The sequence below is a fragment of the Lemur catta genome, chromosome 20 (genome assembly GCF_020740605.2).
Source record: "Lemur catta isolate mLemCat1 chromosome 20, mLemCat1.pri, whole genome shotgun sequence".
Taxonomy (NCBI): Eukaryota; Metazoa; Chordata; class Mammalia; order Primates; family Lemuridae; genus Lemur; species Lemur catta.
The window spans coordinates 9366243-9438331 of record NC_059147.1 but is presented as its reverse complement, the minus strand read 5'-3'; the positions used below and the strand labels follow the sequence as shown (position 1 = coordinate 9438331).

The 72089-nt window shown below is 46.3% G+C and overlaps 1 long non-coding RNA gene across 1 annotated transcript; it reads right to left on the bottom strand.

The window, feature by feature from the left end:
* Positions 1 to 56215: 56215 nt before the first annotated feature.
* On the bottom strand, positions 56216 to 71871 carry LOC123625113. The gene is made up of 3 exons (XR_006730357.1): positions 71786 to 71871; positions 69379 to 69487; positions 56216 to 56336 (listed from the first exon to the last, which is right to left on the bottom strand). It is a non-coding gene; the product is annotated as an uncharacterized LOC123625113 (long non-coding RNA).
* Between the last annotated feature and the right edge of the window lie 218 nt (positions 71872 to 72089).

Genomic DNA, 72089 nt, shown 5'->3' with positions numbered 1-72089 from the left:
CTCACTGCTGTGCTTTCACTACACACATAGGCCACGGTCAGCCACACAGAGTGTGCTCTGAACATTCTACAACTTGCTTTTGCCACTTGACAATCTCATTCATTCCTTTTAACTGTGGTGTAATATTCCACTCTGTGATTCTGTCGTTTTCTTTTCCTTTATTCTTTTTTTTCTTTCTCTCTCTCTCTCTCTCTCTTCCTCCTACTGCTGGACAGTTAGGTAGCGTCACCTTACTGTGGTTCTTCTGACATCAATTAGGAGGAAGGTGCCAGGCGCTTGATTATCGAAGGAGGTCTCAGGTCCTTGGTCAGCCCACAGCCTCACCCACGGGAAGACCTACGTCCCCTCCCCCAGCGCTCGAGCACAGGAGACCCGAGGGAGAAAACGTCCCCTCTTCCTTCGGCCACTGCTCTTGTATTGCACGTGGGTTCCCTGTTCCCGGGCATGTGGCTCTCGCTGGCGGGAGCCTTTGAGCGTCAAGCGCGTGCTCCTTCCCTCTGCACACCTCGGGCCCCTTTTCTCTCCCAAAGCCTAAATAAAGAAGGTACCAGACGAGGCTTCTTCTCCTGGCAGGGGCTTCTGCCCTTTCCGGCAGGGTGTCTGCAGCGCGTCCCTAATCCTGGTGTCAGCCTGCTCCCTAGCGTCGCCGCCCGGTCCAGCACCCGCCAGCGAAGCCCGAGCCGCGGGCCGCGCGTTTCCGGGAGGCGGCTCCCCGCGCGCCCTCCCGCAGAAGGGGGACACAGCCCCGCGGACTGTCTCCCGATCTTCTGGGTGGCAAGGAAATCTCAGTCATACACCCAAGGGATGTGGTTTGCGAAAAACTAGACAGAATGTTTAAATTGTATACGTAAATTGTTTTGTTTTACAAGCTGGGGTAAATCAGCACATTTGCAGCCCATTATTTATCTGATGCGCTCTCTCGGCACGGATGCCATTGATGTGGGGTGCACGCCGATGCGAAACATAACCGACCCCCAAATTCAATTAGGGCATTAGTGGGGGAAAATGGAGATTTTGCTTTGGGGTTAAGTCATGACTGGGGAGAACTTCTCGGAATAGTTTCTTGGCTGTAACTGAAGATTGAATTCGAAGGATAAAATTTCCAGCGAATGCTGAGTAGTCAGAACAGTGGTTCGAGCTGGCCCTTTTTTGAAAAAGATAGCAAGCGAAAGGCCTTCCTTTAATCTGATTTCTAGCTCATTAAAAAAATATATATATATATATATGTATGTGTGTGTATATATATCTTCTTTGTGTCACCCCCAACATAGAATTTTCAGCATCTGTTGAGCTGGACGTAGTGTAAGTAATACTCTCGTGCCTGATGATAATAAATGATGGAAAATGGGACTATATAATTCCATGGGACAAAATGTAAATTTTAAAAACTACTCCAAGGAAAAAAAAATACTTGAAAAAGGAGTGTTTTCACTTAGCAGCAGACGGACACCCCAGGGATGTGACTGATGAAAAAGTAGGAGCGTGTAAATTGTACATATAAACTGTTTTGTTTTACATGCTGGGGTAGATCACAGAGAGAGCTCAGGGCGATCAGAAAAGTTTGAGGCGGCGTGAAAGCCCAGGCGGGAATAATCTGGCTTTGACCATGGGCTGCTGCACCCTCATCGCTGATAAGAGCCACCAAGCAGCAGAGGAGCTCCGCTTCATATCGATGTGGCATTTACTCTCCCAGAAAGCCCCCCACTCTGGCCGGCACTTATGGCAAGATAATTAATAGTCCCCTGAGTTATAGATTCCGAGCTAAAGGTAACAGTACATAATGGAAGTCAAGGTCACCCGTAATACAGTAGCTTCTATAACAAAGGGGATTATTACTGCAATTACCGTCCTGTTGGAAAGATTTTATAAGTTTTCATCGTTTTAATTCTTAAATCTTCCTCCTGCCAGTGAAGTTTAAACTCTCCGATTTATGATGGAGGAATAAAAGCCCCTCTCGTACCACTACAAAAGCTTTCTCTTCGGAGCACCCTACGTGGCTCTGGGGGTCGAGGTGAGAGACCGCAACTCGGTTTGCCAAGAAGCTTCCAGACACAGCCCGGACACATCTCTTTTGTGTTGGCCCTTCTCGTGCCATATCAAATATATTAAAGTACACTCACATCCCCACATTAAATGTAACTTTTTGGCTTAAAAATGGGAAATTCTTTTCTAGTTTTGTTTCTAACGTTATTATTCATTGTCAGTGGATAGCGTTTTTTTCCCCATTTTGAAGCCAATGATGTACTCCCCCCTCACCACCCGGGTCTCAAACATTTTCAAAGGGCCTTGAAAAGTTTTAGCCTCTGGCCCTCTGCCTGTTGCGTCCAGTGAAGACAATAGCTCTGTTTGCCAAGGCCTGAACTCGCACATTTCCCACCCAAACTATTTGGTTGTCTAAATTTGCTCCAGGTTGGAAAAACTCCAGTTCCTGTCATTAAAACACACACACACACACACACACACACACACACCCCAAAACAAAAACTGTTTTAAAAGAACTTCTAAAAAAAGAGCTTAGGTCTAAAAATTGCAATTAATTTAATAAGACATCCTGCCTAGAGCAGATCGGAAGCCGTGTGGGCCATTTGGGCGAGCCCGCAAGCCTGGTGACGGACAGCATCACGCCGGCCCTTTCTGAAATGGTTTCTAACTAACACAGCACTCATTTTTATGATCTGGACCGTCTTGCCGTCTTTCTGCTCCGGACAAAAGAGCGAGCAGACACAATCATCTTTTGAGAACGATGGCATCGTCATTGTCTGCATAGCAGGACTGTAATTAAGCACCAGAAATAGGACAGCTGAGAACAGACAAAGGAGGGGGGGGAGGCAGGGACGGAGAGACAGTGTCGTGGAAAGAGGCCTGAGCAAAGATAGTAGCTGAAATCAAGTACATGCCCGGATGAGATCATCCTGGGAAAGAGTGTGTGTCCAGATGGAAAAAATATGAAGCAGGCCAGGGGAAGGGAGGCCAAGCAAGCTGCTTTAGTGTTCAGGGCCCAGATCACATGCCTCCTCCTCCAGGCAGACCTCAGGGATACCTCCTGAAAAAAACTATTCTTATACCAAATATTTACTGGGGACCTACTGTGTATCAAGCATTGTTTTAGATGCTGGGGATTCTCAGTCGTGAGTGACACAATCCAGGTACCTGCTTTCAGTTGATTCCAGAAGGAGCCTGGCAGATGAAGATCCCAGAGAAGAGCCTTCTGGGCAGAAGGGACAGTAAGAGTCGAGTGGGAATGAGACTAGTATATTCCTTCAGTCTAAAGAATGCCAGGGTGCTGGAGCCGAGACTGCTGGAGAGGGGAGTGGGGGTGAGATCTGAGAGGTGGAGGGCTTCATCAGGTGGCTCTGTGAGCCCCAGGTGAGGAGTTAGAGCTTTAGTTTAAACTGAAGAGTTGGTTGTTAGAGGTTTTCAGCATGGGGCTTACAGGATCCTTCACTTGCACCCAACCTTGGACACAGCGTGCACCCATAGCAGCCTCCTTGCCAGTGTGCAGGGACCTGATGGGGTAAAAGACACATATTGTGAATGTCAACTCACTCCGTGCTACCGACAGCTCTCACTCACTGCCCAGAGGGTTCTCTAAAAGGTTAGTGGATGACGGCGAAGGCTATGGTGGCTACTTCTGAGACTTGCTGGGAGGGTTCAAAAAGAGGGACACCAGCAAAATCTTAATTGTGTTTGATTTTTCTCCTCTCATGGCCAGTGAAACTGCATAAATATCTAACTTCTCTCCAGAAATCAAAAAGTCATTTACTACCCACCCAGCAGAGCCCTTGTGGGGACTGAGTAAGAACACTTAGCTGAAAGTGGTGCATGGGAATTAGCTGCCTGAATGAGTGAATGAATGAATGGATTTCATCGTGTGTGCATCAGAGAGCTCCAAGCGTTTTTGAAGTGTGCATAGCTGTTAATATCTTACTTTGAGACCAGAACAAAGAGGTCTAGTTATTCCAGCTCCCAGCAACATCTCTGAGGTGTTAGAGATCCTCTTTCTTGAGCAAAATCATGCAGCGTCAGGGCAGCCAGTCTAACCCCAGCTGGAAACTGACACCCAGAGGGTGTACGGGACTTGCCCCAGGACACCCTGGCAAACCAGTACTGGGATTCTGCACAGCGCTCATCATGTGAGCATGAACCAACAAAGGGTGACTGGTCACAGTCTGTCCTGCCCTCCTCCCTGGCCTGCTCTGTAGGCCCACACTTAGCAAGGCCCATGCAGCAGGGAACTCTGAGCTCTTGAGAATCTGGGGCATGGTCTACACAAGGGGCATGGGCTTTGAGTGGGCACATCCCTTTAGTGTCCCCATCTGTAAAGTGGGTATAATTATAATACTATCTCACAAGGTTGTTGTCTGGTAAATTAATCTACGTAAAGAGTTTATCACAGGGTCTAGCACATGATAAATCCTCAATAGCTATCATCAACATTTTTTTAATGATAGAAAATATAGAAAAATACCCACAAAAAATCACTCATTATCCCAAACCTAGAGAAAATCATAATTAATATTCTAGAGATTATCTTTCCAGCCTTTCTTCCTCCAAAACTATATAATATAGTGTGTGTATATATATGTATACACACACATATATATTTCATATGGTATGCACACTATTTCATAACTCACTTATTAATTTTGGTATATTTTAAACATTTCCTCTGTCATCAAATTCTTTCAAACTATGATTTTTCATGGCTCTTTTAACCAATTTCCTATTACTGGAAATTTTGATTTGTCAACTTTTTGCTGTTGCAAAAACGCTTTAGTCGTTATTCCTATGTATAAATCTTTATAAATACTTCCGACAATTTCTTCAAGATATTTCCTCAATCTGGATTTTCTAGGTCAAAGGGCATGCATATTTTTGAAGCTTTTGAAGGAAATTTCCAAATTGGTCTCCAAAAAAATCGGACCACATCATAACCCTCCCAAACAACGTAGAAGAGCCCATGTCCAAATTTCTCTGGATATCATCACTTTAAATGCCTTTACCTTCTTAGGGAGGCCAAAAATACTGCGGCTTCTTTTTTTTTTTTTTTTTGAGACAGGGTCTCACTCTGTTGCCCGGGCTAGAGTGAGTGCCATGGCATCATGCCTAGCTCACAGCAACCTCAAACTCCTGGGCTCAAGCGATCCTCCTGCCTCAGCCTCCCGAGTAGCTGGGACTACAGGCATGCACCACCATGCCCGGCTAATTTTTTCTATATATATTTTTAGTTGGCCAGATAATTTATTTCTATTCTTAGTAGAGACGGGGTCTCGCTCAGGCTGGTCTCGAACTCCTGACCTCGAGCGATCCACCTGCCTCGGCCTCCCAGAGTGCTAGGATTACAGGCGTGAGCCACCGCACCCGGCCTGCCTTATTCTTTAAGATTACATTTCCTTGATTGCAATAAAGGTTGAATCTTCATCTTATTTATTCATTTATGAACTGCCTGGTTAAGCCCTTTACCTATTTTTCTGATGGGGTATTTGTCTCAGTCAAACTAATAAGTCTTAGCCAAACAAACAAGTTTGTAAGAAGATGTTGTATAATTGGTATGTTAATGTCTTGTCATTGTATGTACTGAAATATTATCCCCATATTTTATTTTTGGTATCTTTTAGTATCTTAATCAAAACCTTTGAAGAGTATGGTCTAGCCGCGATGTCCCTCTGGCCCTGACATTCTGTCTTCGGTGACTAGACAATCTCATTGACATTCATTCCTGTTCCTAAAGCTGTTTTCCATGCAGGGCAGACGCCACTCCAGCAGGGCCCAGCTTTCTGACCCTTTGGGCTCTTTTCGCATCACATCAGAGCCCTTCCCGGAGCCCTGGTACCCACCACCTTCAAACAACGATGCTCTGCAGGACCCGTCCCTCTTGCCACTTGGACTCCTTGTTTCCTAAATGCTGAATCTACACTTAGTACCCGAAGGTTCTGGTGGGTCCCAGATCAGAAACGTTGTCTTTGAACAAAGTGGGGGGCAGGGGACGAGAGGGAGAGAAAAGGAAGAGCAGCTAGTTGTTGTTTTTTTTTTTTAAAGCAACCTAATTTAAGTGTAAAAATCAACTTTCCTCTGAACAATGTGGCAACAACCCGAAAGCTGTGAATGGTGGTGCTAAAGCCAGGCCACTTGCGAGGAAAAGCTTTTATCAAAAGCCCAAGGGGGAAGCTGACCGTCTCTGTGCTTACAAAGGACATTCCTGAACTGGACGGTCGGACGAGATCTCTCCAAGATCTTTTCTTTGTCCCATCGGCAACTCCTGCACGGGAGCCACCAACGTTGGACTCTCCCCCACTTTGCCTGCCCCTGCGCTCTCCAGCCACCACTCTCCCTCCTTCTAGTGACAGAACTCCTATTTTCCTCTGGCAAATTCCCATCCTCAGGAATGCGTGTTTTGGGAGAAGTTGAAGCCAATGCCAACTTCCAGGTGGGGATTTGCCAACTTCCAGGGTGGGGATTTGACTCACGCCTGGCCAGTTAAAGTTCCACAATACTTGTGGCCCCAGCTAACTATGCAGGATGGGAACATGATCCAATTCAGGCCAATGAGAGTCAGGACTCTTTCAGAACTTTGGCCCAAACCATCAGGGACGAGGGTCCTCTCTTCCACTAGGCTAAAGCGGTGAAAGTTGAAGTCCGGAGCTGCTGGCAGCCAGCTCGCCACGCTGAGAGCCAAGCCAATGGAGAAAAGCAGAGTAGAGAGTTGGAGATAATGAAACCGAGTCTTGAGGACATGATTGGACCCACAGATCAAGCCATGCCCAAAGCCCACCGCGGGACTTTTCAGTATCGTGGGCCAATCAACTACCTATTTTGACAAAAGCCCTTTTGAGTTGGGTTTCTGTCACTTACCGTGGAAGGAGTCCTGATGAATGATCTATTTCAAACATTGAATCTCTGCCTTGAACAAATGAATTGTAGATACCCATTAGCCCAAACCCAGGCAAGTTTCCACAGCTCAGGGGGGCATTGGAAGCCCAATGAGATCATAGAAAAGAGACCTGGAAGCATGGATGCCAGGAATAGTTAATAAAACACACTGGGCGACTCCAGGGAGATGTGACAGGCTATTGTTATAAAGACCCCGCAGCATAGACCACTAGATGAAGGATTTTTATAGCCAGATTTTAACTCAATGTAAGGAAACATTACTGACTCTCAGATGTGAGAAGGTAATGAGCTCCCCGCCCATGGAGGCATTTAAGAGGAAAGGGCTGAACAGTATGCCATACAAGAGAGTGAAGCATCAGGTGGAACTGGGACCAGACATGCTTTACATCCCTGCTAGCCCAGAGTTATGAAGAATCCTTGTTCTCAGGATGAAGTTGCTACTGTTTGAATTGTCTTTTTCATTTGTGACCAGACTTCTCCAGCAGGAAAATTATGTTCATGAGGGCCGAGTTGCTATGGAGATGATTGAAAATGGCAGACTCAGTGCTTAAAGCAAAGAAACAGAGAAACTGCCTTTCAAGTGTAGACCCTGCAAGCCCACCTGAAACCTTACCTATTGCTCCTGCTACCCCCCATTTGCATATACAGCGGAGGCTCCTCCAAAGGGAGCTTGGGCGCCAGAGCCCCAGGTTGCAGACTGGGGACAGCAGGGAGCAGAGTCGCTAAGCGGCCACTGCCCCAGTGTCTGCCTGTGCGAGAGTCAGGAGGCCTGACCGGGGTTCCGGGAAGGGCTCTTCCCTTCAGTTCCTACTAACTTGGGAATCCTTGATTCTGCTGCTGTTCTCCCTCCTCCTCCTCTTAACCCAGAACCACTTGCTCATTTCTAAAGTGGAAACTGAGTCATTCTGTCTCTCATGTTCTTAACAGAAATATCCTTGCTGCGTCTCTTTGAGCTATTTTTTTCTGAAATAATAAAAACCGCCATTGTACTGTGCACTCATATTCAGGACATTGTTTGGAGAATCGTTTAATGTTAAAAGTGATTTTTCCAGTTAATGGTGTTTGTTTTGATGCATTTAAAATGTGCATGCACATGTGCTTTATTGCTGTTGGTAAAGTCCAGTGAACGTTCATGGAAAAACGGTTACCGAAACACAGATAAGCTGTTTGTAGACTTTTAAAAAAAAATAAGGAATCCATCTATTATGCTTTGTTAGCCATACCTGAACTACAGGTGTTCTATGTTATTTTTGTAGGTCTAATTGAGTCATTGAGAGGAAGCTATCTTTTTACTAAATTTCCTTCAAAACAGAAATTAGAAGTTTTCCTCTTATCCCAACATCTTCTACCTCTCCCCTTTCTGTTAGTAATCTCCCCCCGCCCCCTACACTTGGGTAAATATTTATCATGTCTGGAACTGTTATGATCCAGAATGCACCAAAAATAAAACGTGCAGATGTTTTTTAAATGGGCCAAAATGGACATTTTTAACATCTCACTCCCCAGGGTATTTTATTGTTGATTTTTATTTAGGGGAAAAGATGCATCATCACTTCTGGCAATGGAAGCAAAGCCACTGTCTGCCTGCAAGAGCAACGTCCTGGTAACAGTGGCATGAACACCTCGCACGAGTGGACCCGGTAATTTTTTCATTTCTACACGTTTCTATGGCTCCTAGATTATCTGTAGTGATCGTGTGCTAGTTTAAGCATAATTCTGATTAAATAACAAATATGAGACTACGTATTCCTATAAAAACATTACATGTACGTAAGGTTAAAGAATCCTTTGACCCCACTCCCTCCCACACTGGGTCCCTCTCCAGAGGGAACCACTGCTATCAATTTGATCTAGATTCTTCCAGATTGTTCTTTTATTAATTTACATACACACACACACACACACACACACACACACACACACACACACACACACATACATACGCACTTACATATTTCTTAAAAATCAAGGGCAAAAGTAAACAACAAATGCAGGGAAAGTGCAGTCTAGAATGCTTACACATGTTTTTTGTGAGACAAGGAAGAGTTTAAGGACTTTCTAGTCCAGCTCCTCCTTGAGCAAGCGTGGCCCTGGGGGTCCTCCCGCCGCCCTTCCCAGGCAGCCCCGTGATGAGAGCCACATTTTGATATGTGGGTCTTCAGATGAGCGGGCAGATGTGTGTAAATACTCGTCTCCCAGGCCTGAGTATGATTTTTAATAATCGAATATGGAGCTCGAGCCAACATTTTATTCAGGCACTAAATTTAAAAGTGGAGCCGAGAGACCTTAAAAAATTTATGATTCCACAAACGCAGGGAATTTTCCTCCACGATCGCTATCTCAGAACTAAAAGCGTAAAACTGGCCCTGGGTGGCTTGGTTCTCTTTCCCCGGCTGCAGCCCAGGGGTGTTCTGGAGTCTCCAGGCGAGCTGCCCGCGGGGCTGGGGGCCTGCAGGTGGGGGTCGGGGAGCCTGTCCCGCCCCGTCCCTGCCCAGGCCCGAGGAGGCCTCCTGAAGCCACTTGTCTCAGCTGTCGCCCCTCTCTCTCCCTCACAGCCCTCGGCGCCAGCGCCCGAGTGCCCTGTGATAAAGACAGTGTTTCGACTTGAAAGAGCAACTGCTGACACACATTACTGCTTCCCCGGAGGACATCAGGCCAGACGAATCCGCTGCAGACCTAGGACAGCAAACTCGGCAGTTTATGGTGGGAGTCTGTGTGGCTTTTGGTGTCCCTTGTGAAGTGGCTCTGTCGCCTTTTCAAGACTCGGGTCCAGACACCTGCCATGACAACAAAACCCTCCACCCGTCCCCTTCTGCGCTCCCGAACCAGGTGAGAAGCCGCAGCTGCAGCTGACTGTGGGCCTGGCCCAGGATCCAGACTGCAGAGGCTTAGGGGGGAGCTCTGCTCTCCCTCCACGGAGACTTGGGGACCGCAGCAAACCCCACTGGTCCAGGGCACTAAGGACTGAGGGCCAGTGGGTGTCCCTCCACCCCAGAAAGACGAAGCCCTTTGGATAGACCCTGCTTTCATGGGAATTTGCGCTTGGCAGGCCTCATTTGTTCATTCACTCATTCATTCAACAAATATTTATTAGCACCTACTATGTGCTGGGCACAGACAAATATATATCAGATGGTGAGAAGCTTAAGAAAGAAAAGTAAATGAGGCAGAAAGGATATTGAAGGCAAGGGAGTGGGTTTGCTATTTTACAAGTGGTGGTCAGGGGTGGCCTCAATGTTTGGGTGACATTTGAACAGAGACATGAAAAAAAGTAAGGCTGTCAATTATGTGACTGATTAAAAAAAAATAGGCTGAGGGAACAGCAAGTGCAAAGGTCCTGAGACTAGAGCAACAGAAAGGCAAGTCTGGTCAGAGCAGTGCAAGTGAGGGAGAAAGTGGGTGGAATTTGGGTTTGGGGAGGTCGGGCAGATCATTTACGGCCCTATAGGCCATTGTAAGGCTCTAACTACTTTTCTTCCAGGTAAGACGTGAAGCCATTGAAGATTTTTGATCAGAGGAATGTCACCATCAGATTCAGATTTCAGCAGGACTATTCAGCTTTCTTGTTCTATAAAAGACTGTGACGAAAATGGAAGGAGAGACCCGTTAGGTGGTCATTGCTGTCACCCAGACAAGAGATGTTGGTGGCTTGAACCTGCTTGGTAGGAATTTGGTTTTGGATATGCTGAGTTTGAGATGTCTTTTAGATACCCAAGTGGAGAGGTTGAGTAGGCAATTGGATATACGAGTCTGAAATTCAAGAGCGGTCTTGTCTGGAGATGTGTTTTAAGATGATATTTAAAGCCGTAAGACTGGATAAGTAGCTAGAGAAGAAAATCACCAAAGGTGTGAGTATAACCAGAAAAGAGGTCAGGGAGGCAGAGGGGTAGAGAGGGGTGAGAAGGGGAAGGGAGGGAGAAGAAGGGGCCTAAGAACTGTTGGGATGCTTCAACATTCACAGATTGGAAGATATAGAAGTCCTCCAGTTAAGAAAGGGTTGTCCTTGAGGTAAGGTGACATCCAGAGCAATGTAATGCTCTAGAAGCCAAGAAAGAAAAGTGCTTTCTGAAGGAGGGAATGAGCAGCAATGTCAAATACGGAGCAGAGGTCGTGGAAGTTGAAGTCTGAGACTTGACCATGGGATTTAGCAACATGAAGGTCATTGGTAATCTTGACAAGAAATTTCTTAAAGGAAAGGCCCTGATTGGACTGGATTCAAAAGAGAATGGAAGAAATAAAAGTAGGATAATGAGATGAAATGATTATTTTGAAGAGTTTACTGTGAAATTTCATCACCTCAAATCTCAGTGCAATGAACAGGTAGCCAATACCTGCATGGACTTCCATGGAAGCACGAGAACCAGCTGCTCAGCGTTTCATTTCCACATGTACCATGTTCAACAAGTATTTTCTTTTCAAAAAATAGGAAGAGAGACTCTGTAAAGCATAGCATCTTTACTGCCCTCTTTTATGTTGGGTAGAAAAATTCCTATTAATCGAATGAAACTAACCATGTAGCTAGCTGCCCAGTGAATGGCTTCTGCCCAACACATTCCTTGTTATGGGGATTTGGAGGATTCTTGCTTAAACTTCAAAAGCTATTGAACAGAGTTTTTTTCCAGATCAGTGTCTGGTTTCCAATAATTCACCTATAAAAAGAATCATGATCCAGGTGTAGTACTCATAACCATCATTTGTTTAATTGTTTAAAGGCAGCAAAGTGTTGTGTTTGTGTTACCCCATTTGATCTTTACAGCCATATAACATGGGCAAGAATTATTATTCCCACTTCACAGAAGAAGAAACAGAGGTTCAGAGACACCAATGACTCATCCAAAGCTATTCAGAAAACAAATGGTGACCCTTCACTTAGCACTCCCTCTGGCTTCGAACCCCAAGGGGATTGCAGGGCTTCCTTAGGTGTGCCTGCCATGGCTGAGTGTGCTCAGCAACTGAGTGGGAGCCAAAGGGCTGAATATTTGCTCACTGGAGGTTTCCCCGAACCATGTGGATATTTCCACACACTGAACTGGCTGCCTTTGCCCAAATCTGTACCATGGGTTGTCGTTGAGTGAGCATGGAAAACCATCTCTAAGTGCCCCTTAAGGGTCTAAGAAAAATGGATCCCGGCCTTCTTAGCACTTCACCTGACTAACTTGTTTGTCCTTGTCTTTTACAAATGTTCCAGGTTGTTAAGATTTCCCACCAACCATTTGGAGAATAAGTCAAATGACTAATTGGCAAACACCATGTTTTCAATCAGAGTCTTGCTAGACCACAGCACTGTTCTGATGGAAGGCTGCCCGGGCACGCAGAGTCCTAATGGTAATAGGTCCATGTTGTCTTCGACCTAATATCCAAGGTTCTCCATTTAGAATATTATTAATGTGCAGGCACTGGGTGTTGATTTATTCTAACCAACCAGCAACAGCAATTGTGGTATTGAAACACAAGTAGGCAGGTGTCCACAGAGGAAGAGAAAGCTCAGAAACAAACTCAAATTTACATATTCATTTGTTTGATAAAGGAGGTATTTCCAATAAGTCAGGAAATTAATAAAGATTTAATGAAATTGTGGGGAGGAAATTGATTAACTATTTAGAAAATACAAGGTTAGAGCGTCACCTCACTCTCTCGGCCCAAATAAATTTCAATCCAATTAAAGACATAAATGCAAAACAAAATGAAACAAAACAAAAAAGAAATAGACCAGATGATGGGGAGTTTTTTATCTGAACTTGAACTGGGGAAGATCTTTGTAAACATCCACACAAGAAAGGGAGCTGTACATAAAAATATTAAAGATTTGGTAACTTAAAATATATTTATGTTCTTATTGAAATAAAGCCTTGCTCCCCTTGGCCTTCCTCTACCCTTACTGCTAAAATCCTTTTTCTTCTCCTCCCCTCTGTCCCTGAAGCCTTCTGGGATCCAAGGAGGATCAGAGGAAAATTATGTGCTCATCTTAAGATAGGGAAGCCAGAGACCAAGAAAAGAGAAGCAGTTTATCTGGGGACAAACAGCTCGAGAGTAGCAAACAGCCAGGCTCCTGGGGTTTGAATCCTGGCTCTGCCACTTACTAGCTTTGTGACCTTGAGCAAATCACCTCCCCTCTCTGAACCTCGGTTTCCTTATCTATAAATGAGGAGGGAAATAATGCCTGTCCTAGTGGCTTGTTATGAGGCTTAAATGAGTTAACCTGCAAAGTGATGGGAATAATACAAGCTCTATGGCAAGTTCTCAGTAAACCTTAAGTTCATTACTCAGCTAATGTTAGTCTTACCTTATCCTGGGGGATAGGGGTTGATCACACGTCTTTGTGACAGCGGTAGGTGCTGCACCAGCATCAAACCCTCAATAAACACTTGTATAGACACTAAGTAATCGTGTATAGTGCTTGGGGCATTCCTTTTAGATCTATTATGTCATGTTAGCCATACAACAACATTGGATACAAACAGGCTAAGTATGATTGTACCCATTTCAAAGATGGTAAAACTGAGAGGTGAAAGGCCTTGCTTAGGGTTCAGAGAGTTAGAACTAGACTCAGATATTCTGCTTCTCCACTGCACTTTTACAATGAAACCTAAGTACACTGAAACCTTAACCCTGCCCTGACAAGACAAACAACAGCCATAGCGTGTTTGTTCTTGTCGTCAATAGTGTCCATTTATAGAGCTTATTACGTGCCCAACCCAGCACTGGTGCTGCACATGCATCATCTCATTTAACCCTTAGAGCGATCCCGAAGAATTGACATTATTGCCTTGATTTTACCCACAAAGAAACCACGGCCTAGAAGGGCTAGGTATGGAGCCCAAGGTCACACAGGGACACAAGAAAAGCCCTATCCAAATGAGAGCTATGTGATGATGAAACCTAGATTTCTTATCACTGCGTGAAACGAGGGGAGAAACTGAAAAACATAAGACCCGGTTCTTTCCTTAAAGTGTTTAATCATCCACCTCGGGATGATGACGTGACTCGAAATAGGCAGCGCCAGGAGTTAGACCCAGGCTGGCTGACTTGGGAGCCCACAGTTTCGCTCCTACGCTACCTTCCAGTTAGTTCCAAAATGATAGTACTAACATGCTGAGTGATACTAAAATACCAAAATAATAACACTGAAATAAATCGTTGCATACCTACTAAGGACAAGAGCACTGGAGCAGGCTACGCGGGACCACAGATGGATCATAGATTATCAATACACCAATCGATTCAGCCAACATAGCCGAGCACCTGCTGCGTACGAAGCACCATGCTAGACACTCTAGTGACATAAGCCGCATCCTACCAAAGAGTCTACAGAAAGGTTGGGAAGAGGAAACAGAGTTAGGCGACAAGTTAAGTAGTAATTTAAGATTAAGGTGACAGTTCAGGTGAAGGGTAGGTTGGCTTCCTGGTTCCAAGAGATGAATCCATGGTCTCTGCCTTCAGAACACTCAAGACTTTCTGGGGAAACAAGACTCACAAATAAATCACCAACGGGTAAGTTCAAAGACAAAAGTAATCGGTGTAGATGATCGTAGTAAGGCAGTAAATGAATGGCCAAGTGAGCGATTTGAACAAAACACGATTCTGGAAGGGTCAGTGGGATTTGCGGAGCTGGGGAAGTTTCACGCAGGCTTCAGGGCCTACCGGTAAATGTGGCTTAAAGCCATACTTAGCTATTATTTTCCAGAGTTTAAACAAACAAACAAAAACTACTAAAATAAAACAGAAAAGGAAAGGTGCTGCCTCCTGACGCCTCTGTCTTCCTCCCCAGTTCCTGCCTGCTCGAGTTCTTCACATCTGTCACTCACCAATTTCCAGACCCCGTGTCTGATGGCAACTGAGGCAGGGAATAATGGCGAGGAATGTTCCTTTCTCCCACTTGCCTCCCTCCCCAAATCACTTCTGACCCCACTGTACGGAGACAATATTGAAAATACTCAAATATAACCCCACTAAAAACATGAATCAAAAAGTCACGGCTCGTGGACATGTTTTTAAAATTGCTTAGTTGCATGCAAGTCCCTTTAGTGCTTGAAGGACTTTAATAAAATTGATTTTCTGAGTATAGCCTTTTAGCAGCTACTGTATAAGCTTGAAATATGAACCCTTCATTGTCGAAAGTGTTTCATTTTTGCACTGTTACTAATGATGAAGGCAAAGTGTGGGTTTGGAATTCTCCATGGCTGGCATTCACATAATTAAACAGCGTTAATAATAAAGCTTTGCAGATTTTAAACAAACTGGCACAGAGGTGGAATGGTTTGCCGCATTTCATTTAGAGAGCACAGCAATTAGCCCTTAATGAATAGAACACAGCAACATGTAAGGGAGTTATTTCTACGCACTGTTTATTTGCCAAATCACAAAAGGCGACATTTTCATTCTGCTGATTGAAAGTGATTCTCGGGATTTCTTCTGAAGGCCTCTTAAGTAATTGCATTGTGAAACTTACATAAATAAATAAAAATAAAGGGAAGAACATTAATTGCTTTTAATATCTGCAGTCTAATTTCAGCTTAGCACACTAAGAGCCCTGGATCTTGAGCTATACAACAATGGATCAAAAATAGAAGACTCATCATGGTTGATATATTTAGCTTGCTGATGTTTTTCTTTTATAATTTTAGGAGAGATTTGCTCCCAGTCACATTGTTACTCCTCTCTGTGAACCGGCCTGGGGGTGTTTTCATAGAGGACTCTTGGGCGGGGTGACTGTGAAGTTGTTGCCAAAGGAAAATGACAATGCTTATCCTGAAGGTGAGAGGAGAGAGAAAGAGCCCTTCAGCTGTCAAGGTCATGAATGACAAAGGAATGGTTAGCCCCAAGCTTTAAAGAGAAGGATAAATTATTTTTGAAAAGGTGAGTAGGTTCTAGAACTATTTTTACACACTTGGAAATATTATTTCTTATCTTTGAGATTCAATGATCTCATCAGCAAGTTACATGGAGGAAGAGGAAGGAGAAAATAGTGACTTAACCAGACAAATCCGAAAATCACCTGTATGCTGTGAAACGTACAGATTCCCAGTTTCCACGTGGGATCTGCTGAATTGGGATTTCCAAGGAAAGGGCTTAGGAATTTTGTCCTTGAAGAAAACATGCTAGATGATTATGAGAATCTGGTAAATCTGGTAAACACTTACACACTCAGGGGGACTTTGGACCCTTCAAATTCAGGATTGAGAACAGACCCTGGGCCGGCCATACGCTGGAGCAGGACATTCTGGGGGAAGGTAGGTGCTGCCTAAATGGGGTCACCTGAGGAAACCACAGGCCCCCAGACTAAGAAATCTTTTCCAACCAGTCTACCACAGTGCTGCAAATGTCCCTATCAAGGGACAGTTTATCCTTCAATGCAACGCAGAATGAACAAGAGTTGTAAACAGCAGGACTGAGGACAGATACATTTTACAAGATCTGCAAGGAAAGCCAGCTGAGGACAGTGGGGCAGAGACCTCCATCGAGGGACAGGTGCTTAGTAGGGTAAGGGACAAAGACAGGTTGGACCCCCTGTTGTACCTGAGTGACGCTGGGGGTCTTTCCCCTTTCTGGTCTCAGCTTCCTCAGCTAAAGGACGAGGTGGTCCAAGTAAATGCCAAGGGACCCTTGGGGCTCTGATATTACCTCTCACGGGGCTTGGCAGCTCTGCTGGGGCTGATCCTGACGTCTGCGTCAGACAGGCCAGCCTAATTCTGCTTTGGAGTCAGGGCCTGGGTAAAGCACCTTCCTTTGGCCTTCTAGTGAATTCCAGCACGGATGTAACTGCAGTGGGCCCACTCCAGGGTGGCCAATGCTAAATTCACATCTGGGGGTTTTAGAAATTATTAATAGACAGTCTTAAAAACTGAGAAATAAATTAGGATTTTTTTCAGTATCCTGGCCTTTCTAAACGAAAGAAAATAATTAACACCCTAATATAAATACCTGTCATCAGAAACCAATCTACTTTTTAAAATGTTAATCTTTTACTACCAATTAACCTTTTTATCAACCCTTTTGTAAGCTCATTATTAAGATGTGGCCCATATAACCCAGAGCACCCGGCACCCTGTTTGGCCCACAGTAGGTGAACTAACTGGTATATTAATAATTTATTTAACATTTCAGTGGGCTAAATATTTTCGATGCATTTTATCATTTAATCTGAACAATCATCCTTTGAGGTAGGATTATCAGAATTAATGGGATTATTGTCCCATTCTTCAGATAAGCAAATTGGGGATAAGAGAATTTAAATAACTCCCAAGGGTTATATCCACGATAAGTGGCAGAGCTGGGAACCAAATCAGGCATATTGAATCCTAAGCACATGTTCTTAACTAGAGGATACCCTGCTTCTCATTCTGCCATTAACCCTAACCTTGATTCATAAGTGGCCAATTCGTAAAATCATAAAACCTGAGGGGTGAAAGGGAACCTTGGAGATCATGTGGTTCAACCCCTTTACTGAACACAAAAGCAACCGAAACCCAGAGCAGGGTGATGACTTGTTCCATGCAGGGAGTTGGTGGGAAGTCCAGAACCAGACTTGAGTCCCTCCATTCCTTATACATGTCTTGCAATAGAAAAAGCCATGACTAAACAGCTCTGCTTCCATATAGTGGACACATGGCTTCCCTGGCCTCAGTTTCCCCATCTGAAACACAGAAGTATTGGTGCAGATGATAAGGGAGGATGTGCTGGAGCTGGTGTTGTTTGATGCTGTTCTGTGGCTTTTGACACCTTGACCTTTACCTCTTTGGTTTGATCTCCTGGTCTTACAACAAATGACAGAATTTCTGCTCCTTACCTGAAGATGTTTCCAAAGAAGAATCATATAAATGAGGAAAGATTTATGAGTGTAGAGTTGGGTTCAGACCTCCCTTTCTGGATGCAGGAAACTTAAGAAAATAAGATTCAGAAGCTCCAATATTCAAACCTTGCTACAGCCACCATCTGGCCAGAGTCAAAAAAAAAAAAAAATACAGTTCTCTGTAGATGAAAGATGTGGACAACACACAGAATTCTAGAGTCAGAGAGAATTATCGCAGGAAGAAACTAGGGACTGGCTAATCATCAGAATCACCTGAGACCATCTTAAAAATCTTTATTCTCAGGCTCCAACCACTGCCTTCTAAAAACCCCTTCCTGAGTGATTTTTTAAAAATATTTTCATTGTGGCAAAATTTGCATGGCATAAAATTTACCATCTTAACCATTTGTAAGTATACAGCTCAATGGCATTAAGTACATTCGCATTGTTGTGCCACCATCACCACCATCCATCCACCCACAGAACCCTTTTTATTTTGCAAAACTGAAACACTGCGCTATAGAACAATAATTCCCATTTCCCTCCATTCCCTGGAGGCCCCGTTATACTTTCTGTCTCTATGAGTTTGACTACTCTGGGTGTCTCATATAAGTGGAATCATATACCATGTCTGTCCTTTTGTGATTGGCTTATTTCACTTAACATAATGTCCTCAAGATTCATCCACGAAGCAGCATATGTTCGAATTTGCTTTCTTTTTAAGGCTGAATAATATTCCATTGTATGCATATATAACTTTTTGTTTATCAGTGTTTGTTGATGGACTCTTGGATGGCTTCCACCTGTGGCCACTGTGAATACTGCTAAGAACCTGGGTTTACAAATATCTCTTTGAGGCCCTGCTTTCAATTCTTTTGGGTGTATACCCAGAAGTGGAATTGCTGGGTCAGATGGTAATTCTATTTGTAATTTTTTGAGCAAACACCGTACTGTTTCCCTGAGCAGCTGCACCATTTTATATTCCCACCAATAGAGCACAAGGGTTTCCAGTTTCTCCACATCCTTTCCAACATGTTATTTTCTGGGGTTTTGTTAGAGCAACCATCCTAATGGGTGTAAAGTGCCATCCCATGGGGTTTTGATTTGCATTTCCCTAATGATGTAGGATGCTGAGTATCTTTTCATGTGTGTAATGATTATTCATCTCTCCTTTTTGGAGAAATGTCTATTCAGGTTTTTTGCTCATATTTGAACTAGGTTATTTAGTTTTTATTGTTGAGTTGTAAGATTTATTTATATATTCTGGATACTAATTCCTTGTGACATATATGATTTATAAATATTTCATCACATCCCATGAGCTGCCTTTTCACTTTGTTGATTGTGTCCTTTGGTGCACAGAAGTCTTTAATTTTGATTCTATCCAACTTCTCTATTTTCTCTTTTGTTGCCTGTGTATTGGTGTTCTAGCCAATAAATCATTGCCTGAGTGATTATGATATAGCCAAATTTGGCAACTTTGAATCTATTCCATAGTTTAAACTTTAAAAAAAAAAGTGTAACACACTCCTTCCCTTTTTATTTTTTTCCAAACAAAAACTCAGAAAACCTATCTGTAAAAGAGAGAAGAGTTGCTAGGATGAATAGTTCCCTTTCTATCTCGCCCCACCACTCTACCAATATCCACAGAAGTAACTTTGAGAGAACCCCTGCAAGTTTGAGAAGCATTGAGCTAAGTCCCAACCGTTTTCAGTGGAGACACTGAGTCCTAGGGAAGGAAGGTGCGTTCCTGGAGGTGGACAGCACCTCTGCTGCCTGCCCCTTAGCCCTCTGTCTGGAGGCAGTGAGGGTGTCCAGAGGCCATTGTTAGCCAGGGTTGATGTGACAGCGCCTTTGATCCGCACCTGGTCAAGATGAGCACTTGGTGTAAGGACCAGTGAAGAAGGCATTTCTGTATGTGCTGTGGTCCGCATGTTTGTGTCCCCACCAAATTCACATGTTGAAATCCTAACCCTCAACGTGGTGGTATTTGGAGGTGAAGCCTTTGGGAGGTGATGAGAGTGGGATTAGTGCCCTTATAAGAAGAGACAGTAGAGCCTGCTCTCGGCTCTCTCTCTCTCTGCCATGTGAGGGTACAAGGAAAGACAGCTGTCTGCTGGCGAGAGGGCCCTCACCAGACACAGGATCTGCCAGCCTCTTAGTCTTGGACTTAGTCTTAATCTTGGACTTAGTCTCCAGAAACGTGGGAAATAAATAAAAGTTTGTTTTTTAAGCAAACCCGTCTATGGAAATTTGTACTGCACGTGGATCTGTCTGGAATAAAAGCACAACGCTAGCATAAAACATCACCACCGCTGCCTAGTGTCAGCAATCCCTTCAAAGGACCGTCTGTAGGTAACAAGGTAAGGAAAGATGTTTTCTATTTTTTTTAAAGAAGAAAAACCACTCCAGTTTAACTAGGTAATTAATTAATTCACAAGTGGATCCAAAGTGGGAGCGATTACTAAACAATGACTAATGATAAAGAATAGACCCTAAGGTAAGAGATGATCGTGGAGATGAAACAGTTTGAGCTTAGAGTGCTATTACAATTCTGTTTCAATATAAATAAGCTGACACCAGAAGCAAACGATTAACCCCAAAGCCGCTGGCTGTTCATTAGCTAAGGAATAATTTTACATTTCATTATTATTCATGTTGGCTAAATTTCCATTAAAACCAATTTAGTAAACTGGCTCTCTGATGGGCTTGAAATTAATAGGAGGAAGCGAAGGCAGGGAGGGGACCAGAGGCCATCGTGTAAGCATCTAGGGATGGGAAACTCATGGGGGCAGATTGCCACTTTAATTAAAGATAATGTCTCTATTCACTTTCAGAATTAGTCTCCAGAAAATGCCTGGGAAACGTTCCCTGGCCGGGGTGTCTGGCTCATTCACCAAGTGGGCAGTTTTCATTGCTGGGATTTCTGATGGAGTCAGGGAACGGCGGGCTCAGTCCCAGGCCGGCCAGGCCAGCCTTCCACGTCCCCAGCTCTCTGCAGGGCAGCTCCAGTGGAGGAAAGGCTTTGGAGCTCCTAAAATAGCTGTCCCAGAGCCTGGGTGTGGAAGCCAACGCTTCATTCTTTGATCTAATAGGCAGGCTTCATGACTTTCATTCAACTTATAAATGTGACCGTAATGCCAATGCACGAGCACCTCACATTTAAGGAGCACTCACTTTGGCCAAGCCCTAAGCTAAGATCTTCTTTTATGAATTAACTTGTTTTATTCCCCTCATCTCTCCAATGAGGTGGATTTTTTTTGGAATACCTAAATCAACAGAGTGCAGGGTACCTGGCGAGCTGTTAGTGGGAAACAGAGCTGCAAAGTGAGTGGGGGACTGCGTGGCAGGTGGGGGCTTTGAGCTCTAGGCTGAGAGGTTTGCACTTGACTCTTTGGGGGTTCCCGGAGTGCAGCGCCCAGTCCCTTTCCAGTCCATGAACAGAATTTAAAACAATATTTGGTAGTTCCATGCTCATTTTTTAATTCATTTATTACAAATGGATTTAGCTTGTATATGCAATCAGGTAAAAAAGATAGACCTTATTTTTTAAAAAGAGACTTTTTTTAAACACTGGCATATAATATTACTATGTGTCAAGCGCTGTTCTAAGTGCTTTGCATTTTGATTCTTTTAAGCATTGTAGTTAACACCGGAAGGCAGGTGCTGTTGTTCACTTTGCTTACAAATGAGGAAACTGAGGCAAACAGAGGTTCACCTGTGCTAGATCTCCCAGCCAGCAGCCAGCGCAGCAGGGATTTGAGCCCAGGGGTTCAAATCCTGTGTCCAGGATGTGCTCTTAACAATCACGCTAAGTGGTTAAGAGGCTAGGAGGATGGGCTATGGCAAAAATCATGGAGGTGACTGTCTCACGCCGGCACCTGCTGCAGGTGATGTCCGTAATGAGCTCTTCACGAGGACTGCCAGGGGAGGCTGCTCAGAAGCCAGCTCATGCCCACGTGAGGGGCACTGGCAGCCAAGTGGCACTTCTTAGCCAACAGGGCAGGATTCCCAACACATTTCAAGGATCAGGTGTTCACATTAGAAACGAACCCAGCCCTTGGTGCCCAAAATCACTTTGTGGGGAGGGGAGCTTTTTCTTACACATGGCTGGGCCAGTTATTCACCCACTTTGGAAGCCAGAGGCCCCATGGACACCCTGCCCAGTGCTGTGGATGCAGCAGAGGAAAGAGCACGAGTGGGGGCTGGATGGCCCCACGCAGGGAGAATTACACAAACACAGGAGAAATGACCATGCCTCCTCCCCTGGCCTGCGAGAGCTGGGCCGAAGTCGGTCCTCCACCTCGCAACAGTGAGTGCTCCGTCTCCATCCGAAACCCTGTGGCTGGCTAGCTCCCTACCTGGGCCACCCCATCAAGGGAGCTCCCTACCTGGGCCACCCCATCAAGGGAGCTCCCTACCTGGGCCACCCCACCAAGGCTCCCCACTCCCACCCTAGCCCGCCTGCTTTCCCACCAGCCCCACGGAAGCCGAGAGCGTGTGCTGCGCACTTCCCCGGTCCTGTGTGGCCCCTGTGACCATCCGAAGCTTGATCCAGAAGAGCACAGTGGCCCCCAGCCTAGACTCGGCCACCAAGGGGACATAGGTTCATATCCCTGCTTTTCTACTTTTTAATTAAATGGTCTCGGGCAAGCCCGATAGCCACTCTGTGCCCATTCTCTTCATCTGCGAGGGAATGAAGGGTCGCAGACGCACATCATATGGATGTCGTGGGGTTAACTAGGTAAGGTACATAAAACGCTTAACCTAGTGCTGGGCACAGACTAAAAGCTAGACATATAACAGCCATGACTCCTAATAATACAAGTTTCAAGTTTGATGGCCGAGATCTGGAGTTAGGAAACTCGCAAGCTTAATTTACAAGGCTCTCACCCCCACCCGTGTTGGGCTCTGCACCCAGTAGCTGTCGCAGCCTTCTGGGCCGGACGCCGTCTTCCCTGTAGTAAATCAGCTTTCCCTTTCCGGCCTCGGACAAGCCCTCACTTCTTTACCTAATGGGAGGCCAGGAGGAGTCATTCTTTGCCAGGAAAGGGACAGACGTCCTTAGAAAGGCATCTCAAACGCTGCCATTTCCCGTGCAGAGAGAAGGCCATAGGCAGTCTCTTAATGACACATGCACAAAAGCTCTTGTTGTGGACACAAATAAGAAAAGTTGAACCCCTCGCCTGGTGTAATTCACTTCATTTATTGACCCGAGTTCTCTCCCTGCAACCCCTGATTCCTTTGCATTTGTCAGCGGTTCAGAGACCCCTGGCATTCAGCATGATTTGTAATGTAAATTATATAATTGTACTTTCACATATTTTAACATCAAATGAAATGATTGACTACAGAATCAGAGCTGTCTACAGGTGGGGGGCAATTACCATCTGAATAATCACAGTGCCACACAAGAATAGCATAGCTGCTGAGCGTGACATATTTTTATCTCTATGCATTTCAATGAAGTCAGGCTGGTACATAAAAGGTTATCACCTAGGAAACATATTTTCCTAAGCACAAGTTAAACATGCAAGTGAGATCAGCAAAGATATTCAATTTAGCCAGTCAACCCTAACCTATTAATATTTTAACAAAATCCAGTGAGGATAATTTTTTTCTTTGATCCCATTTTATGTGAGCAGTCGGGAAAGGGAAGAAAAATTAAAAACAAAATAGTCAAGCATACAGAATGAGGTTATGTATTAAGTGGGCTATTTAATGTTTCTGGCATTTCATAGCCCAGGGGAAAGTGTGGATGGATTTAACAATCAAGGACTGTGTTCCCTTGGCCACAAAGTTCGAGAAACATAAAATAATCTATACTTCCAACCTGACAAATCGTACCTGACACCCAGCTTCATCTCACCGGGACTCCGGAGATCAGCATTAATCACATGTTACAGGGAGTAAAAAGAAAAGTAAATCACACCACGTTGCAAAGTGAGATGGAAGGTCTTCGGGCAAGGATTTTAATCAATAATATGTGAGATGATAACCAGCAGCTATTGTTTTAATCTTCCAATATGAAAAGAAATGAATGCAAAACACAAAGCTACCAGGAGCCAAGGAGGCTTCCATGATACCTTGTAAGAACCGAAAACAGTTTGGCAGCTCAACTTTCTGTTTTGATTCATGACAACAAACAAGCATTTTCTTTTTAAAGGGGTAGTGTCAAGCCTATCTTTTAAGCTTCCTACTTCCAGAGCCTTCGTTGTTGCTCAGTTTTCCTTGTGTAGGTTTTTATGTGTTTTGAGCGTCCAGCATCTATTCATGCTACTTCTCCTAAGGACACCCCCTTTTTCCTCTCGAGGCCCTCCCCTCCCCCTCCATCCATCCTCGTGGTTTGGGTTGTGTTGGCTTCACCAATGGTTGCAGAGAAAAACTGGCATCACAGTGATTAGTTCAGGGATGGGGATGGGATTTATTAGAGTCTAAGAAATGCAACCATGGGAGTTCTTGGTGGTACTGTAATGAAAGAGGCTGTTATGGGTGGAACTATATCCCCCCAAAATTCATATGTTGAAGTTCTAACCCCCACTACCTCAGAAGGTAACCTCATTTGGAAATAGGGTCGTTGCTGATGTGATTTGTTAAAATGAAGTCCTGCTTGAGCAGGGTGGGCCCCTAATCCAGGATGACCGGTGTCCTTATCAAAAGGGGAATGTGGACACAGTCAGACATGCACACGGGGAGGACACCATGTGAAGATGCAGGGGGGTGACACTTCTACAAGCCCAGGAATACCAAAGATTTCCAGCAAACCACCCGAAGCTAGAGAAGAATGAAACAGATTCTTCCTCACAGACGTCAGAAGGAACCAACCCTGCTGACACCTTGATCTCAGACCTTTAGTCTCCAGAACTGTGAAACCATCAATATCTGTTGTTTAAGTCACTCAGTGTGTGGTACTTTGTCACAGTAGCCCTAGCAAACTAATACATTACCAGGCAATCAGAACTTTGATGATTTAAGCTTGACGCAGCTGGCATTTACCTTGCCTGGGAATGGTGCCAACGCATCAGAAAGTTGAACAAACACCTTTGTAGGCAGGGGACCCTGGATCCAGCCATACCTGACGTTCTGCCTCAGACTTTGCAGTTATATGATGTATTAAGTTCCCGCTTTTACTTACACTGGTTAGAATTGAATTTTCTTCACTTACAACCAAAGGAATCCCAAGTGACTTATTCTGAAAACAGTCAATGTGATTTTTAGGGTGAATTAATAACATGAAATCTTTAGAACAAAGGACATGATTGTGTTAATTGAACCACAAAAAGTTTGCCTTCACTGTGAGGCAACATAAGAAGGATATGGACAGACCTGTGCAGAGTGATCAGGTAGTGAGAGAAATGGACATTGAAAGATATTTGCCCTGAAAAAGAAAAAAGGTATATAGAAAACATGACAGATGACCTCAAATATCTACAGGAATGACAATTTAAGGAAGGATTGCAGGTTATCTGTGTGGCCCCAGGGAGAGAACAAGGAAGCCACAGGAAGACAGGTCTAAAACAGAGTGAGTCTCTAATGCTCTCAGCAACTGGAAGGAAGAATGAGGCCCCTGAAGGTAGCCAGTGCCCTGTTACGGGAGGTGTCCCTAGAGCAGAAGGGATTCTGTCACCTGATGGGTACTCACTGAATGGGTAGATTGAATGGATGACTTGAAGACCCCTTCCAGCATGGACATTTAGTTCCATAATTCTTTTGCTAAAACTCAAGTGAACTTGGACTAGTCCTTTCTGATACTTAGACCTCCGTTTCCTGATTAGTAAAATAAGGGAGTTGGACTTAATGGCCTCTAAACACTCCTCTGGCTGCGACATGCCCTGATTCCATGATTCCAACTCACTTCTTTCCACCTCAACTTCCTTCCGGCCCCCATGGAGGAAGCCCACGTCACGTGCTGGGCTCACGTGGAGCACACAATGTCACACTCCCAATCTTTGATTTAAGGAATGGTTAACGCTGTGCATATGGGACTCAATGACAAGGTTCACACAAACAGGGATCAACTTTCATGTTTTTTCCCCTTTGCTTTAAAGAAATTACCCACTCCCCAGCAGAGAGTTGGGGAATGATATTAAACCTATATAATAATCAATCTGACTATAGATGTATTTTATAGATGACTCATATTAGACACACAATATACTTGAAACCAAGTGGCCAAACTAGGTATAAACTGGATGAAAGCTTCAACTTGTATCAAAAATCAACTCTCTCTAGTCTCTCCTTGGAAGAACCTGGGACTTTGGGACATTCAGCTTGTGTCATAGCTCCAGGTGACCATCCTCATTTCTACTGTTAGCGTTTGTAGCAGCTTGTCAGATTTCCAAACACTCTTCTGCCAACTCAGCCCAGCCTTCAGGTTTGATGTTGCAGTGAAGCCTGGGCAACATAAGAGAAAATATTCTTCTAGCTTTGTCCAGCATGGATGTGGGTTGAGCCAACAGAGGAAAGAAATTTCTGTTTATAATCAGGAAAGAAATCACAAGCCGATTATGGGAGAGTTTCCATCCAACTGTGCTGGGAAGGAAGCCCTGAGATTGTGCTCAGCAAAAAAGATCCCAGACATTTTGAAGAGACTGCACGTGGCTCTCCACGATTTTAGCATCAGCTTATTGCCTTGGCCTAATTACGCTCTTCCTTGATGCTAAACTATTTTTCAAGTCAACAATCTTTTCTTTTAAAAAAAAACCATCATCTTGACAGCTAATTCCCGACATAAGCTGGAAAGCAGTCTGTTAAGAACACCCACAAGTTGACATTATTGTGAGGGCTTTGCCTGCTACACTAAGTAAACCCATTTCCCAGGCTGGAGAAGTTCTTGGAGACTAGGGAAGTTACGACATTTGCTCTTCATGAAAATGAATCTTTTGATCTCAAATCCTGAGGGTCTTTCACCTTCAAATAGTCTTACACCGGAGGAATCATCAGAGTGAAAACAAGAAGAGACTAGAAAACAAACTCCTGAAGGTCCCTCATGCCTGCATGAAGGGTTTTAAATTCATTTGCAAAGCGCATGCACACCTGAGATGGCTGAGGTCTCCCCAAACTCTGGTGAGGGAAGTAGGACTGGAATTATAATTTTCACTTTCCAGGTGGGAAAACCATGGTTCCAAGATGGTAACTGTCTTGCTCCTGGCCACAGAGCTGGCACCGCAGAGTCAGGGGCTGGAACCCAGGTTTCCCTGATTTGATTTCCACCATGTCAGCAGCCTCTAAACATCACTAAGAGCAGTAGGTACAGTCGACCCTTGAACAACAGGGCTTTGAACTGTGGGGGTCCATTTATGTGCGAATTTCCTTTCACCTCTGCCACTCCTGAGATAACCCTGACTTTTAGACAACAAGACCAACCCCTCCTCTTCCTCCTCCTCCTCCACCTACTCAATGTGAAGATGAGGATAAAGACCCTTATGATAATCCACTTCTACTTAATGAATAGTAAATATATTTTCTCTTCCTTATGATTTTCTTAATAACATTTCTTTTTCTAGCTTACTTTATTGTAAGAATACAGTATATTATACATATAACATACAAAATTTGTGTTAATCGACTATTTATGTTATTGGTAAGGCTTCGGTCAACAGTAGGCTATTAGTAAAGTTTCTTTTTTGGAGGGGGGGCAAAAGATTTATTCAGATTTTCAGCTGCGTGAGTGGTCAGTGCCCCTAGCCCTGCATTACAGTTCAAGGGTCAACTGTAATTTAAAGGCAAGCATTTCCTGGTTTTTAGACACCTGTTTGCCAATGCCTTTAGAACAGTGGTTCTCAAAGTGTGTTCCCTGGGCCAGCAGAACCAGCATCACCTGGGAATTTTCAAGAAATGCAAATTCCTGGGCTCTTTTCCAGACATCCCGATCCAAATCAGGAGGTAGAGCCAGAAACCTGTGTTTTAAGGCCCACCAGGTGATTCTGACGCACGCTCTGACTCCAGATACATGGCGTTAGAAAGGGGTAGCCATTTGTGCCTTTGCCTGAAGGGCTGCTGGCAGGTGTGGGTGCCGAAAACACAAACTCATCACCTTCGAATTCCATTTAGTGAAGGCCAGACTCCAAAGCCCTGAAATGCTTGTCACGATTCAAAGCTGCCTCAGTTGGCTCTGAGAACACAGGGATAAAGATTTGCTCACACTCGCATCCAGGCCTGGACCCCAGTTCTCTGCCAGTCACTCACCACTGCCACAGCATCGAGCCCCACTCAGCCTTGTGGTTGACTATGTTCTGGAACAGGGTGACCAGTTCCTCTAATCCTGTAATCTCTGGCAAACAAAGAGCCAAAGTCTCCTGGATGTCTGGGGTAGGCAGAGGAGGCCCAGGGCTCTGGTTTCGTCTGCGTTTTGCCAGGCAGACTATGAATGTGGCTGTATGTGCCTTCCTCTGCCCACGCTTGCTCCCTCTCGGATTCAAGCATTCTGCTCAGGGACATATTAATATGCAAAGAAAACAAACGTCACCAGAAAGATGGAAAGTACAGAGTCAGTGATTATTAAAGTTGGGAGAGCAAGAAGGGGTTATGTTCCCCACCCTCAAATGCATTCCAAGGCCCACTCAAAAGCAGGCAGTGGCTGCTGTAGACAGAAATCAGCCGCTCAAGCTTCCCAGGCTCTCCCCGGATGCAAAGGTTCAGCAGAAAAAGAATCTATCCACAAGGATTACGGCCACCAGTGATGCTGAAAAAAGAGACAGACGAAAGGAAGGAAAATCACAGTGTCTCTAAAAGGCTGGGAAGTTTAGGACAAAGTTGAAAATTACTCAAAAATCAAAGAAAACAAGGATCTTTGCAAATGGGTAGTTCTCACACTGAGCATGATCTACAGGAGGATTGTGTTTAATCCATACTTAACCCCAGTTCAAAGTTTCATTTCTAAAGGTGAATTTGGTGCCACTAAACACAAATCAGAAAATTTCATACAAAAATACTGGATTGCCAAATCAGAAAATCTGGCCATCCTGGGTCCACTGCCCCATGGGACAGCCACCCCCTGGTCCCCATCCCAGCTGGCTGTCCTTTTAGAATTTACCTGACTCCAGCCAGTGTTTGTTTTCAAGCCCTAATTTAAGCAAACCCTAAGTGTATTTATTATTTATTTATCTACGTATTTATTTTAGAGATAGGGCCTCACTCTGTCACCCAGGCTGCAGTGCAGTGGCACAATCATAGCTCACTGCAGCCTCAAACTCCAGGGCTCAAGGGATCCTCCCGCTTCCGCTTCCCAAGTAGCTGAGACTATTATAGGTGCTACCACCACCATGCCCAGCTCAAACCCTAAGTTTCTACCCTTTAGTATCTAAAACCCAAATTGGTTTTAGTTCTGGGCTGACATAGGATTGTTGTCTCCCACGCAGTTGCTTTCTGGCAATAAGACATGGATATAAACTGGGGATCTTTAGAAGACCGGTCGTATACAAGTCTAAAGTCGATGACCCGGTAAGTGCTCACATTCTCTGCCAATAAAATCAAATGAAACATGTAATAATCTACAAATTTACAGTTATTAAGAAAAGCTAAGCAAATGACTTAAATTTTTGTATGTTCATTCATGTGTTTATTGTCTGCCTTTTCTATGTGCCTGTAAGTCCCACAGGGCAGAGACGTCCTGGTCACTGCCATATGCCCAGTCCCCAAAACAATGCCAGGAGGCACTTAAAAAATACTTGTTAGGTGAATAAACAGTCATATTTACTGAGCCTTTACTTATGCTGGGCATTATTGTAAGCACTTTAAGATCTCAGGGCATCCCTAGGAGGGAAAGACTCTTTAGCAGATCGGAAACTGGGACAAAGGGCAATCAGCCAACGTGCTCAGTGCGGCCCAGCTGGTCCGTGTGCAGAGAAGGGACAAGCCTTGGTGTCTCTTTCCTCCTCCCTAAGCTCTTACTATGGCCACATCTCTTGGGCTGGAATGAATAAACCGAGGGCCCAGAAGCCAGTCTGCGTCTTTGAATCTTTCTGCTGCAAAGTAGGTACTCACCAAGAGCTGGCTGAATTTGCTATTAAAATTATTATTTCTCTGAGAATAAAAGTGGAAAGGCTGTTAAAGAGACCCTGTGACCTAATGAAAGAGCAAGCAGTTATAAAAGTTAAAGACCCTCTCAGGGTTCTATTTCTTTTTTATTTTTTCCCCTTAAGTAAGTCACTCAGCTTTTATAGGTTCCTGTTTTCTCATCTATAAAAATTGGGAAAATATTTTTTTCCTTACATCCTTTTCACAAGGACATTTGAAGGGCAAAATGTGCTGAAGGAAAATTTAAGACATAAATATATCGTAAGAACAAAACTTATTTTACAAGTTTAAAATCTTGTTTTCGATTCATTATCTCATGGTTTCTATTTAAAAAAAAAAAAAAAAGGAGAGAGGGCAGACTTCTGAGAGCTTGTGACAAGCCACGAGTAGAACTAGAGAGGAAAGATAAGGGGAGAGGATCCCAGATAAAGAGCACGTGGAAGGTGGTTGAAGGAATGTTCCAGAAATGGTTGATTTGAAGGAATGTTCCAGAAATGGTTGAGAGAGCTGTCTGTGCTGAAGTCAAAATGCTGGAAGAGATAAGAAAGGAAAGAAGAGTTGAGACCTTGAGGTTTTCTTAGTGAAAAGAACTTGGGCATTGGAGGCAGAGAGCCCTGGGTTCAAATCCTGAAGCGGCCTCTTTCCTGATTCCAAATCTGTATTTCCCCATCGCTTTGGTTGATTTGAGGTTGAAGGAGGTAATGTCTGAAAGTTCCCGGCCCAGAACCTGGCACACAGAGCCTGGGACTCACCCAACGGCAGCTCCCGCTGAGGATGCACGCACAGGGAGAGAGGAGACTCAGACAGAGGGTGCTCTACCCCGAATTCATTAGTGATGTGAGAGGGGGGAGGTTTGCCGAAGTGCAGAAGCATCTCGATCAGCTGGCACAGGGGCTTGCAGCTCCAGTGGAGATTCGCATTTGAGTGTTTTACACGAAGAGCCAGTCTTGCGCCAGGCTGGTCATTTGGGGAAACCTTACAATGGCCTCCCTTGTAGGGCTGGTGCCTCCCACCTCTCAAATCACCTTTCAAGTGTGTCTTTGAGGCTTCTCTTCCCAGATTGTGCAGGGGAGTCTTGTGTGACCAGATCATCGCCTTCCTGTGACGCACTGACCATTCTAGGCTGTGGCTTGCAGCCTCTGCCAACCTGGCAGAGCTCCCTCCACCATTAGTCTTCCTACGTGGCAAGGCTGGCTTTATCGTTCTTATGATTTTTTGAGATCTATAGTCTGAGAAACAGATTCATTCAAGGGGAAACAGGCAGCTACTAACCATTAGACAGAAGGAAATAATTGCTTTTTAATACATTATTTATCACCTGTTCAATTCTAACACCCTTCTTGTGCAGTTCATAACTTCAACAAGGCTGTTATTTACTCACCGCTGTATAAATGTAGACGACAAAACTCTACTGATACCAGTGGCAAACACAGAGATTATTTAAGAAATTTTTGTTCTGCCATAGAAGTTTTCCTTACTATTCTGTTTTGAACATTTTTTTCCCCCTGTGTCAAGTCATTTCAGTGGCAGGAAATAATCTCTTTCTGGGATTGAATATAGCTCTTAATAATTTCCATTCTAGTGTGTGCTAGGATGTGTGTTTGAACACAGGTCTCCTTGGCTATCCATGGCGGTGACTTTGATCTGGAAACATCGGGGTCTGTATATGCGTGACACTGGTTTACTGAACTTCCCTTTGGGGACTGAAAATTCTCAAAAGCCCAGTGAGGCGAGGATGACTGCCCAGGTTTTGTGTTTCTGTGGCAACGCATAACCCACACTCCACCATTTTCAAAGTACTCAAGGCTGGCCTTGGGCCAAGCATCCCATGCTTACCAACGGCCAGGGCTTTTTCCATTGGCCATAGCGGCTGGTGTGGAGCCATTACTGTGCCCCCTTGATGACAGTCACCATTTGCAGAGTGACCTATACTACTCCTACTGACCCCCAAAAGACCCCTTATGCATGTGCAAACATATATGCTATGTCTTCACGTGGCCCAGGCAGAGGATCCTTAAAGCTGAAAAGAAATTTCAAAATTACCTAACCCAGCCATCATGGACTGGATGCCAGGAACAAATGCTGATCCCAGATTTTTTTCGAACCACAGTGTTTTGTTCTGTTTATGACAGTTTTAATTCATTACCAACACTTAAGCATCCCGAGTTCCCATTAAAATATGAATTTCTGCTTCTCTCTGGAGAAGTCAGGTCTGGCCACACTGGCCCCTTGCCCTATGGCCACAGTTAAGTGGGGGCGAATGACATCTGTCGCTTTCGGTGGACTTGAGCACTCTGTCTCCAGGGCTTTTTATACCCAGTACATTTCAGTCGCTTATGTCACCTGTCTGGTTCCATAGGCATTTAGAACATTAAAAAAATCTATTTAATTTTTGACTATGTCACTCATGCCTGTGCAAAGAACTTCAAATAGTACAAAGGGAATATATAGTGAAGAGGAAGCCGCCTTTCCACCTGACCTGCTGTCTCCTAGGACAACCACGGTTACAGCTTCTCCGTCTCTTTCTAGAAATACAATATGCATATGTAAGCATATTACATCACTGCCTTTTTAAAAAACACGAATGCACACAATATTTTGCCAGTTTGCATAATATATTTTAGACATCATACCTTATCACACATAGAGAGCTGTCTCTTTCTCTTCAAAGGCTGCACAGTATTTCTTTGTGTGCATGCACCATAATTTATATTAATACAGCCCATTCCCTATTGATGGACATTGTGGTTGTTTCCAACCCTTAGCTATCACACACAGTGCTTATATGAGTTCCTTGTGCATATTTATCTGCACAAATTTGTGAATGCATCCGGAAGAAAAATTCTTACAGGTGGAAGTGCTGGATCAAAGAGAGTGTGCCTTTTAAATTGCAATAGAGATTGTCAAATGACCCCGTAAGTACTTGTGCCAATCGACAGTCCCACTAATAAATGAATAAGAATGCCCCCTAGATCTAGGGCCCCAATATAATGCAATCCATTTGACAGGTGAGGAAACTGAGGTCCAGAAAGTAGAAATGATGTGGCTTGTAAATAGCACAGCGCAGACTTCAATGACACAGGACTCAAGACACTGTTTGTCACCTCCCATCTACCATCCCCTAGCTGTTCTGCTGTCCGGCCTCCCTTTGTAGGAAACTAAACCAAGGGGCCCGGGGATTAGTTCTGGGGTTCGGCAACTGGACCCAGGCCAGCTTTCGGGGAGCAGATGTTCTGTTAACAAACACTTCCATCACGACTGGCACACGCTGTCACCTTGGTGGGCTGGCTCAGCAGCGAAGGCCAAAGATTAAATGGACCATGGAAGCTGAATTACCAGCCCAGCCCTTGGTGGTTTTTAAATTATAGATTTCTAAACAAAGCTAAATATAGAGCAATTAAGAAATGGCTCCACGTTCTACCCCGAAGAACGAAACAGCTGAACTGGAGCTAAACACAGCACATGCATATGCATGTGAAAGAGGAGAGGAGCAGAAGGAGCTGGTTAGAGTAAAATCCAAACCCCTTCCCGGGTTCTTCCAGCACAGCCTGCACATTCCTGCCTCAGGGCCTTTGTGCGCGCCGTTCCCACCACTGATGCAACCCCCTCAGATTCCATTCTTCTCCCAGCTAACTCCTTCTCTTCCTTTAGAATAGGGACCTTCTTAGGTTTTTCTCATTCTTTCAATTCCTGTTGCAATCTCATTGTATCCTTTTCTGTAGCTTTATTAGCTTTTATGACAACTGGCCATTTTCTTTCATTTATTTACTTTCTTTGTCTGATTCCCCCACTAGAGCCCAAAGTCTCTGTTTCCCCATATGCACCATTATAATGGCATTTCCAGTCTGCCTATTCCTGTAAGCACAAATGAGACAATGAGAGCCAACCCACCCTCTGAGACTTCTGCTTTGAACTCAATGGCATACAATTTAAATTGTTATTATATAGTACAGCAGTTCTGCAAGCACAGCACACGGACCACAGTGAGTAAAAAAGATGATGGGGCACAGAGAAACTTCTAAAATATTTTTTCTATTGTATCTACCCCCTACTACCAACTTGGTATAAAGCACTAATTTCTGGAATTGTTGCCTAATTTCTGTCTCCTCACTGGCCTCCATGCCTGCCTCCTCTTGCTTCTTACAGTCTATTCTACACTCAGGAGCCAGAGGGGTCTTGTTAATTAAGTCTCATCATGCCACTCCCCTGCTCAGAACTCTCCTATGGCTCCCATCTTCCTCAGAGAAAAATCCCAAGTCTTTATGATGACCCGTAAGACCCTGCACAATTGGTCCCCACCAATTTGGGACTATGGTGGCCCTCGTCTATGGCTCTCCCCTATGCTGTCTCACCTCTAAGCACGTGGATATCCTCAAACATACCAGACACTGTACTCTCTGTCCGCCTGCCTGGAACCTTTTTCTCCCGATTATCTCCATGTTTCATATATTCATCTCCTTCAAGTCTTCACTCAACTGTCAACTTGTCAGAGGGGACTTCCCCAGCCACCTTTTTAAAAATTGCTACCCACCCCCACCTTCTGTTCCTTTTCTCTGTTTCATTTTTCTCCAAAGCACTTACTACTTGTCCATGTTCCATCTATCTTCCTCACGGTTCCCCTGTATTGTCTGTCTCCCCTCCTGGACCGTAACCTCCGGAAAGGCAGGCATTTTTCTGTTTCGTTCACAGCTGTGCTCCTCATGTTCAGAACAATGTCTTTAGCAGGTGCTCAAAATTATAGGCAAATGAAAAAATGAATTTGGATTATTGGGTGTGTATTAATAAGAGTTCTCCAGAAAAACAGAACTGTTAGGATATATACAGACATACAGAAAGAGATGTATTGTGAGGGATTAGCTCACACTACTGTAGAGGCTAAAAGCCGGTGCTGTAGCTCCACTCCAAACCCAAAGGCCTGAGACCCGGGGTCGCCAAAGGTGTAGGTCCCAGCCCAGCCTGAAAGCCTGAGAAACAAGAGGGCTCACGTCCAAGGACAGGAAACGACTGGGTCTTCCAGCACAAGGAGAGAGTAAATTCACGCTTCTTCTAGCTTTTTGCTCTACTGGGGCCCTCAACAGATTGGATGACGCCCACCCACACTGGTGAGAGCAGATCTCCTCTACTTACTCTACCCATTCAAGTCCTACTGTCTTCTGGAAACACCCTCACGGACACACCCAGGCATAATGTTTTACCAGCTATCTGGGCATCCCTTAGCCCAGTCAACTTGACACCTAATATTAAGCATCACAAAGCGTAAGCAACAGAAATGGACTGTAGAGAAAGTAAACAGAAGCTATTAGTGATCTGGAAGGTTGTTGGGTCTTAGAGCCTCAGCCAGACCCAGGAAGAGCGAACTTGGAACCCAGAGGAATTCCGCAGTCTCAGAAGAGCTGGGCTGCATATCTGTGGCATAGCTTCCTGGTGCAGCTGATGGAACAGCCCAACACCATCGCTACTTGTGACAACCACCTCCCTGTGTCCTAGAGTCACATGCTCAAGATTCTTATCACCAAGGATCAGAACCCCACTTAAAGTACAATGTTCCTATAGCTCCTCCTGTAGAAACTTTTCAGCCTGGAGAAAGTCAGGCATGGCCTCCTGCCCCCATCAGACATGGGCTCCGTGTCTACCAGGCCTCCGCCCTCCAGGTTGCCCATTGCCTGTTGCCCCATTAGGGTTGGCAACAGGCTTTAAAGTCAGCCAGTTCTGGGGTTCCTGCCTGTGTGCCCTGCTAAGCAGGCTCAGGATTTGTCAGCAGCCCTGAAATATTCATGAACAACTGCTTCGATGATTACAACAGCTGCGCAAATAGAGAGGAGCCCACAGGAGGGGCAGGGATCAGGGGAGCCAGGGTTTTCGTGCCATCTTCTCGCCTGTTCTCAATCCCATTAGACAAGAAAGCCTTTGGGAAATCCCTAGGAGCTCTGGCCAGATAGTGCCAGGCCTCAGGCAGGAAGCTGCAGGAGCCCAAGAGCCGGGACATCGGCATCCCGGATGGCTTTTTAAAACACGGATTGCTGGGCCCCACCGCAGATAACCTGAGTCAATAGGCCTGGGGTATGGCCCAGGAGTTTGCATTTTTAATGAGTTCCCAGGCAATGCTTTGGGTCTAGAGACCATACTGGTCTATGATATTAAGGCCACAACTCAACAAAATAGAGATGTAGACAGTCAATGCTTTATTTGTCTAAAGAAAGCCCACCTGAGTCTTGTGTTTACCTGAGTCTCTTCTGTGAACCTCAGGGTCTGCACTGAAATGCTGGAGGCACCTGGATGTCATGGGATGCGGCCAGAGGCCCCTGAGTCTTCCACTGGAGAACTGTTTTGAGCAAGACCCACCTCACTGTCCCCAGATTCCAGACACTCCTGTAAGATCTGATTCTACCACTTTTTAGCTGAGCATCTTGGCAGATGATTTAACCTCCCTGCCCTCAGTTTTCTTATCCACAAAATAAAGCTAACAGGAGCAGCAACCTCGTGGACAGTTGTAAGGACTCCACGAAATGGGTTGCATAAAGTGGTGGTTCACAGCAAACAACTGGACCAGTCAGGATCTTGGCAGGAAACAGAATTCAACCCAGAGGGTTCAAACGAGGAGGCTGCAGTGAAGGAATTATTTACCTGGATGAGGCAGGGTTGTGAAGGCTATTGAGGCACCTAGACACTAGGCATTGCAGAAAGCTACTCTGTCCCCTAGGGCTAACAAGGAGAAGAAAGGAAATTGTGCTACTGGAAGCCAGAGAGGGCTGGAGCTTGGAGGGGGACCACCCTAGCGGGGGCTGTGGACATGACAGAAGGAGGCCACGGCCAGACACGCTGCACCAGTGCAGGGAGGTAGCAGGGAGGAAATGCTCCATCTTCTCTCTCCTCCCGCCCTGAATCTCCTGCTAGGCCTCCCTAGCAGACTGACTGAGCCAAGAACAACGGAGGCCATTCCCCAGGAGTCTACCTCCTAGAGCCCAGACAAGGAGAGAGGAGTGGATGGGGTGGGGCAGAGGCCAGTGGAGAACCAGGAACACAGTGCTGGATAAATGTCTACTGTCATTTGTCATCGGCGAGGTGAACAAGCACCCTAACCTACTGCGACAATTCCCATTCACGCCTGTCGTCCATTTTTACTCTCAAGGGTATTTCACATCTCAAAGGATGCTTACACAAACGCTCTAAAATCCTAGCCTACTTGGAAATTAAATTATATGGTCATTCTAGTTATTAGCCATGTATCGAAGTATATGAGAATCTGATAGGCGACAGGGAGAAAGTTCCAAATAAATAATTTTGGTCTTTTAGGTACAACTAGTGTTTGGTTCACTGATGCAGGTGAAGGTTGCATAGGAGTACTCAGCTGGCGAACACCTATGCATATAACACACATGTAGAAAAGTGCACATTTGTGATTTGTTTGCTTTTCTGTATTTATATTATCCATGAATAAATAAGTCAGGTGGGCCGAGAGCACAGAGGAAAGCTGTTTCTCTAGAAACAGTTAGCACCTCTCTGGCATGCTCTGTGACAGCTCCTGACCCAGGGACAGGGCAGCAGGTGCACCAGGCCTGTGCCTGGGGAATCCTCCCAGGAGGCTGCCAGGAGCCCAGGCAGAGCTAAGTCCGTGTCTCCGAAGAACCTACTACACGTCTCCTGCTTTGTCTGTTTAGCAAACTCACCCCGCATCTTACCTCCTCTTTGCGCCTGACATCTAGGAGGATCTTTGAAATTTATTTTCTCCTTTTAGCCTGCTGTATTTTTAATGTCTGAGTGAAAGAACAAAGGCAGGCGAACACCAGACAAGATCGTTTCATTCCTGCGCGAGCTGTTGTGAGCCCAGCTCCAGCTCAGCTACCATAAATGTTTTAAAATTCCGTCTTTGCAAGGGAACAAGTGCCGGGGTAGTGATCAACGCCAAAGTCAAGGCCCTGTTCCTGCCTTTCATTTGGGGACATAAAAGGCACCCCCGCATCAATCATTAACAGCCTATTAATACAAGCAGCCCAGAGAACTTTCCTGGTCTGGCCAGCCACGATGGAAGGAATTCCTGTCACCCGGCTGACCCACCATCTTGCGATCAGCCCATGCGGGCTCTTGTCAGCTCTGAAAAGGACCTGCTGATTCTTGTCGCACCTGGCAGGCCTGCGTTTCTCCTCCCCCACTGCAAAATTATCCACCTGCCTCCTGGACGTCTAGCATTAAGGGCTGCTTGCACGAACACTGACAATATCGACCGCGTGCACTAGCACGCAGGGCTGTTAGATGTCCGCCCTGCATGGGCCAAACTCCGGGGGTGGGGGGGGATCCATCCGCGCATGCCAGAGCAAGGAGGGTCTTGAGGGGCTTTGAGGAAGTGGTTGTCTGCCTGCTGTTTCTGACTCTTGAATTTAATTGGCTTTGATTGGAAGCAAAACCAATCAACATGAAGATTTTTAGCTAGTCAATTGGAACCTGTTTCTGTTTTTTTGTTTTTTGTTTTAAAAAAGCCCACGTCGCTGGGCATGGTGGCTCACGCCTGTAATCCTAGCACTCTGGGAGGCCTAGACAGGCGGATCGTGTGAGCTCAGGAAGTTCGAGACCAACCTGAGCAAGAGTGAGACCCCGTCTCTACTAAAAAAATAGAAATTAGCTAGACACCTAAAAATATATAGAAAAATTAGCTGGACATGGTGGTGCATGCCTGTAGTCCCAGCTACTTGGGAGGCTGAGGCAGGAGGATCACTTGAGCCCAAGAGTTTGAGGTTGCTGTGAGCTAGGCTGATGCCATGGCACTCTAGCCTGGGCAACAAAGTGAGACTCTGTCTCAAAAAAAATAAAAAAAAGCCCATGTCGTTTGGAAGACACATTCTGGAAGTTTGCAGATCAAGAAAACTGTATTCTAGTCTTCGTTTTCTCCTTTGTGATAAAATACACATAACATAAAAGTTAGCGTTTTGACCATGTTTCAGTGTACAGCTAGTGGCATTAAGTACATACACGATGCCATACAGCCGTCACCACCATCCACCTCCAGAACTGTTGGCATTTTCCCAAACTGAAACTCTGTACCCGTTAAACAATACTCACTGTTCTCTCCTCCCCACATTCCCCGGCGACCACCATTCTACTCTCTGTCTCTATGAATTTGGCTACTCTAGGTACCTCAGCTAAGTGGAGTCATGCAATATTTGTCCTTTGGTGTCTTGTTTATCTGTTAGCATTATGTCTTCACAGTTCAGTCATGTTGTAGCATGATTCCTTCTTAAGGCTGAATAATATTCCATTTTTTTTTTTTACATAGCACATTTTGTTTATGACTTCATCCACTGACGGACATTTGTGTTGTTTCCGTCTTTTGGCTACTATGAATAATGCTGCCATGAACACTGCTGTACAAATATCTACTTGAGTCTCTGCTTTCAGTTCTTTGAGGTCTATACCCAGAAGTGGCATTGCTGGCTCACAGGCTTATTCCATGTTTACATTTTTGAAGACCTGCCATGCTTCTTTCTGTAGAGGCTGTACCATTTTACATTCCCACCAGCACTGCACAAGGGCTCCTATTTCTACACGGCATCCTTGCCAACACTTGCTATGTTTTTTTGGTAACAGCCATCCTAATGCATGTGAAGTGGCATCTCCATGTGGTTTTGATTTGTATTTTCCTGATGTCCTCAAGATTCATTCATGTTGCAGCATGTATTAGAATTTCCTTCCTTTTAAGGCTGAATGATATTCCGTTGAATGCATAGACCACATTTTGTTTATCCATTTATCTGTTGATGGACTCTGATTGCTTCCACCTTTTGGCTATTGAAGGCCTACCTGGGCTGTCTATTTAAAACAGATTTCACGAGCACTTGCTATGTGCTAGGCTGTGTGCTAGGACAATGCAGTGAGCTAAACAAACTACTCCACGCTTTGCTCCCTGAAGGTAAGGAGAAAAGACATATATTAATCAAATAAACATGCAAATAACTATACAACTGTACATTGTGATAAGTTTTATGTAGGAAAAGAACAGATTCCTGTAAGATGTGTCGATGTGTCAAGGAAATAGAAGACAATCTCTACCTGCTAGTTCATCAGCTCCTGGAAAGCCAATTTGTCTGTCATTTAGTCATTCAACAAACAGGCATTTAATATAAGTGCTGGGACTCAGAAAACAATACTCCAACATGAAGGCCTGAGAAGCAACCTCAGAAGCAAAACCTTTTCCCTGACTTCTAAGTCCCATTCCCCCCCTTGGCTAGCCGTAGAAACTAGAATCCCTCTTCCCCAAGGTGGGTCATAGAAACCAGAACCCCCTTTCCCTAAAGCCAGCCACAAAACCCAACAATATTACTCTAACTTTCCCTCCATTTTTCTGTGTAAAAACTGGTGTAAACAAATTATCTGACCTCCCTTGTCTGACTGTAGGTCATGAGACCCCCACTCCAGAGAGGGTCCTGCCCCACACCCAGAAGGAAGGATGGCTGCACAGAGAGGCCAAGAAGAATCTAGACAGACAATCTGGCTAGGTTTGCCCACTCAGTCTATTAGCATTAGATCATGCCCTTTTTGTCCAATCATATTTCTTCACGGTTGTCCGTACTTTGTTGAACCTAAGCATAAGAATGGACAAATGGACAATTTCCCCTGCATCTTTGCATCTTTATTCTGAAAGCTCCCATGTCACATAAAACTATGATCGCATTAAATAAATTTGTATGCCTTTCTCCAATTAATCTGCTCTTTGCCAGTTGGTTTTTCAGTGAAATTTCAGAGGGCCAAGGAGAACGTTCCCCATGGCCCCTACATGGGCTTCCTATGCACGAGGGCCTAGACAGAGCAGGGTGGGAGAAGGCAGGTCTGATAGAGAGACAAGTACCCCAAATTGCTAAAACACAGGTCCTGCTCTCTACAAGTTCACAGTCTTGTTGGGGAGGCAGAGAGGTAAATGGATAAATGGCAATGCAGTGTGATTGGAGCTACCACAAAAGCATTTCAGTCAAAGCATCTGGATATGTAAAACAGGAGGAATTTAATATAGGGAATTGGTTACCAGTGATAGAGGAAATAAGAAGCCAAACATGGGCTAGTGAGGCAGCCAAGGTAGGAGCACTATCGGGATGACGCTACCACCCCTGAGCTGGGGAGACAAAGCAGGAGGCACGATGTGGGGGCCGGGGACACAGGGGACACCCAGAGGAGGGAGGCCGCTGCAGCCTGTGCGGTGGGAACTGAAGCTGTGGAAGAAACACAGCTGCTGCTGGAAACTCCACAGGGGCAGAAAGGAAGAGGGGACACACCCTGACTTCTCCCTTCCTCCTGCCTCCAGGCCCCGCACTCCCTCCCCTTGGCTGACCCTGGGCTCAGGAACTGCAGACTGCAGGGCTCCCGCCGCTCCCTCTCCTGCAGTTCAGCACAGGGGAGGATGGGCCATGGATCCCCAGCACCACAGATATGAACACAATTCCCGAAAGCCTTGGAGGATGAGGAGTATCGCCCAAGAAGGAGGAAGAGGAGCACTGCAGACCAAGAAATAACAAGAGCCTAGGTCGAAGTGTATGAAAAATGCTTTGCCCGGGCATGTAGCCAAGGCATCAAGTTTGGCCAAGCAAAGGCTACTCTGGGCACACGTCGCCACGCCTGTGACGTGCACACACACACACACATGCACCATGCACACATGCACACACATGCACACCCCACCACCACGCAGGGGCCCAGTCTCCATAGAATACACTCCCCAGGCCCCGTCTTCCCTCACCTAGGTCTGCAGCTCTTTGGTTGTCACTGACTCATCTGTGCTCTCTCCTCGTGCCGCCTGTGCTGTTTACTGGGTCAGGACACGCAGGAAATGGCATCTTTGCAGATGTAATTAGTTAAGGATCTCAAGATGCAATCATCCTGGATTCAGGGTGGGACTGAAGAGGATTCGGCACAGAGAGACACGCAGAGAACAACGTCACCTAAAGACAGAGGCAGAGGTTGCAGTGACGTGGCTGCAAAGCCGGGAAACACTAGGGCCGCCCTAATGCCTGCAGAGCCTTCAGACTCTGAGCCTCCAGAACAGTGAAAGGATAAATTTGTATTGTTTTGAATCATCCGGGCTGTGGTTATTTGTTATAGCAGCTCTAGAAAACTGATATAGGAGGGCTTTCTGCCAGCCAGTGTTTCAACATTTGATAACTCCTACGGCAGAATTGCAGCGTCCTCAGCCCAGACCTGGTCCAAGGTCCTTGCATTCCAGGTGAGAAACCCAAGCGCAGGATTAACCATGGGTCGCAGAAGAGGTTCCATATAAAAGCCAGAATTTCGATTACTCACTTCCACCTTCCTGTCCCTTCCTTACCTGTCTGAGGGGAGGAACTGAAGGTGGCGGGGTGGGGGACAGCCCTTCTCTGTCCCCTGCTCCTCTCCTGGCATCCCCCCTCCTGCCCACCTCCGGACTGTCGGTGCTTCCCGGCCACCCTGCCTTGGAGGGCTGCTGGAACCTCTGCCGAATCCCATATTTAGTTGCTGCGAGTTCCTTGCCTGGTGCTTCTGAAGTTAATGATGGAATCTTTGAAAATGACATTAGAAGCAAAACATAAGCAGGGGAAGACATGAAACTACCTCAAGTCCATCTGTTTGAGCGCAATGCACCTCAGAGCTCCCATTTCCCATGTAAAACAGAAGATATGATTTATAATTTATATCTCACCGGTACAACCCTGATTGAAGCAAACCACTTTGATGAAATGTTGGTTTCATGCTAGTGGAACACCACTCCAAATCAGAGAACATTTAGAACTCTAACTCCTCCACTGCCTCTTTGAAGTAGAAAGATTTGTATTTTATGTGCTTTTCTGAGGGGGAAAAAAAAAAAGAAAAATATGTACAGCCCAACATGCATGTGGTGACAATATGAAAGCATTTACTTGTGAATCAGCACCAAAACGCAATTAGTACATTAAGTACTGAAAATATTTATAGACTCATATCTCGTGTGGAAGACCTGGTTCCAATAATTCTCAGAAAATTACAAAATTCATACTTTGGGGTTTTTTTTGGGTACTAACTTAATTTATTTGAAATCTACAACACATGAAGAATAAAATCAAAGAATGTCAACTTTCCATCCCCTCGACTAATGATCTAATAAAGTTGTTGCTAGTATGTGTTGTACGTGTACGTATGTATATGACCTTGATTGGTTGAGAAAGAGAAAAACAGAGACAGAGACAGAGAGAAGTGGAGAGAGAATAAATTGGATTTTGGAAGACAATCCCTTCTGTTCTTGCGGGAATGAGAAAATATCTATTCAGTCAAGCTACATGTCTTGATTATTTTCTCCAGTGACAAAACTAGACAATTCATTTACCATAATCAATGATTGATGTCCATCGACCCTCTCTAGAGTAGGCACCATTCCAGTGAAGAGTCAGACAATAAAAAATAAACATATAGTATGCCTTTATAAAAGCCATAATAAACACATTTTTTAAAGTAAAGTGGGGAAATAGAAAGAAAACAGAGTTTATTACTTTCTATAGAGAAGACCTTTACGGAGAGATCACGTTTGAACAGTTCCCTGAATTAGGTGAGGGAGAAAACCATGCAAAGACCCGGAGGAAGAGCATTCCAGGCAGAGGAAAGAGCAAGTGCAAACGGCCTGAGGTTGGAACAGGCTTGCACTGGAAGAACAAGAAGGCTGATGTGACTGGGGAAATAGACAAGGTGGAGAAACAGAGAAGATGAGGATGGGGGAAGGGAGATGGGCAGAGCCAGACCCCATGGGATGCAATGGTGACATCATGCAGACTTCATTCTGCATCAAGCCCAGAAACGGTGAGTCCAGCTGCTACAGGTTGATTTAACAACCACATGCTGAGTGTTTGTGATGGTCAAGGTTGTAGGCACTGTGGGAGAAGGAACACAGCTTCTCAATGACTGTGGAATAAGGAAGCACATGATAAACATCACAGGAAACGTGCACTCAGAGGACTTTGACCTTGACCTGAATGAAGCCAAGTTAAGCTGAATATTTGGGCAGACAGGAATGAGGGAAGGACTTGAGAGATATTCTTTCATTCATTCATTCAATCAATCAATATATACTGAGTGCCAGGACCATGCTATTAGGCTGCGGGAATGTACAGTTGAACAAAAACAAAACAAGGGCTTTGCCCTCATGGAGCTTATAGTCAATGAATAATACGAACAAATCCCATACAGTTTTTACTGCCGTGAGAAATATACAAGAGAGGCTCACACTGGGCTTTCCAAGGGTTATCAGAGAGACTTCTCTGAAGAAATCATGGCTGACTGGGAGCTGAAGGATGACTGGGTGTTACCTGGGGGAAGGGTGATGGGAGTAGGGAGCTTTCCAGGTAGAGAGAATGGCAAGGGCAAAGGTCCCGTGGTACAAGGTCTTGGAAGGAGAGTGCTAGGAAGCATGGCCTTGGGGAAGGCTGGCAGGAGGTGCCAGGGTCCAGTCATATCCAACACTACGGACCACACAAAGGACTTGGGTCTGGGTTTTGAGCGCAATGGAAAGCCAATGAAAGAATTGTGGGCAATGAAATAAGATTTGCAAACTGAAAAGGTCACTCTTCTTGGACAAAGGAGAGCAGACTGGAAGAAAGAAACACAAGTGAATTTGGGGAAACCAGCTGCGGGCTTCTGTGGACGTCAAGGAGAGAAGACGCTGCCATTGGTGCTAGAGACGGGAGTAGGGAAGTGGACATGTTCTAGAGAGATTTAGGTCCCAGGGTTCTGATGGGTGTGACCATGTGGCTTGTTTCAGCCATCGAAGTGTGAGCAGAAGTGACATGTGACAATTCCAAGTGGAAGCTTTAAAAGCTAGTGAGTGATTCACGACACTCTCTTGTTCCCTTTGCCGTGGCGTTTGTCATCATTTCAGATGGTGGCTACTTATTCAGCCTGGGTTCCCTGTGCAGGAGAGACCTGGAACAGCATCCCAGCTGGCCCACCAGACAGGTAGCGTGAGTCGGAAATAAACTTCTGACATCTGAAGCCCCTGAGATTGGGGGAGTGTTTGTTATAGCGATGTAACCTAGCCTGTCCCACCCAAACAAGAAACGCAAACTGGACACAGTTGGGCGGAACGGGAATGGAAATGGCAGTGACCCTGAGACCTCTCCACTGCTTGTTTTCAGGCTGTCTGCGAGCACAATTCAGCACCCCCAGCAAGTCCCTTGCTCCTTGTCCCCTCCAAATTCAGTCTGATGCGATTCAGTGTGACACAAAGGAAAGTGAGTCTATCTTCAGCAAATGTGGCCTTTACTGGTAGCAAAGTGCTTTGAAGATGAAAAGTCCTCCGCAAGTGCTGAGCATTGTTATTCCGTATCAGACATCAGCACGCACTTTAAAAAAAAGATTCAATTAATCTGCCTTGCCGTTGTTTTATGATACAAGCATCAGACATTTTCAAAAGGGTCAAGTCGTGACAGGAATGTTTAACTCCTAGTAGGAGCAGAGAGCAATTGGTGTGAACTGGAGGAGGAGTCAGGAACTGAAAGACATGGGATTCGTGAGCTTGAGCGGCCATGAGAGAACAATGGAAGTAGTGGGCTCGTTTAAAGAGCCCACGAGTGCAGAATCTTTGGGGGAACAAGTTGAAAGGTGCAGAGACCCCAGGATCTGTGTGTGAACAGGTGAGGCTGAGACAACCCATAACAGAAATAAAGAAGCATGGACGGACGCAGACAGCCTCCCACCCCGACACACACACACACACACACACACACACACACACACACACACACACACGCACGCACACATGCACCCTTGGTCACTGGTGTTTTCTAGGCACCAATACCCCAGATAAAGGAGGCTGTGGGCTGGGAAGCTGAGTGGGAAGCTAGGTTCCAACCCAGCCCTGTCACTCCCATTTCATGGTTGCTATTGGACTAATGTGGTCATTCAGCGCTAGCAATCTTTATTACTAAAGAGGCCGAGGAGGAGGAGGACAAGGACAGCATGGAGAAGGGGAGAGGCAGGCCTGGCATTGTTGCGTGGCTGGGACAGGGCCAGCAGGCGAATGTCTTAAGGGGTCAAGTAAGTATCCAGGCCTAAGCTTCCACCACTAGAGGGTGTGGGGTGAGGGGGAACAATTTCAATCATACCACTACTTAGATGCACAAAGGAAATGTAGCTGCTTTATTTTCTATAAATGATCTTATCGTCTGCACAAGCCACTGAAGATGTGCGTTGGGTGGTGGGCTCAGAAACGGATATTTTAAGCTTGCTAATTAAAGATGACTCACTTCCACTGGAAGTGTCTCCTCTCAATTACAATTGTCCATCTCATGGTCAGGCTTGGTGGCTCACACCTATAATCCTAGCCCTCTGGGAGGCTGAGGCAGGAGGATCACTTGAGGCCAGGAGTTTGAGACGAGCCTGAGCAAGAGCGAGACCCCATCTCCACAGAAAATAGGAAAATTAGCCGGGCATGGTGACATGCGCCTGTAGTCCCAGCTACTCGGGAGGCTGAGGCAGGAGGATTGCTTGAGCCCAGGAATTTGAGGTTGCAGTGAGCTGTGATGATGCCACTGCACTCCAGCCCAGGGGACAAAATGAGACCCTGTCTCAAAAAAAAAAAAAAAAATCGTCCCTTTCAGTCCTCGTGTTTATGACAGTGGGGAAGGAGGCCTCTTACCCACACCGTGTCCTCTGAGTGCCCAGTGCTCCCTGGTGCCTGCTGTCGAGTGGCTGCTCCGCTTGCTCCCAGGATTTACCCCATCTGGACCTTCCAGGTGGTGCCATTGCTGACACGGAGCCCTTGGCCCCAGCAGGTGGCCCCAGCGGGGCAGGGGGAACTCCTGTGGCGCATCGCCCGCTCCCCCACCTGCCTGTGCCCTGCATTTCCTCTCCCTGCAGCGGGGCCAGGAAGGAGCTTTCCCGTTCCTCTTCTCACCCGGCGTGGGCTCCCCTGCCTCCCATCACCTTCCTCCTCAGGGCGGCATTCACCCCCCACTGGGGAAATCATGGGGGAACGGGTAGAGGCATTGGGTGAAAACCATAGGCATTTAATATCTTTCAAATATTTTCTCCATTACAAGAGGTGCATTCCTTTAGCCTAAGCTTTATTTTGTCTCATAAAATGCAGATATGCTTGGGAGATGTAAAGCAAAAGCCTTTCTTTCTAAAATACCATTGGGCGATTTGAGTTTGTTGGAGGCTCATCCAGCCCCGAGATGGCACAGCCCTAGCTCGTTCATTCATTCCTGAGCCATTGGTAGGCGACAGTTCACTGCCCGCATCTAAAGGCCAGCATGGTCCTAGGCACCGGGGGTCAAAATCTACTAAAAGTCAAAGAAAATGATAAGAATCAGTATTTAATGGCTGTGAAAAGCGCCACACTGGGAAAGTGAAGGATGCTCTGAGAATGAATAACGCAGACAAGGGGATCAGAGAAGTACCTGAGCAGGTGACGGTGGCATGCGTGGACGAAAGAGTTAACTGAGGGAAGGGCTGTGGAGAGGAGAGGCGCTGGCGATCGAGGGGACAAAGGGACCTCTGGAAATAAGCTCTAAAAGTCACTGAAGGGAGGATGCCGGAGGACAGGGACCGGGGGGAAGGAGGTGAGACCGGGAGGTGAACCACGGCAGTCAGCAGGCACCTTGAGACATTGACACGTAAAAGCATGGGCCACTTTGACACAGTTCGTTGCAAAAACAGTTCTGCCTGTTCCCTAGCACATCTCCTGACTTTCTGGAGGAGGATGGCCTTGAAGGGCCCCTCACCTCCGCACTGACCTGGCACCTGTTGTGAGCCAGGTACAGGGGAAGCAACTAGCCACAGTCCTTGTCTTCAAGGGGCCCCGTTCTAGCAGAGCACAGCAATGGAATTGTCAAGGCTTCAGCCCTCCTGCTACCATCCTGGCCATGCATCTGGGGACATGTTGATGCTCTTTCCTTACCACCCCCACCCCCTGGCTAGTCTTCTACCAAGTCCTCCCAATGCTGCCTGTGAAACATTTCTAGCGTCCATGTACCTCCCTCCGGCCTCCCTGCCTCCACTCTTTCCAAAGCAACTGTACCTTCTCAGCTTGATGACTGTAATAACCCCCTAACTGGTGGCCCCAAATCCACCTGGAGTTCCCATCTATCAGGGCGGCCAGAGTGATTTCTTGCAACTGAAGATACGATCATGTCGTTCCCTCCTTGACCCACTTCTGAGGTTTCCTTGCTCTTGGGAGAAAGGAAAGAGGGTCTCAGCTCAGCCCAAAGGCTTGGAGAGACCCAGCTGTTCACCGCCCGTCACTCCAGCCTCGCGCTGCCACGGGCTCCCCTCCCTCTCCACCCTCCCTCCACGCCGGCCTTCATGGAGCTCCTTGAAGGGACTGTGCTCCCACCTGCCGACACCCAGACCTGAGCGCCACTGTCCCTTCCACAAGGCACTTCCCTGATTACCCAAACGGTTCAGTGCCCCTGTTATATCTTCATTGCCCTTCCGGGGAGTGGTCTTATTTTTGCGTGTTTATTTGACTCATGGCTGTCTATCCCCATTTGATTTTGAGGTCCTTGGGAGCAAAGATGGTGGTGTGTGTCTACAGCATGGGCCTGAGCATGATGTCTGCCACAGAGTGGTTGCCGCACAGATATGAGTTGAATGAAAGAACAAATATCTGCTATGGGAATGACTGAAGAATCTGGCCACTTTCCAAGCTTCCTTCTACAGGAAAGACTTTACAATGGCCTGCAAGGCCCAACAGGGTCTGCACCCCTGTCCCAGGTCCCCCCTTCTCTGCTGTCTGTTCTACCACCTCTCTCTAGCACACTTAGCTCCGGCCTCACTGGTGTGCCTGGTGTTCTGGCTTCCATGATGGTTGGTCAATAGGCCAAATATGTCCCAGCCTCAGGGCCTTTGCACTTGCTGCTCACAGTGCCTGGAATTCTCTTCCCCCAAATATCCACATGACTGACTCTCTCTCCTCCTTCAGGTCTCTGCTCACATAACTCTTCCCAATGAGACCTTCTCTGATCTCCCTGTATAAAATAATCACCTCCCACCACACGGCTTTTCCCAGTCCTCCACCCAGTTCCCTTTTCTGATGGTCCTTTCCACCTTCTGACATATCGTACCCCTAATTCTTATTATAGGGCCAGGGACATAGTAGACCCTCAATAAATGTTTGTGAACAAGTGAATGGAAGAATAAACCTTGAGCCCAGAAATGTCCAGGGTCCTGTGCTCAAAGATTCCTCCTTGATCCTGTGGCAAAAGAAACGAAACTGTATCCCCAACCAAGCTCTCACTTAAGTTCTCATTTGGGCAGACCCCAAACTCCCAGCTACAAAGTAGTAACAATAATAATAACCACTATTAAATGCCAACTAAATGCCAGATATTCCACTAAGTGTTGCGTGCATATATTATATATAATCCTCATGGTAGCACAAGAAGGATAGACACAATCCCCATTTGTTAGATAAAGAAAATGATGATCAGAGAGGTTAAATGACTTGCCCAATGTCACACAGCCAGTAAGTAGCTGAGATAGCATTTGAACCTGAGCGGTCTGTCTCTAGAGCAAGGATGGGCACACTATGGCTTGCAGGCCAACGCCAGCCCTCTACATGTTTTTGTACAGCCTGCAAGCAGAGAATGGCTTTTATATTTTTAAATGGGTGAAAAAAATGCAACAGGGACCATATATGGTCCACAGAGCCTAAAAAGTTTGCTAAAATAAATATATCGAATGAAGAATTCCCTGGGCCCTCCCCACGTGCACACAGGAGGAACAGAAAGAGCTGTGTGTTTAAATACCATTTACTGGGCTCCTCTGACACTCAGGGAGCAGCTAAGCCCCTTCATGGGTATCACTCATGGTGTCCCCTCCCCGCCTCCACCCTAGAGGTGAGGAACGGGAGGCCCAGAGATGAAGCGATGTGGCCAAGGCCATGTTGGAAGTCAGAACTGGGAGCAGAATCGCAGACTGGCCAGGCTGGAACGGCCTCTAACGCTCATCCGTTCCAAGCTCCTCATTTTGCGGATTCCAAATAGAAAGCAGCTGATTCCCAGGGAAGCGGGGGGCACAGGGGGTTAATGCCACAGCACCTCTCCGGTCCTTGGCCAGGGGTTTACCCCAGACTAGGTTGGCCCTTCCCTCCCCCAGCATTTCCCAAATCCTCCCTTGCCCCGGCACCCAGCCTGTCTCCCCTCTCCCCCCTGACCCTCCTCCCCACCCGCCACCGCTGTGCCTTCCAGGACGACTCCAACTACAAATTAAGTGAAGGGGAGAACTGAACTGAGAGGATCTGAGCAAGGGAAGCACAGAGGCCCCAGTTTCCTCTCCACATTATACAGGAGGATCTGGGCCACGTGGGGAGCCGGCGCGGGGCCTTTTGATGTTTGCCTTCCCGGAGTAACAAGCAGGAGGACATGAGAAGCCTTCACCTCCTCCGTGCAGACGCACACCAGCAGGTTTCCAATCACGCTTGAAACAAACCCAGAGATGAAAAACGCAGAAAAGAAATGAAGGAGGAAGACGGAGACGATTGTTGTTTAGAGAGCTTTAAGGACCACGAGACCCTTTAAAACTAACTACAGGACATGTTAAAGAGCTTACAAACTTGCCCAGCACAGCACTGAGCTGAGCCTCTCCAGGGTGCAGCCACGGGGCAGCTTGCACCCAGGACAGGGCCCTCCCGTGGCCAAGAAAGACCCACCCAGGAAGGACACAAAGTCCTCGTCTGAGCTCGGGATTTCTGAACGCCAGGGCCAGGGTGCTGCCTGTTGAGACTGCAGCTTACATAGTCCCTTCCCTGGAAGGATCAAGAGGTCTGGAAATATCCCAAGACCCTTACGCCCAACTCCGGTATTTGTAATTCAATTTGCGGCATATGCTGATTCTGTGTAACAGCTCAATAATGGGCATGCAAAAAGTTATAGTGGCATTCCGGCCCTAAGGAAAAAAAAAAACAGTTAGTTAATCTCTCTCTCTCACTCTCTCTCTGCCCCCCGCCCACCAACCAGTTTATTCCAGTGAGGTGAGAGGCTAATACGCAGCATCCTGCGATTTTTGTCTAAATCACCTTGGGCTTGTTCTGCAGTAGTAGCAGTTCTGGGACATTCAAAGGTGCCAACTGAAGATCAAAGCTTTTGTGTCATTGTAATGCCTTTCTGCCTTCACTCACTGCATTGGCCACCAAAAATTATTTAGGAACCATGGAGGAAATATATACAGACAAGAAATAGAAAAGAAAAATAGCAGTAGCTTTTTTCCTTCCAGAGAAAGGAATTAAGTAAGATGCATTACCTTCTTCTTTTAGTCGAATCCTGGATGGCAGCGGTCCCCAACCTTTTTGGCACCAGGGACCAGTCTCATGAAAGACAATTTTTCCACGGGGGTGGGGGTAGGTGGAGCTCAGGTGGTGATACCAGCGATGGGGAGTGGCTATAAATACAGATGAAGCTTCTTTGCTTGCTCCTCAGGCAATCACCTCCTGCTGTGTGCCCCGCCCCAAGTTTCATGGAAGACAATTTATCCACGGATCGGGGTGGGGAGTGGGCATGGGAGGGTGGCAGAACTCTGCAGCGCAGTCCCTACCAGGCCATGGCTCGGTACCAGTCCTTGGCCCAGGGGTTGGAGACCACAGCTGTACGGCATGATTTTTTTTTTTTAATCTTAATACCCTACCAACTCTATTGTCATTATTTTACAGACAGAGGAACCAAGGCTTAGAGAATTGAATTGACTTGTCTGAGGATGACGTGTTGTGAAGAGATGGAGCCAGACGTCCAGCGCTGGGCTGTCTGACTTTAAAGCTTGGGCCCTTTCAGATAACATCCACTAGCACCCACCTTAAAACGGCCACGTGGCCCCCTCACCAACAGTGTGTGTATTTGGGAAAGTACAGCTATGGAGCCTGGATGTTCCTTGCAAATATCAGAGTCACTTGGACTCAGCACCTGTCTGGAGTTTTACCTGTCAGTGTTGTCCACTCTGCCAGTGGTAAAAAAAGTCAGAGGGTGAAGGTCTCCTGCTGTTGCCGTACATAAATACGAGCATGCTCTGTGTTCAGAGTTATTTCCCAGGCCTGACCTCTACCCTCCACTCTCTAGACCTGTATGTCCAGCTGTGTACTCAATAGCCCGCCTTGAATGGCCAATAGCCCTCTCCAACTCAACACGGCCAGTCTTCGGTCTTGACGTTTCCCTCCAAACCTCCCCGTCCTTCCCCAGGTCTTCCTTATCCCTGTAAATGGCACTGTCCCTCTTCCGGCTGATTCGGCCAAAAGCTTTAGTGCGCAGTCTGTTTGGGAGGTGCTCTTGGAAGCAGCGACAGGAAATGGGGAAGTGAGACGGCAAAGAGACGGAGCCCGTCGAGGCTGCACGGTGGGCAGCTGGAGCTCGGTCCCGCTGGGGAACTCTGGGCGCCAGCGCGGCACACGGGCCTGGGGGTTGCCCCCTGTGGGGTGAGGGCACTGGGCGGCATATACACCAGCTCCCGCCAGCCCTTGGGGCCTGCCGTGGCACACGGGCACACGGGCAGAGTGGCTCCAGCAGTCAAGGGAGTCCTCAGGGAGCAAAATGCTCAGGCTGGCGGTTGGAAGTGGGGCCTCTGAAATGGCAAAGAGAGGCCCTATGGGTGTGGCCTCCGCAGTGGCTGCTGCAGAACCCACGACCACCCCCCCCCCTCCCTTCCTACCCAGCCAGTCCATTGGCAAAACCTGTAGGATCTGCTTCCAAACTGTACTCCAAATCCAACAGCTTCCCTCCACTAATTGCAGAAGAATCCAGGTCAAGCCTTCATTAGTTCACACCTGGACTATTGCTAGAGTCCCCTAACTGGTCTCTTGGCCACCTCCCTCGTCCCCTACTGTCTTTTTGTGCTTAGAAGCCAGAGGGATCCTTTTAATCGTGATCAGTTCCCCCCCCCCGAAAGCCACCCCTAGTTTCCCTCCCATTTAGCACAGCCTGCAGGTCCTACCCATGTAGCCCCTGCCTGACAGTCTGCCTTGTCTACCCTACGCCCACACTGCCTACGCCTCCAAAGTGCCGAGCACACTCCCACCCGGGGCCTGTGCCGGAGCTGCTCCCCAGCCTGGCCTGCCAGCCCCCGCCCCCCCACCCCGCCCCAGACATCCCCACGCCCCTTTCTCGCCGCAGCCATTTGATTCCCCGATTGGGAAGAGCACCCGCCCCTCCTCACCCTCGTGCCTGTGCTGCTGTTCCTCAGAGCGCCGGGTCCCTACGGAAGCCCCCGGTCACTGCTCTCCCCTTCTCTGCCCTAGGTCTTAAAAGAGACAGAAATAAGACAAGAAAATGAGGACAGGGCTGAGCTGCCTACGTCCACTTTACTCCCCCTAGAATCAGTTTCAATCAGCCGAGTCAGCCCACCTTCCTTAGGGCAGAGCAGAGACGGGGTATAGAGATGCCCAGACTCGCGAGGAGCTCCCGTGTGTGGAGGGAAACACCAGGAGTGGTGAATCTGTGCTTCCCCCCAAATAGCCCATAATGCTTGTGACACCTGTCACTGTATTTTTGTGTGTCTATTGCTTGGACGCTCTCCCCCGATCCCTCAGGTCCCCTTTGCTGGTTCTGTGTGCCCACCTGCCACCTCACATAGGTGCGTCGCTTCTAAAAGGTTCACACCTGCAACTTGCCTCCTGGGAGGGCCCTGGGGTCTTGCCTGCGTGGCCTGCAGGGAGGGGCAGGAGTGCCTGGGACTTTCCTCCCCTGTAGCCGGTGGCTGTGGACATACAAAAGCCCAGCACCCTGCTGCAAAGACAGACAGACTCTGACAAATCACTTACACACCAGAGTGCCCCACGGCAGCCGGCAGAGGCTGGGACCTCAGGTGAGACGTCACCTTTGCTTGGCTTCCCCTCCTTTCTTGTCCTACTTCCCTGTGTCCTGACAGATCTCCCCTGGTAGCTCCTCCTCAATCAATTATTTGCACTGGGACCCTTGTCTCAGCATCTTCTTCTGGGGAGACAGGACCACCGGGGAGCCTTGTTTATTCCATTTCCCCTCCCAGAATAGAAGCTCCCAAGGGCAGCCGTTTTCTGTTTTGTGCAGTTTTGTATCCTCAGCAACTAGACCAGTACCTCGAATACAGAAGGAGCTCAATACTTGCTGAATGGCTGAAGGAATTTATGAGTATGTGTCAATGAACAGAAATGTATCAGGACCCTATCTAAAGCATGCTCCCTTCTGTTCTGTTTTACGGACGGCTATTTCCCTCATGCTACAGTCATTCGTGGCCCAACGGAGATGTCCGATGACTATTTACTGACCCATTCCCGGAGCCCCTGTCTGCTCTAGTTAGCAACCGTTTTAGGGGAACTGCTAATATGTCTGACCCCTCACCAAGCACAAGCCCTCAAGGACTGGTCCCTGCCTGGCTTCTCTCTTCCCCACCTAGCAGGCCTGGGCACAGGATGTAGGCAGCTCAGTCCTGTCCTTATTTCTTGACTTATTTTTGTCTCTTGGGTCCTCAGCCCAGGATGGCTGAATTGCAGGTGTGGGCTGGCAACAGCCATCCCCCCCTCGGTTGCCTCACTGCCACCAGCCTCTCTGTTAGTGCACCAGCCACCCCGCAGCATGAAAGAACTGGCCCCAGGAAAGAACCCCAGACCCTGCCTAAGGGGCCCCAGGGATCCGGACCTCGAGTGTAGAGGGAGCAACTGGCAGGAATGGGTGGGTGGAACGAGCCCGCTGAGACCAGCCCTATGGAGAGGGGCTGCCTGGGGCAGTGCAGGGTCCATAAGATGAGAAGCTGCCTCAGTAGGAGCATTTAAACTCGCAGGAGAGAAGAAAGCTTCCAAGGAGCTATTCAGGCCTGCAGGTCAAAGCAAGGCCTTGGTAGGAGTTTGTCTTAGTTGGTTCAGGCTTCTATAATAAAATACCATAAATTAGGTGGCTTAAACAATAGAAGTTTATTTCTCACAGTTCTGGGGGTTTGGAGGTGCAAGATCAAGGTGCCAGTTGGTTCAGTTCCTAGTGAGGGCTCCCTTCCTAGTTTACAGATGGCCGCTTTCTTGCTGTGTCCTCACATGGCAGAGAAAGAGATCATCTCTCTCATGTCTCTTCGTACAAGGGCACTAATCCCATCATGAGGACTCCACCCTCATGACCTAAGGACCCACCTCTAAACACCATCATATTGGGAATTAGGCTTAATGTGTGAATCTGGGGGGCACACGAACATTCGGTCCGTAGCAGAGTTCTGGATCATGATACTTGCAGAGCACTTTTCACACGTCTGATCACTGTACATCTGTTCGCTCATTTAACCCTGACAGCAGCTCTGGGAGGTGGCACTTCAGGGCCAGAACTGGGGAGGCAAGTAAGGTGCCCTGAGGCCTCCTTAAGCTTGTGCCCTAGTTGCTGCTCCTGCCTCACCCTAGTCCCAGATGTGGGTGCTATTGTTATCTCCATTTTCCAGATGAGAAAACTGAGGCAAAGGGAGGTCACACAGCGACTAAGCAGCAGGTGTAAGGTGTGACCTGGATCAGTCTGGCCACATTAAACTGCCTGCCCCATCCATAAGGGCTCTGCTCTCGTGACCTAGTTACCTCCCAAATACCACCACACTGGGGATCAGGGTTCAAACTACGAATTCTGGGGAGGACACAGACATTGAGACCACAGCACAGTACAACAGAATGTTCCTGTGGCTGCCTCCTGATGGCTCCCCAGTCACCCCTAAAGGCCAAACCGCTCTACCCATTCCCACAGCACAAGCTACCCCGGACACAAGGCCAAGACCACTAAGCAGATCTATGTCCTGGCCAAGTTTGGACATGGGGCACAATCAGAGAAGTGAACGCACAAAAGTCTTCACCAGCTTTTGGTAGACTTTGCTTGCCTTTTGGAGTGACTCATACGCGCAAGCCGGCCATCCCAGAGGCTAACAAACTCCTCTGGCCTGTTGCCCGAAACTGGAGATGGTCTGAGTCGTTATCAAGGCAATTGAATGCCCAACCCCATAGCCAGGTGCCAACTTGCAGGCCTTGTGCACGGATGACTTAGTTCTTTCAGCAGGGGAAAAAATCTATAGTCTTATTTTCTCTCAAGTCCAGGGTTACTCAGGAAGCCAGCTTCGGTGACCAGCGCACAGAGGCTAATTGGAGCAGCCATTGGCCACAAGTGGTGGTGGGGGCGGGGGAGTGGCGGTGGCATGAGAAGCACGTTGCCGCAGACAGTCTGCCATTGAATTCGATCTTAATATTCCAGGCCACGAACCAGTGGTTGCACTAGAGCTTGGTTGTTTTTTTTTTTTTTAAAGGCAGGAAAAACCCACACACATTCTTTCAATTTCTAAAGGGAAATTTGACTCGAGCTGTAGAACAAAGGACGAAGAAATAGAAGTAAAAGAAAATCAAAGAAAAAGTGATTTGGATTCAAGGGGATCAGATGTTTCATTTATTGCAGGTTAGAGACCCTCAATCAGTCAAATGAAAGGAACATTTGTATTAAAATACCTACGAGGCAGAGGGGAAACCTTGATCGGGTACAGGAGAGTTAAGTTACAGCCACCGTGCTGAGAGATACGAACCCACCTTCGAGGCTATCTGTTCCCAATATCGAAGGTTTTCTGTGTTACAAGCCTGAGATGAAAGGGACTTGTTCTGACGTCTGGGTCTGGAAGCCAGACGCTGAAATTAGCAGCGTTCTCGAAGTATGTGCTGCAGGGCCGTGGAGCCCAGGATGGGGTGAAAACGTAGCTGCTTTATTAAAATGAAAAGATGTTAATGTAACACTAAGTGCCCAAGTCACTCATGCAGGCAAGATGGGAATTACCAATTACTACCTTCTGCCAGCTAGGAACGGGCAGAGAAAGAGCACTGCACTAGGAGTCAGGGGCCCAGGCAGCCCCTCCTCTGCCCCTGGGATGGCAGCTCCATGGTGGCTGGGACTTGGCCAGCCCGGCTCGGCTCATGGTACCAGGCGTATGGGAGGCATTTGATAGATGTCAAATGAATCTATGAATGAATTAACGAATATGATCTTGGACCTCTTTGGGCCTAAGTCTTGTAAAATGAGAAGCTGGTCTAGCTGAGGATGTCCCCAGTGGGACGGGTACCACTGACAGTCGGGTACCGTATGGATGGGTTTGGGTGATATACACGAACGTGGCATTTAACAGCCCTAACTCAGAGGGAGAAAGGTATCACTTTCGAACTCTTCTAGCCCCTGATTCCAAGAGGAAGCCTCCGTGCAGTGCTAATCTGCCTTTATCCCCGCTCCAGTGTGTCCAGCCTCTCCTCATAATGACAACAGGGGAAGTCTCAGGCTCACAGCCCTCAGCAGGCAGCAGCATCTGACTCAATTTCACAACCTGATTTCTTTCCTTTGCACATACTTTCTATTTCTGGCAAGTGCACGTAGTTTTTCCTTTGAAGAACTGATTGTTTTTAAGGTTTCTTTGTCAGACAAATGTCTATAAATAAACACGAATCGATGTAAAGAAACTATTAAGTGAGTAGTTCAAGTGGGATGCAGACCCGACAGTGATGGTGACACACGAATGCCTTAGGCTTGAGAAAAATTGTCCCAGTGGCCCTCTGAGTCCCTTCTAGAAACATTGAGCATCTGCAGTCACGGACGTCCCCACACTGGTTTGTGCAAAACAGACCCGGCCGTCCCCAGCAAAAAGGCAGATAGAGCCTGAGCCTTAGGAAGATGGGGCCTGTACCTGTATTGACTTATATACATTCTTTCAATAAATATTTATTGAGAATATACTATGTGCTCACTGCTGTTCCAAGTACTGGGACAGCAGTGAAAAAAAAAATAGAGAAAAATAATCCCTGCCCTTGTGGAGTTCCTGTTTTATTAGTTTGTGGCAGGACAGGGACCAGGGGAGGCCACAGGGCACCCAGGGTGCATGATCTAGGGGGTACCCGCTCTCAGGGTTGCGTCTAACCTCACCCTGGCTCGAGAAGAGGGCCCCACACCGAACCTGACCTGGCATGGTTGTCATCAGTATGGAAGCCCTGGAATCTGCCTCCAGAGGTTCTAGTGTAATTGGTCTTGGGTGAGTCCCCCCAGTAGCATTTTGGGAGAGCAGCACAGATGATTCCAGGGCACATCCAGGAGTGAGAACCACTGACATGGACTGAGAAATGTTTAACATTTATGGTTTGGCATTTCCCAAAGGCATCAGTCTTCTTAGCCACTAATTCAATAACTGTTTGTCAAATGAATTAACTAGAGAGTGAATAAGTCAATATGTCACCATAATGACGAAAATAGCTCCTGTCCTCTGCATACTTGCTAGATGTCAGGTGCTGTCATTAGCTCTTTACTCTCCTTGCTTCATTCACTCTTCACGACCACCTACAGAATAGGTATTATCGTCATCATCCCATCTTGCAGGTGAGGAAACCGAGGCAGAGAGAGATTATAGGGAACTTGCCTAAGGAAACCCAGAAAGGTCACGCTCCTAACCACAGTGCCCTACTGCTTTGCTGTAGGATGAGTCCTGATACCTGGGAACCTGGGCACAGGAGCCAGCCATGGGCAAGGGGGTGAGTGTGAAAACGGGTGAAGCAGCAGATCTTTTGCATCTTAAAGATAGCACATACGAATAGTCATTACTTCCACCAAAAATATGTGTCCCCTCATTCTTCTCTAATTATGAGGCCCACTCCAGCTTCAATTTGCTTCCATGTTTGTTAAAGCCACAACCACATAACAATGTTCCTCTATGTAAGAAAAAAACAACAGTGCAAGTGTGATATCACATAGCAACTAACCCCCTACCCCAGTGTTGGGGAAGTCTTGGGGCATGGTGGAGAGTGTGGCGATATAGGAAGAGGTACCTGTCTGACGTCTCCAGATTTCCTAATCAATAGAAACAAGAAATTCAGATTTAGTTGTAAAATCTCCTAATTTCCATGTGGACTCTAATTTATAAATAAGTGCACAGGGCAAATACACGTTTTGTAAAACCTGAATGTTAAGTCTCCTGGAAAAGGCCAAGCTAGGAAAGTCCCTAGGGAGCTGGTCTAAGGTCATTGTGTGATCTGAGACTAGAGCTTGGGTTTCTCTGTCCCTTGAATGTAAAGCTGTAAGAAAGATATGAAAAATATTATTTATTCGTTCTTCAACTTTTAGTGACAACTTCTATATATTAAACACTGTGCCAGATGGGGGATTTAAAGATTAAATCAATATGCTTATCATCAGTGAGAGACACACAGGACAGTGAACTCTAGGTGCCCGGGATAAAGGCAGGTGTAAAATAATAACAGAGAGCACAGGGTGAAAGTTGGTAATTCTGCCTGGGAAAATGACTTTTCAGGCAGGCCTTGAAGGTTGGATGTGATTTTCCCAGGCAGCAAGGGCAGAAGGAAAATGACTTTTCCTTAATACCAAAGTGCTCTCTGTACACCAATACAACTTGAATTTTTTATGAGTTCGAGAAACAAGTATATACACCCATAAATTGTAGAGTGTGCAAAGTGATACTATGAACCTCAAAATGCATCTCTGCTTTGTATATTAATTACAGTTCGAGCATCCCAAATCTGAACATCTGAAATCCAAAACTTTGAGTGCTGATATGGTGCTCATTGGAGCATTTCGGATTTCAGATCTTCAGATTTAGAATGCTTATCTGGTAAGGATAATGCAAATATTCCAAAAGCAAAAAAAAAAAAAAAAATCTGAAATTTGAAACACTTTTGCTCCCAAGCATTTCAGGTAAGGGCTACTCAACCTGTACTCATCTAATTGTAAAACCAAATGCATGTCTTTCCCTGAAGCTGTTCCCCCTCCTCTGTTTCACTGGAGTCACCGTCACCCAGGAAGCCATCTCCCAGGTGAGACATTTTGGCGCTGTCTCTCACTCCACTCTCTTCCTCAGCCTACACATGCAATCAGAGAAGTGTCCCTTGAACCAGCCTCTCCTTGCCCTGGGATGCCATTTCAGCCTTTTGTCTCCTATGTGGACTCTTGCCGTTGTCTTCTCGCTGCTCCCCCTGTCTCTTGTCTCTCTTCCAGTGAATCCATTGCTCTTTCCAAAACCCAGATCTGACCACGTTGCTCTCTGGCTTAAACCTTCAATGGCTCCCACTGACCTTAGAACGAAGCCCAAAGGGTGGCATGGCATTCACAACCCTTTGCACTCTGGGTCCAGCCTACCCTTCCTTCCTCACTATCACCATCCTTTAGTCAACCCCCCTAAAACCCAAAGCCACAGGTAGGTACTCTACAGTCCTGCCTACCACATGCTCCCAGAACTTGCCTGGCACCTTCGTACCTCTGTGGCCTGCCACAGGCTCCCCTCTCTTCCTTGCATGACTTTCCTGCCACTTTTAGCCATAGAACCACAGCCATACCAAACATTCCCTCAGCTGGGAGCCTTCTCTGGCCATTGCCCCTGCTGTCCCCATCCTGCCCCTGCTATGGGAACAGCAAGCTGGAGATACGAGCAGAGAACGAGACGAGCCGGGTAGGCGGGGTCCTGGACGTCAGAGAGGGAAAAGCCTTTGAGAAACGCGGCTTGTGCAACAGCCTCTGCCCCAACTCTGCAGAACCCCTTCACCAAGCATGGAGACCCATCCGCAGAAAGAAAAAGAAAGCAATTTCACACGTTGGAAAAAGGCCCAGGGCAGAAGAAAATGAAAAGCCACCAGTTGGCAGTAGGTGCTATGGAGATTCAGCAGGAAACCACAATCAAAAGGGAAGTTGGGACGTTTCTGGGAAGCACATGGGCCTGACCCTTGCTGGCTGACGCCTGCTTCTGAGAGGTAGGACAGGCAGTTCTCCCAAGGGCTCAGGCAGCCACATCGGGCCTGGTTCACGGCCAACAAGGGCAGGTAGGTGACATGCTCCAGGGCAAAGCGGGCTCACAGGTGTTTCTGTATTGCTCACCTGGGAGGCCATTTCCAACAGAGGCATCTCCCTTTCTGCCTTGAATATCCAGACATTTTCAGTATAACCTGAAGTCTCAAACGCAAACACCTGGGCCGGGCAGGTGATGAGAGAGTATAATGTCCCTGGTAGGGACTAGGATGAGCAGACTGTGCCCACGACAAACAGGTGCCTTCAGCTCAGATCCAGCCGATCGCCATCCCATCCCGATTTTTCAGATGTCAGAACTTTCACGGGAAATGTTCTGTTATTAGAATGTTTGCTCAATTTTTAAAAACACACTACAGTACAAAAGAAACAAGGCCACCAGTGTTTGAACTCTGATGTATAGGTTCAGATTAAGCCCATTAGTTTGGAGAAAACAAATATGGCCCTTAGTTCTTTAAGACTCCATCTCTTTGGCTGATAATTGCTATTCTTCCATTTAGTTGGATTGTTCTTAATATGCAGGTGTTTGACCCTGCAGAAACCTGCTTCAGCGTGGGAGAATATTCACAAATATTTCCCCATGCAATTTGCTGGGTATCACCCCTGGGGGCGAAAGCAATGCCCATGTTTACTTATTTGTTTGTTTATTTTTAATTTTAAGAACAAGGAAAGTTCTTAGACATCAGCTAGCCTTGTCTCCCCTCCATAATTTTGCAGTGGAGGAAACTGAGGCCCAGGGAGGGGACAAGCTTGTTCAGGGCCACAGAACAAGTCAGAACTTCCATCAGCACCTGTGGCGTATGTAGGGATCGTGCACACCCGTGCGCATCTGTATTTGTATTTTCCTCCCGTCCTTAAGCAAAGCCCACCGGGTTGCCAGATGTGCCGCGCTGGAGGGAGCCCGAGGAAGTGGTTTGGCAGCGATGAGAAGCAGGCCCGGTCTGGGCTGTAATCTGGCCCTGCCATCAGCCGCGCCTTTCCGCCCACAGGAGATAAGAGGCCCACGGGGGGACTGCCGCCCAGTCACGGAATGACGCGCTCTGCCTCCTTTCATGTGCGGCATGGCCAGGCCTCCCCTCCTCCTCCTCCTTCTCCTCGGCCACGTGCAGCCCCGGGACCCTCTGGCGCACATGCAAGGGAGAAGCATCTATCTTTGATGAGTCCTGTCCTTGCCCGTCTTCCTTCCATTTCTCGGGGCCCCCCTCTTTTCCTGGGGCCTCCGCTGAAAGAAAGCGCCTAAAACCTGCACTTCTGCTTTGTGTGTCAGCTCTTGCATGTCTTCAGCAGAACTGCGGAAGAGAGCACGACACAACACTAAGGCGGGTGGCATTGCAGGAACCATTATACGCAGTAGGTTTATTGTCCCCATTTTCTGGAGGAGGACCCCGTGGCTCCTCTTCCTCGCCATCGCTTGCCTTCATCTGCCTCCTCTCCTGTCCACTCCTCCATTCCTGCCTCAACATCATCTTTATCCCCAAAGCCGGAGTTGGTCCAGTGTGACGTGGGGCTGCAGGCCTGTGGTCCGTGCCACCACGGGGCTCCGTACCGCGGATTGTGCCTGGATGGACATCTAGCCCTGGAGGCTCCCGGGGATTCACAGGATGATGCAAAATGCTCTTTTGCTGGACAGATGTGGCCACAGAACAGAACACCACTGGGTTCTCAGGCAGCCTAGAGGACAGGAGCCCCAGCTCTGGGGTCAAAGAAAGTAGGGGTCCCTGGCTGGTTATGCTGCCTTGGGCTAAGGGGGCAGCTTCTCTGAACCCATCAAATGGGGCAGTATAATCAGTAGTGGTGTTAACCTCATAGGATTGTTTTGAGGATGAGCTGAGACAACAAGAGTGTTTCCAGAGGTGGAGACCACCAGTGGTACCTAACATGATTTTAAAGGATACATGGAGAAGGCATTAAGTAGCACTGACTCACACAGTAGGTGCATTGGGTCCTTTTTCACCCTCTGAATTCTCCTAATTGCACCAAGAAAGTCTCCATCTGATGCTAGTATGTCTTTAACACTTAACATTTGCCAATTACTTTTTTGTTATTTTGTTCTTTACATTTTAACAAAGTGAGGCTTCAGGATCAGAGCCGTACCGCAGGCGGCAATATCTAGGTAGAATTTAATACATATTTTGTCTTTATTGAAATAATTTTTATGGTTACTCTTTTTCTATTTACAGTTGTGATATAAAATTTTGCTTTGTAAGTAAATGGATTTCAGTTTTATAAACAGGTTCATTTAAAGGAAAAAAAGCATTAAATACATAATAGTATCAATAACAGTCAAACATGTCCGAAATTGTAAAGGGAGTCACAAGTGATGAAAGTCTCAGAAACACTGAGACAATCTACATCGAGAGGTCAGCATGGTGATTATGATGACGGTTCTCGTGTCAGCTCAAGAGGTGCCGTGGGTTCCAAGAAGTGGGACACATTCCAAATCCAGACCCTCCCCCTCATTCCCTCTATCGCCAGGACTCACTATCATCGGACTGAAGAAGAAACCAAAGTTTATGCCACATGGGCAAAGCAGAAGCGTGGACCAGGCTCAAGCTGGTGGCAGGGCACTGGGGAAAGGAGGCTTTGGCCTCAGCTCTGCTGTGTGCCCTGTCTGCGCACAGGGCACGGTTTCCTCATCTAAATCAGACGGAACAAACTAGATGGTTTGGGTCCTTCCAACTCTGAGGATCTGGCAATCTTTGTTGGTTTCATCCCTCATTTTTCTCTGTCAGGTTCAAAGTCAGATTCTCCAACAGGAAGTGACCTTCACTGAAGGCATCCCTGCGCTTCTGCTAAAGAACAATCACTCCAGGAAGATGCTGGAAGCAAAACATCTCTAGGGTCAGACGAGTTCCCTTGACCATTCTGAGTCTCAGCCACTAATCTGCAAAATGCTGTTTCTGATAGAACGAACCTCATGGGTTTAATAAAATTATGTAATGTCTTGCAAAATGTGGGAAAGTGACCCCATCAATGTCCATAGACGAGGTATTAAGTAATATCAACTCATGTAGCAAGTTTCCCTATTGCATTAGTAGTTTGATACTAATATTGCTTAAACACTTCTCTGACACTTGCCAAGTAAGCCTTGAATTCAACAGAGAGCAAAGCCTTAGGCTTTTGGCAGGCAGTAGGTTCCAACTGAGATACTAGAGGGATATGAAGAATATATCCCCAGATTAACCCTGGGGACAGAACAGGGGTCACAAGGACAGTGGCATTTGAGCTGATCCCTGAGAGAGAAAGATTCCTCCAGGCAGAACTCGAAAGAGAGAAACAGACTCCTCCAGACCTGGAAAGGTGTATCAAGCTAAAATCAGAGGCCTTGCCCTGGTTTATACCATAGACCGCTCCATTGAGGCCTATGACCCCTTTATAGAATAATGTACGTTATTTTTTAATGTGATATTAAAATATCTGTATTGTTCATGTAGATTTTTAAAAATTATGATTAAAATACACATGTTGTAAAATTTATCATTGTAACCATTTTTTAAGTGTTTAGTTCAACAGCATCAAGTACATTCTCATTGTTGTACAACCATCACCACCATCCATCTCCAGAACTTTTTTCATCTTCCTAAACTGAAATTCTACCCACTAAACAATAACCCACTATTTCCTCTTCCCCCATCCCATGGCAACCACCATTCTACCTTCAGTCTGTGAATTTGACGACTCTACGTACCCCACATGAGTGGAATCGTACAGTATTTACCCTTTTGAGTCTGGTTGATTTTATTTGGCATAAAGTCTTCAAGGTTCATTACAGAATAATTTTATTACATGCATAAAGTAAAAAACAGGATTACAAAGAAAAATTGTATCAAATAACAACTATCTAAATAATTTTTAAATTGATATAGTAACATATGTGCTTTTATTAACCATTAAATAACAAGATAAAGAGGTGAGTCTACTAGTTACAACTTCCAAAGAGTATTGAGTCAATTTCGAGATATCTTATAACAACTTTAATGGGATATGAAAATATCTGTTATTTCGATTGATGACAAAATCACGACTGTCACATGTAGTGTTGATACTGTTGTGATATGTTGCCTATATTCAGAATCAAAGGAAATGCTAACTTTCAATTAAAAGTTAGCAAAAATAAAAAATATAAAATTTTTCCCATCCAAGCTCACAGACTTCCTGAATTCTTTCCATGGAATCCTTTGGAGGCCTCTGCTCTGTGGAACCCAGGTTAAGAATCCCCACCCCAGAGAAGGGGTGTTTTTATTCTCTACCAATTTATTTCATTCTTGCTGCCGAGGTGAGACAAAGGCCAGATTTTCCCAGCTTCCACCTGGCCCCAGAAGCTGACCCATTGACATGGACAGTTGGCTGGTTTGGGGACCAAATCACCCTCATTAACTCCCCACCCCAGGTATCACGTTTGAGCAGTAGCCTGAGAAAGGGGGTGAGTAAAATAAAAGGCAAGCCCAATTTGTGTTCAAAATCTATTGCATTCGGGCTCATGACTTATTTGTATTTGTTGTGCAACAAAGCAGTCAGATGCAGATGCAGGGATGGCCGGAAACACAGCCCTCAATGTGTATAGACAGCGTTGTTCTAACCAACAGAGGAGACATTCTACCCTGTTCATAGTAGTTGCTTAATTTTTCTCATCTGCAAACAGGCTTTGGATCGCCAACCTTTAATTAAGATGCAGTTTTCTTTTCAAAAGCAATGTGTTCTAATAAATACCATCTGAGCTGGGTAGGAGTGAGATAGAAATTATAACTGCAGCTGAAAAACCACGAGACTCGCAGCAGGCTAACCATGAAGGCCTGCAGGAAGGGAATGGTTTCCATGTGCTTTGGAGATGAGGACACGCCTCGTGGACTCTGCTGTCCAGCTTCAAAGCCAAGCCACGGTGCCATGAGTTCTGCCTTCTGTGTAAAGAGAGGACAGGAAGAAGCAGAAAGAGAGTGAGGCAGGGTGTCGGCTTAGATGACCTCTGCCCTGGCATTCTATGACTTTAGAATCAAGACGGTACTGAGGGTGAGGTTCGAAGTAGATTAGCTGAGATCATCAGCTTTGGAAAAAGGGGTTCCTAGAAAAGAAAATGTTTCTGTAGATTGAAATGTCTTGGCATCCCTGTGATCATCCCCACTCTTTCCTTAGGGGTGCCAGATAAAATATGGTATGTCCAGTTAAATGTGAATCTCTGATAAACAATGAATAATTTTTTAGTGTAAGTATATCTCGTGCAATATGCTAACGATATGCAAATGTATTATCAGTTGTTTATCTGAAATTCAGATTTAACTGAGTGTTCTGTATTTTTATTTGCTAAATCTGGCAACTGTATCCCCACTCAAATCGGATTCTGGGACTTTTCTTCTGGTTCTTTGTAAAGAAATGCTGGGCCAGTCTTAGGCATCTCTACAGTGAGTATAACAGTTAAGAACATGGACTTTGGAGTCTTAAAGACTTTCAATTCAGGCCTGTCACTTTTTGGTGGGTTGACCTTGAAAAGGTTACTCGGCCTCCCAGAACCTCAGGTTTGTCCTCTGCGGAATGGGGAATTTGAAAATCAGGGCTGATGTTCAGCCCTATCCGATAGTACTACCTGTAGCCATTATCTAAAAATTAAAGCATTTTCCAAGCCGGTTGGTAAATAACTTCCCCAACCCCTCCACCCCCATCATCATACCAGCCAAGCTGGCTCCTCCCCTACGGCCCCAACCCTCTACCTCTCCTCATCCAGGACCCTTGCCCATCCAGGACTTTGCCCCATGTCCCTTCTGATTGGCAAGTATCTGTGGTTTATTGATAGTTAAATAAATTGACTATCACTCCTATTATGAATACCCACCTCAAACGGTTGTTGTTAGGGTTAAGTGAAATGATACAGAAGAACTATAGTGAACTGTGGCCTGGCCCACAGATCACATACAGACACACACACATAAACACACACTCTCTCTGAATGAATGAATGAATCTATATGCTATTTATAAGGAAGAGCCTTGGTTTTCTTTATACATGGCAAAGTGTTCTCTCTCTCTCTCTTTCTTTCTCTCTCTCTCTCTCTCTCAGTGGATTAGAATCACTGATTATACAGACTTTAAGAAATCTTAAATATCATACTTGGTCTCATTCAATTTTTTCCTCTTTACACGGAGGAAAACTTAGATCTGGCATAATTTGCAGACTTATCTAAACAAGGCCACCTTTATGCATTGGAGGTTTGAGGGATTGTTGGAAAGATCTTTTGCTCAAAAACATCCCTTTCATCCAACAGCCACAAAGCCTGAAATTCCACCATTAGCATTTTAGCCATCTTTAAAAATTGAACCAAGACTTATCAAGGTACTTCTGAAAGCCCGATCGCTTTCAGCTGGAAATGGCCCAGGGTCATCCTGAGAACCTCAAGCGCTGGGCTGCGGGATGGTTAGAAAGGAGATTCTGAAAGAAGCTGAAAGGAGACCTGGCGCTTTCCAGAGACACATGTGGCCAGCTATAAAACTGCATGACAGGCTGGCTATGCATTAGATTGTCCCACCGGGGCGGTTGTGCATTTGTGCTGTTGCATAATACAGAAGGACAAAAAGCATAAATACTAACTGATCATTTCACTCAAAAGAACTTCTGACAAGGAAGCCAGAATCCTGATCCTGCCTTCTGCTAGGCAAAGCTAAAAGTCTTTCTTACTTTGCTGGTAGAAGCATTTTCAACCGGATGGATGGAAATGTTTTTCACAGATCTACAAAGCATGGATCATACAACAAAGCCTCAAAATGTCCAGGGGCAAAAATGTAGCTGGGATCATATCTATCCATAAATACAAATCGGCTCCACCACTTGGCTTAATGCTAACTGCTGGGGTTCAACATCCCTTGCATTTGGATGTGTCTTTATCTACGGACAATTGAATTCAGTCTACATACACATTATTTGGACGACAGTTGGTGAGAGCTGACCAGTTGCTGGTATAAATTAGACTGTTTCCCCCAAAACATAATATCATCCTGTGCCGCATAACAATGTTTTGGTCAAGGACAGACTGCAGGTACAATGGTGGTCCCAAAATATCACAATGGACCTGAAAAATTCCCATTGCCTAGCGGCCCTGCAGCCATTGTTACATTATAGTGCAGTTACTTTATTTTTTATAAATTTGGTGTAGCTTATGCATATAGTGTTTTTAAATTCTACAGTAGTGTACAATAATGTCCAAGGCCTTCGCGTTCACTCACCACTCACTCACTGACTCACCCAGAGCAACTTCTAGTCCTGAAAGTTCCATTCATGGTAGGTGCCCCATACAGGTGTACCATTTTTTTATCTTTTATATCTTATTTTTACTATACCTTTCCTATATTAGGCAAGTTTAGGTACACAACTACCTACCAGTGTGTTACAAGTGCCTGCAGTATTCAGTACAGTAACATGCATATAGGTTTGTAGCTTAGGAGCAATAGGCTGTACCCTACAGCCTAGATGTGCAGTGGGCTGTACCGTCTAGGTTTGTACAAGTACACTCTGTGATGTTTGCACAAAGACAACATCACCTAATGATGCATTTCTCAGAACACACACCCACCATTAAGCAACACACGACTCTAAAATGCAACATCCAGCAATTTAATTGGTTTAGTTTGGAAGATCAGAATCTAAAGAAATAAAGAAGAAAACTTCTGCAAAAACAGGAGCTAAAATTCTGGCATTTTTCTTCTAATATCAATATTTGTGACTTATGCATTACCAATGGACGATCGCCAAGTGAGGAAGAATTTTCCCATCAGAGTCTAATTAGTTTCATTGTCTTTTTTCTGCATTCCATTGTATTTCACTCTACCCTTCGGCTGCCTGTTTTAATTAATTTTGCACTACATTCAAAGGTTTTGCTTTTGTGCCTCTCTGTTTGATTTAAATTCCTTTTTGCAAATAAATAAATAAATAACCATCAAAGCTAATGAGGCTCTGAAGATTTGAGATGGAAATATCATATGCAGATTCTTTTTTGGGTCCCAGCTCAGCGGAAGACCAAAAATAACACTTGAAAGTTTGATTAAGAAATCTCAGGCTCCCTCTCTGACCCCTCCCTCCAGACAATCTTTCTGCTGGCATTTTTCAGTTATTTGACCAAAAAAAAATAAAAATCATGCCTTCCTCCCACACCCAAGACCTCAGGAACAAGTTCTTTTCAAGAACGGCTCAGTTGGGCAGAGGGCTGCGCTTAACTCTATTAACCCATCCCCAGCTGATTGGTCCCTGTCTATCCGGAGTGGTCGTCTTCTGTGTGTGTCTATGTACACACTCAGCCCCCCCCACACATTCACACACACAGATCATACATATTCCCACATACATGCTCACCCATATTCATACACACATGCTCTCTCAAACTCACACACATACTCTCATACACACGAACACACACAGTTGCCCATTCACACATGCACAAACTCATGCACTTCAACACACACATGTTCACAGGCTCATACACACACACACACACACAGTCACGTACAGATTGATATGCACGTGCACACAAACACACACACATCATGCTTTGACCAGTCAAGGTTCTGATTTCAGATCTATGTCCCCTGCAACACATTCTCCAACATCCTCCCCAAGAGAGATCTTTGTAAGAAATTCCAGGACACCCCCCCCCCACCGCCGTCCTTTTGGGCACATCACAGGACTGCCTGGGACACAGTTATTAAGCTGTTTCCAAAAGAGCTCTTCCATTGTGCAATCTGCTTTTGCCTGCGATCCTTGTATCCTTTACTGAGAAAGTCTGATTCATTTCCCAGAAATTTTCATCTGCTATTAATCTTTCAGGATATAGTTAGTGTTGTGATATTTTCAGATATTGTTTTCGGGTGGCAGGGGGAGGGGAGGGCAGATTTCAAGTGGCTGTCCCCTGGCAGTTTCTGAGATTACTCAGTGCTTATAAGCAGCTCAGAACAGTGTGACAGCACTTCCATGCAAGGGACTTACAATCATGTTTCATTAATTCGACGTGAATGAAGCCTCATTTCTGGCCTTGAGGAGCTTAAGATGTATGTGAAATTAATAACAGAACAGATGTCTTCACAATTTGGTTCCTCTGGAAAAAAAAAAAAAAAAAGCAACCTGATTACTTTGAAAACTTCAATGCTTTAAAATGCAGACCCAGGGAGTTTTTACTCCAGGGTAAAGAGTTATGCCTTGATATCGTCCACATCGCAGAACTAAGTGGAATTTAAATGTCAGATTTATATTAAATAGTCATATTCCCCATTATGGCATATAATAAACAACAGCTTATTATTTTCATTAATAAGACGTGTTGGACATTTAAACTAAAGCTTTGGAGATAAAGCCGGCACCTCATAAGCAGGAGGAGCCGGGCAGACGCAGGGGACTTGTGTGAGAATATTCAGGCAGCCTGGTTTTTAGCTTGGTTTCTGATAATTTAATCATCAGTTCCTCACAGGGAAACAAAATACATCTGTGCTCACACAAAACTCACCACTTTATGAAGAAGTTGAGCATCTCCCGCGGATCGTGTGCCAGAGGCTGACAGCGCTATTTCGCAGGTCACTTCAAGACTCGCCTCTTTTATTTTTCCTTCGTGCCTGAAATCCTATTTCTTTATCCAGGCTTCTGTGGCACTAAGTGCCTCTCAGGCTGAATTTTAGTGCTCCTCTGGGCGCATGAGTGGGGCTGCACACCAGGAGCGCTGGGTTTTCCTTCTCAAAGTCCAAAGAAAGGAAATGTACTGGAGGATCACCCAGGGGGATGTTATTCTGGACGAGGGGGACAGACAGCAAAGGCCCCCTGGGGACAGGGCCAGAAGTTCCCCTTCCTCTGGCCAAGGAGGGATGGAGTTTGCAGGGGGAGGGTGGGTTACACAGCGCAGCCCAGGGTCAACACATTAGGTTCTAGAACCTGGTCCCCACAACCACTATAATGACCTTTCCTCTTTCCAGACCCTACTGTGTGCCCCTGAACCTGTCACCTTCCCCACTTTTCCCATGGAGAAAAGAGCGTTGGACCAAATGGCTCTGAAAACTCCTCACTTTGACTTTTCCTTCCGCCATTTCATCTAAAGGTGGCTGTCATGACATTCATTCTATTACTTCCGCCCACTCTTCTCCACCTCCCCCCTCTCAAACCTGGACTTGGTGGGGGGCTCCAGGGTCCAGTCACCTCTGCAGATGGCCCCAGAGATGATGGACAAGACAGGCTCGCAGGGGGTCTCGTCCGGGCCCAGCTCTCCCTAAGGGTGTGGCCCTGGGGAAGACGTGTGCTGTGTTGTCCCCCGGACCCCTCCTGTGGAAAGGGGAAGGAACAGGTCACCCAGGACTGTTGCAGGAACGACACTAGCTGACGCACGGAGACTGTCCGGCACATCGCATAGCAGCCACTGTCAGCATTCACAACTGGGGGAGAACAAACAACGTGCCTGAGGGACAGAGAAGTATCCAGAATGATGCACTTTGCAAAACTCCCCAGCCTGCCACGGTCCCCAGCACCCCTGTCCAAAGAGGACTGTCAGGGTCTTATTTCATCTGCTCTCGACAGACACGGGGCTGTGGGAACCGGGCGGCAGGCAGAGGGCAGGCCCATCCAAGGGGGTGGCGGGCAGCTCAGTGTCAGGCAGTTATCACCCAGGGGCATAACCCGATAGCCCTACTGGCAATGCCAGGCCTTCCACCTCATCAAGGAAACCAGGAATGTGGAATTTTATGCGAAAGCTTCTAGATTTTGAGTAGAGGTCACTACAAGTCTGCAAACCCTTATCTGAACCACTGGGGCCAGGTGTAGTTCAGTATTCAGAAATTTTCAGATTTAAAAATATTACACAATGCAACTCCATTTATTACCTGGCACCCCCAAGGGGGTCTGGGGAAGCATGTCACAGTCAGGCTCGTTAATATTTCTGCATCAAAATAATCATACTAGCAAAGAGTAGTGAGTCATAGCACTCAATACTCCCTCCTCCCTATGGGGCACGAGGGAAGCCCCCACCACCCTGGCAGAAGCAGGATGGCCATGACTGAGGCCATGTGACCAGGTTTCCTGCAGATAGATTCACTCATTCTGGGGAGGATCATAGGAGCCATAAAGCTTTGGGGTTCCTGAACTAAAAAAGCCCATGACAATCACTGCATAGGTCACATGATCACTGCATAGGATCACCACACTCAGCTCTAAGTGACAAAAACCTAAGTCAAATAGGCTTAAATAAATAATAGCAATAACAGTGAAGTTTACTAGCTCATGTGACAGAAAGTACAGAGGTGTCAGGTCAGGATCACCTGGATCCAGGTGCTCTGACAGTGTTCCCAGAACTCAGTTTCCCTCTGTCTCTCTGTGTCACTTTTGGCTGTCTTGGTTTCATACTTAGACTGATGCTTACCTCATGGTAGCAAAAAGGCTGCAGAAGCTCCAGCTCCACATATTTCTGGGATTGGGTCCCCTGGGAAACATCATCTGTTCTGGCCCAGCAGTCTCAACAAAAGCCGTCGAGTATCTCTGTGGCTCTGATGGGGTCACTTGCCCACCCTGAAGCCAATCACAATGGTGGAGGTTATGAGCCCACCTGGAACTGAGGATAGGTGCCTTTTGGCTCCTTCCACCTGGGCTTGAGAGCAGGGGAGACTGAGTGAAGCTAGGGGGGAGGGCAAAACCCCAGCTGTCTGTTACCATGGCAATGCAGCCGA